This window comes from Erinaceus europaeus, chromosome 5 (assembly GCF_950295315.1).
Source record: "Erinaceus europaeus chromosome 5, mEriEur2.1, whole genome shotgun sequence".
NCBI classification, from domain to species: Eukaryota; Metazoa; Chordata; class Mammalia; order Eulipotyphla; family Erinaceidae; genus Erinaceus; species Erinaceus europaeus.
Window position 1 is genome coordinate 54609267 of NC_080166.1, and position 71620 is coordinate 54680886.

Below are 71620 nucleotides of genomic sequence, written 5' to 3' on the forward strand. Positions count from 1 at the left end.
CAGCTCTGGTCCTCAGGTTTATCATTCTCGTCATCTTCCTCTTCTTTTACTTTCTTTTCCTCCTCTTCTTTCTCTTTTATTTATTTATTTTTTTTCCTCCTCTCCTATTCTATCATTGGAAAGTAATTCACACATCACACAGTTCACCCATCTAAAGGGTACATTTCAGGCTGGTAAAATAATCTCATTTGGATAATCTCACATGCTTTGCCATGTGTATGAGCACCCTCCCTACTGCATTGAAGGAACTTCGTGCTACGGTCTCTTTCACTTTCTCTCTCTCTCTGCCTCTCTGTCTCTAGTGAAAATAAACAAACAAATAAAATGTATAGTTCAATAATAACAGAGCTGTGCAACCATTACCAAGATCACCTTTGGAACATTTTCCTCACTCCAAAAAACAATAGCTCTCTCTCTTAGCCACTACTCCCTGTGCTACTTCCCAGCCCTGACCCATCTCACCCTCAGCAACTGTTAATCTACTTTCTACCTCAGTAGATTTGACTAAGCTGGACATTACATATACATGCTATTGTGCAGAATGTGGTCTTTTGTAAAAGGGTCCTTTCATTTGTCACAATATTTTCAAGATGTGTCCACATTACAGCATGTGGTACCGTTGAATGATATTCCATTCAAGCTTTGTTTGTCCTTGTTGATGAACAGTTATGGTGGTTCCTTTAATGTGATGATATTTGTGTGTAAGTTTCTATGGGAATATATGGGATTATGTTTTCTTTTTCCTTTCCTTTCTTTCTTCCTTTTTTTTTTTTTTTTTTTTTACTTCCAGGGTTATCACCAGGACTCGGTGCCTGCACTATGAATCCACTGCTCCTGGAGGCGACTATTTTTTCCCTTTTTTGTTATCGTTGTTGTTGTTATTATTATTGTTGTTCTTTCTGTCATTGTTGTTGGATAGGACAGAGAGAAATCAAGAGAGGCTGGGAAGACAGAGGGGAAGGAGAAAGATAGGCACCTGCAGACCTGCTTCTTTGCTTGTGAAGCAACCCCTTGCAGGTGGGGAGCCGGGATCCTTGCGCGGGTCCTTGAGCTTATTATTATTTTTTTTGATAGAAGCAGAGAGAATAAAAGAGTCCTCACCACCGAAGCTCCCTTTCAGTGCTATGGGAGGCAGGCTTAAGCCTGGCTCCTGTACATGGCCCAGTAACACACTATCCAAGTGAGCTGTTTTGCCAGTCTGAATATAAATTTGTGTTTTCATTTCCTTTGGTGTATAGCTAAGAGTACAACTGCTGGGTCATGTGATAACTCTGTCCAATCGTTTTTCAAATGTCTAATCTTTTTCTAAGGACCTCGTCCATATATGACACCTATAATAACACTGAGTGCTTTCCTTGACCCACTTTTTTTTTTTTGAGAGAGAGAGAGAAAAGAAAGAGGAGGAGAAGTGGGGAAGAGGAAGAGGGAGAGGGGAAAAGATAATCAGGGAGAGAGCCATCACAGAACACCTCCATAAGCTATGGTGTTTCCCTAGTTCTGCCCATGGTATAACCACATCATGCCAGGACTTGAACCCAGAGTCTTATGTACATGCTTTGCTATATTATATCAAGGTAAGCTATCTCCTTTTGAGAAACTGATATATATTTTTTAAGATTTACTTATTCTCTCTAGTGAGAGACAGGGACAATTACAAAATACTGCTCAGCTTTGGCAAAGACTGGTTTCAGGGAGTGAACCTGGGACCTCTGGGGCCACAGGCACAAAGTCTGGTTCACTTTCACTTTGCGATCTCTCCAGCCCCTGTCAGATCATTTTTCTGTGCAGCTGAACTATTTTTGCATTCCCGCCAGCACTGTAGGAGAGCTCCAATGTTTCCACAGGCTCATCAACATGTGTTGTCATCCTTCTTTTTTATTATGAGCCCCCGCCCCCAGTTCTTGGTATTGGCTCCTGGTTCCCACTGGGCTCACTGATATGTGTCTGTTCTGTACTTTATTTAATTTCGGGCTTTTTCATGGGGTTCCATTAAAAGCCAGCATCCAATACCCTGAAGAGTCAGTTGGCTTCCTCTACTAAGAGGAAGGATTTGCAGATAGTAGAGATTCAGGTTCCATCCCTAAAATAAAAGATTAGAAAAATGAGGAAAGTTGCATGTCACCTTAGCCCCACTCTCTTCTGCTCCAGTTGCTAGAATTATAAGCTAAAGGGTTTAGGAGATAGCAGCCAATCTGGTATTGCAACCTAAGTGACAGTGAGACCAGTGTGGTTACCAATATAGAAGTAAGATCTCACTTCTTTCAGTCTTTTCATTTTCTGAAAAATGAAAAGATACGGGATGGCTGGTGAAATAATTCACTTGTCTAGTGTGCTAATTTGCCACGTGCTCAATCCAGATTCAAACCTGACCCCCACAGTATTAAAGGAAGACCTCCCTCTCCCTCTCCCTTCTCCCTCTCTCTCTCCCTCCCCCTCTTGAGATTGGGGTGCTGGGAAGGAAGAGAACTGTCAGCATTAACTGTGAAGAAGCCACTGTTTATACTGACAGCGACTGATAATTGTTTTCCTTATTAATGACTTCTCTTTGGGAGCTGGTTTATTTAGAACAGTTTTTGGCATTTGTACCATTGCCATGTGTATGTGTCCCAGACTAAAGAGTCCTGGTTCAGTATGAAATAGATTTCAATATAATCACAGCTAAAGGAGAAATAGCATAGCATAGATTTAAAAATAGAACAATTTTTTTTAATTTTAAAAAAAACATAGATTGTGATACTATTTAACTATTCTCAGGTTACGATCACTTAAGTAGAATTTCTGCCTTGAAAACTTGACTTGTATTTGGATTCCTGAAATGTATCTGAATTTTGCCTTAGCAAAGCAGGCTCAGTGAGTATACTTTCTCTATAGCAAATGATTCTAAACACAGCAGAAGTCTTTACTTAATAATCGTTTAGACTTAGGAATAGATTAGATCCATTAACTAGGTTAATGTTTTCTCCTCTGTTGTGGTCATTAGCCAAATTGCCAGTTTTCATTGTAAAATGGGTTAACTATGTTTAACAATAACCCATGCCTACTGTTTTAGCGATTTTATTATATTGGGAATGATTAGGAAATACATTCTTAAAATCAGTTGGAAAGTGTGGACATATAACTAATCTTCTTAAGATGATTTATAACTGCTCACCCCTGCGAAGCATCTGTGTAACTCCAGAGCAGAGGTTTTCAACCCTGACCCTGTTGGCAGCTTTTGTTCACAACTCTGTAGCTGTGGGTTATCTTATGTATTGTGGGATATTTAGTAACACCCTTGACTTCTGCTTACTGGATGCCAGCAACAACCCTTGATGGTAAAATTGTCTGTAGATCCTGACAAATGTCCCTGGGGGAAGAGAGGGGAAAGTCACCCCTCACTGATCACCACTGTCCTAAGTTCCAGCTGAGGTCTGCTGTCCTGGAAGATACTGTTGGCTGACAGTTCATTTTTTGGAAGACAGGCTCCACAAGATGTGGAACGGGAGCCCAAGGTTGCAATGGGCTGTCCATGCTCCTTCTACTCTCAGTCTAAGGAACTTTAATCTCATTTCCCAACAAGCTGGGTGGCAGCAGAATTAAGGAGCCTGGAATTACGAGGCTGGATCTTCTGATCCTCGTGACAGTGAGCAGAGGAGGTTGGGAACGGTGTCCATCTTCCTTCAGCACTGGGGCGGGGGGAAATTCTGTGGTTTCACGGCATCATCAGAGATGAACTACAAAGACCCCAAGAAGTAAATGAATATAATTTTGAAGGATTAAGTATCTTTTACTTATTTATTTTTAAATATCTTATTTATTTACTTATTGAATAGATACAGAGAGAATAGAGAGATAGCAACAGAGAGAGAAAGACATCTACAGTGCTGTGTGTCTGGCTGTTCATGAGGCTTCTGCCCTTCAGGTGGGGACCAGAAGCTTGAGCCCCGGTCTTCACGCATTCTATTATGTGTGCTCTATTTCGAGTGCCACAGTCTGGTGCCTATTTCTTTATTTTTGACTGCCCTGTGGCTTCATGCATCCATGATTTCATTGTTCCTAGGCCTACTTTTTTCATTCATTTTACTTCAGGTAGAGAAACAGACAGGTGTGTGGGGGGGCGGTGGGAGAGAGAGCAAGAGAAAGAGAGAGGGACCTGCTCAGTACTGGTGTACAGTGGTGCTAGGATTGAATCTGGGTCCTCAGAGTCTCAGGCATGAGAGTCTTATGTATAACCATTAGGCTATCTTATCAGCCCTTAACAAATCTTTTGTAATCTTCAAATAAGTCACTTTGTCAACCCCATTCATGGCCTAGGACAATGTTACTTGAAGTGTGACTCCATAAATTATTGTTATTGGCTTCTGACAACAGAAGGAGGCTATATCAAAATATTGATCAAGCTACTGGGTCCTTCATTGAGAATATCTTGCTATGAGGGGAAAAAAGTCTGTATTGCACCAAAGTAATGGGCTCTGGGGTGGGAGGAGGGGGCTGGGTGCATGTTCAGGTTCTGATATGAGGGTGAAGGAGGATCTAGGTGGGGGGGTTAGAGTGTTATTTGAAAAGAGAGAGAGAAATGTTACACATGTACCAACCACTGTAAACGATTAATCTCTCCCAATAAAGAAAAAATACATAATAAAAAGGGAAAAAAGTGGTCCGGGAAGTGGCGCAGTGATAAGGCTTTGGACTCTTTTGAAGGTCCTGAGTTTGATCCCCGGCAGCACATGTGCCAGAGTGATGTCTGGTTCTTTCTCCTCCTGTCTTCTCATGAATAAATAAATAAAATCTTTTTAAAAAAGTAAATAAGTAAGAAATAAATACTCACTGGGTTTGGTGTCATTCCCCCAAGTTCTCCTCCATCCACTTCTTTATTAAAAAAAAAAAAAAAAAAAAGGACAAAAGGAAAACTAGTACTGAAACTAGTGCTCAATGACTTTAGTGCACAGCACCAAAGTTTATTGGCATTATGACTCCAGTTCCTTGTCACGACAGCATTCCACAGCATACCCTTTGAGTAATTGGGATAATAAACTAAGAGAGTTTAGAGAGTCATGGACTAAACTGGGTTGGGGGGAGGGGAGGACTTGCAATATCAAATGGACTTGGATTGGAGGTGGGAGTAGTGTGCAAACACCTGTCATGTGTGAGAAACCAAAACAAGCTGCCCATGTGTTAGCAGTTGTCCTGCAAACCATCCTCCAATAAAATGATCTGGGGGAAAAGAATCAAATGGAGGAGAAAAATATTAGAGTCCATGTTATTTAGAAAGCATAAGTACTGTTTCATAGAATGCAAAGAAGTCTTGTGTATGGGTCATAGTATGGGAAGAGGGGAGAGTTTGTCCAACTATGGTTATTGGTCAGAAAAGTTTGAAAAATTCTGTTCTAGGAAACCTTGAAAACACAACTATGTGGATCTAACTGTGCCTGTGCGGCTCCCCCTAGTTTTTGTAGCTGTACACCAGCTACAGATTCTGCCAATCCTTGGTTTGTGGCCCTCTTTCTGTCAGACAGCTCCTTTCCAGCTGGTTCCTGCATTTCTCCTCTGAAGGGTATTCTCCAACTGAGACTGAAAGGTAGACCCAAAGAGCTCAGGAATTATTGCTGTGAGTGACTGGGGCCTGGGTAGTGCTACTTCTCTCAGTCCTCGGTAGGACGACCCTAAAGTATTACAGATTGTTTCTACCAGGGTCCTCGGTAGAGCTGAAGCCCCATTTCTTCTCTTTGCTATACTTTTCATTCACTTCCTCACTTTTCCACTCATCATTCACATCAAATTCCTATAAACTACGACACTAGATCTCTGCTTTTAGAAGAACCCACACTAACATAACTTCTTTTTTTTTAAAATTTTTTATTTAAGAAAGGATTAGTGAACAAAAACATAAGGTAGGAGGGGTACAACTCCACACAATTCCCACCACCCAATCCCCATAACCCACCCCCTCCCCTGATAGCTTTCCCATTCTGTAGCCCTCTGGGAGCATGGACCCAGGGTCGTTGAGGGTTGCAGAAGGTAGAAGGTCTGGCTTCTGTAATTGCTTCCCCGCTGAACATGGGCGTTGACTGGTCGGTCCATACTCCCAGTCTGCCTCTCTCTTTCCCTAGTTAGGTGTGTCTCTGACTTCTAAACTTGATCTTAGAGAGTTGAGAAGTTAGCATACGGGGTACACAGAAAGACTCTCGTGAGCCACTAGGTACCAGAGGCCTCAGGTTTAAGCCTCAGCACCACCATAAGCCAGAGCTGAGCAGTGGTCTGGTAAAGAAATAAATAAAAATAATTAACTGGTTATTGGCCTCCACATTATGGTTATAAGAGATGCCTTTCACTGATCATCTGTCATTGGCTCTGTATGTAAATGATCTCACAGTCTTTAAAAATATTGAGAAAGAGAAACTGGGTTGAGAAAAGAGAAACTAAGGTTGAGAGAAATCAAATAATTTATCCAAGATTATATGCTGATAACATTTGAGCTCAAGTCTTTTATCCTATTGCCCACTAGGCTTTAATCATATTATACTATTTTCTTCCAAGATATACTTTCTTGACTCATGAAAATACTCACTTGCTAACAATCTCTCTCTCTCTCTCTCTCTTAACCAGAGCACTGCTCAGCTCTGGCTGACTGTGGTGCAGGGGATTGAATCAGAGACTCTGCAGCCTCAGGCATGAGAGTCTTCTTACATAACCATTATGCTATCTAACCCCTACCCTTAAGGATTTCTCTAAATTAATCTATCTTGCTTTCTGGATCAGTCCTTAGCCTGGGCCATTGATTCCAGTCCACATTTTCCCCCCTTGAACTTCTCTGCATAACAAGAGCACCAACTTCTGCAGGCTCTCTATCTCAAGGTCTGGACCGAGGGCTTCCTGCAAAGCCTCAGTTCATGAGAAGCCAGGCCATTTCTCTGGCTGAAGGTCTAGCACAGCCATGTATTAGCTCAAGCTGGTCAAGTATATCTAGTCTTGGGGGCCAAGTGGTGGTACACCTGGTTAAGTGCACACATTACAGTGTGCAAGGACCCAGGTTCAATCCCCTGGTCCCCACCTGCGGGGGAAAATCTTCACAAGTGAAGAAGATCTGCAGGTGTCTCTCTGTCACTTTCCCTCACTATCTCCCCCTCTTCCCTCAATTTCTCTCTATCTCTATCTAGTAATAAATAAATAAATAAACAAACAACAAATTAAAACCTTTCTAGTTCCAGCTTCCCTCAGTGACTAGCCTGTGCTACTGATTCCTCTTTTTGTCTCTTCAGCTTAGGAGCAGTAGTAACTTTATGCTTTTGAAATCTTTAATTGCAACATCATCTTCTGTTTGGCATCTTAGCTCTTTCATGACCTGTGTAACCGATTCTTAGATTATTTTTTTTATTTTAAAATCTTAAAATGGTATCTGCATTCCTGGCTGGAACTGACTGGACTCACTTTTTCACCTTTGATTTTCTAAAGAGTGGTGGGTGACGAGTCCTCTGAATTCCACACATATAAAATGCAGAAGCACGTTATTGATTAAATAGTCCTCAGCTGAGAATCAGCCCCAAGGTCCTTTGTCAGTGTTTGTCTCCAGTTGTCTTTTTTTTTTCTACCCCTCCAGTCTCATTTTCCAGTTAGTAAATATGCCAGTGTCCCAGGCTGCATTCCTCGAAAATAGAGCCTCAAGCAAGGATTAAGTGATGATGTATATATTTGGAAGGTGTAAACCACGCCAATAAGAGGAAAACAGGAAGTTAAGCAGGAGAGGATGGGAAGCAAAGCAAGGGATTACTTAACTGTGCTGGCTTCTGTTTCATGACAAAGCCACAGGAGAAACAGTAGGCTCTGCTCAGTAGGTACCTCTGCCGGACATCTCAGAATAGCCTTCTAAATAGATATCTCAGAACAAGCTGTGTGGGGAAACTGCACTGGAGTCGTCCATCCAAGGGAAAGAGAAGTGAAAACTTATTTGCCTGGCAACCTTCAGCATCCCACGTCCTTGGTCATCAGAGACTGCTTCACAACATCCAACCGCTTCAACTTATTTTAACCAGCCTGACTCAGAAATCATGCTCTATAGCTGACATATCATCTGAGCGCAGAAATGGCATCAGTCAGATACCAGCAACCAGACACCTGCATGGAGCTGGTCATCCCTGGCAGAGGCTTTAAGTCTGATATGTAGAATGAGCAGAAAGACTCAGAGGGAGGCACATTTTATGCGCTGAATCACATACCCCCCAAATTCATCTACTGAATTCCTAACCGCTCGGTACCTTCAAATGTGAGTGTATTTGGAGATCGGCCCTTAAAGATGTGACTAAGTTAAAGTGAAGCTATTAGGGGAGAGTCCTAATCTAATCCGATGATCTCATAAGAGGAAGACATTTAGACACACAGAGAGACCAAAGTTACAGGTGTGCAGAAGACAGGTTATGTAAGGACATGATCAGAAGGCTTCCACCTGAAGCAGAGAGAGGCCCCAGAGGCAACTAAGCCTGCTGACACATTGGCCTTGGACTTACAGCATCCAGAACTCTGAAAAAGTCAATTTCTGTTGTTGAAGTCACTCAGTCTGTTGTACATTGTTATGACAACACTTAGTAAACCAATACAGTGCAGAAGTTTCTTGGCACAACTAGTTACTACAATTCTTCCTTTCTGGACTGGTAAAGTAGCTTGCTTGGTGAGTGTGCCGCCTTTGTCATGCCTGCAACCAGATTTAAGCCTAACCCTCACCACAGTGGAGGAAACTTTGATATTGTAGTCTCTCTGTCTCTTCTTGTCTCTGTCTCTCATCTATCCTTGAAAAAAAAATCAGTGCAGTGTGGTGAAGCCATAATGACTACCAAAAAAAATAATCCTTTTTTTTTTAAATTTATTTCTTTATTGGGGAATTAATGATTTACATTCAACAGTAAATACAATAGTTTGTACATGCATAACATTCCCCAGATTCCCATTTAACAATACAACCCCCACGATGTCATTCATCAACTTTCATGGACCTGTATTCTCCCCACCCACCCACTCCCACCCCAGAGTCTTTTACTTTGGTATAATACTCCAATTTCATTTCAGGTTCGACTTGTGTTTTCTTTTCTAATTTTGTTTTTCAACTTCTGCCTGAGAGTGAGATCATCCCATATTCATCCTTCTGTTTCTGACTTATTTCACTCAACATGATTTTTTCAAGGTCCATCCAAGATTGGCTGAAAACGGTGAAGTCACCATTTTTTACAGCTGAGTAGTATTCCATTGTGTATATATACCACCACTTGCTCAGCCACTCATCTGTTGTTGGACACCTGGGTTGCTTCCAGGTTTTGGCTATTACAAATTGTGCTGCCAAGAACATATGTGTACACAGATCTTTTTGGATGGATGTGTTGGGTTCCTTAGGATCTATCCCCAGGAGAGGAATTGCAGGGTCATACGGTAGGTCCATTTCTAGCCTTCTGAGAGTTCTCCAGACTGTTCTCCACAGAGGTTGGACCAATTGACATTCCCACCAGCAGTGTAGGAGGGTTCCTTTGACCCCACACCCTCTCCAGCATTTGCTGCTGTTACCTTTTCTGATGTATGACATTCTCACAGGAGTGAAGTGATATCTCATTGTTGTCTTGATTTGCATTTCTCTGACAATCAGAGACTTGGAGCATTTTTTCATGTATTTCTCGGCCTTTTGGATCTCTTCTGTGGTGAATATTCTGTCCAAGTCCTCCCCCCATTTTTGGATTTGTTGTCTTGTTGTTGAGTCTGGCAAGCTCTTTATATATGTTGGTTATTAAACTCTTATCTGATGTATGGCATGTAAAGATCTTCTCCCATTCTGTGAGGGGTCTCTTGGTTTGGGTAGTGGTTTCTTTTGCTGTGACGAAGCTTTTTAATTTGATGTAGTCCCATAGGTTTATACTTGCCTTAGTCTTCCTTGTAATTGGATTCATTTCATTGAAAATGTCTTTAAAATTTATGCGGAAAAAAGTTCTTCCAATATTTTCCTCTAAGTATCTGATAGTTTCTGGTCTAACATCCAAGTCCTTGATCCACTTGGAATTTACTTTTGTATTCGGTGAAATACAGTGGTTCAGTTTCATTCTTCTGCATGTTTCAAGCCATTGTTTCTAACTCCATTTGTTGAAAAGACTCTGCTTTCCCCATGTAATAGTCTGGGCCCCTTTGTCAAAGATTAGATGTCCATAGGTATGGGGCCTCATTTCTGGGCTCTCAATTCTATTCCACTGGTCAGTGTGTCTGTTCATGTTCCAGTACCAAGCAGTTTTGATGACAATGGCCCTATAATACAGTTTGAAATATGGGAGTGTGATGCCTCTGGTTCTGTTCTTTTTTCTCAAGATTGTTTTGGCAATTCTAGGTCTTTTCTGGTTCCAGATAAACATTTGTAGCATTTTTTCTATTCTCCTAAAAAATGTGCTTGGGATCTTGATGGGGATAGCATTAAATTTGTAGATGGCTCTGGGTAATATATTCATTTTGATGATGTTAATTCTACCAACCCATGAACATGGAATATCTTTCCACTTCTTTGTGTCGTTTTCAATTTCTTTGAGTAGTGACTCATAATTTTCAGTATACAAGTCTTTCACTTCTTTGGTTAGGTTTACTCCTAGATATTTTATTGTTTTTGTTGCTATAGAAAAAGGAACTGATTTCTGGGTTTCAATTTCTTCTAACTTAGTGTTTGCATAGAGGAATGCCACTGACTTTTAAATGTTAATTTTATAGCCTGACATATTACTGTATTGCCTGATGATTTCCAAAAGCTTCTTGCTGGATTCCTCAGGTTTTTCCATGTATACTATCATGTCATCTGCAAATAAGGAGAGTTTGACTTCTTCTCTTCCAATCTGTATGCCTTTAATTCCTTGCTCCTGCCTGATTGCTATGGCAAGAACTTCTAACACTATGCTGAATAGTAATGGTGATAGTGGGCAGCCCTGTCTAGTACCTGATCTGAGGGGAAATGCTTCCAGTTTTTCACCATTGAGTATGATGTTGGCTGTAGGTTTGCTATATATAGACTCCACTATCTTCAGGAATTTTCCATCTATTCCCATTTTTTGTAGTGTTTTGATCATAAAGGGATGTTGTATTTTGTCAAAGGCTTTCTCTGCATCTATTGATATGACCATGTGGTTTTTGGTCTTGCTTTTGTTGATGTGGTGGATCACATTGATTGACTTACATATATTAAACCAACCTTGCATGCCTGGGATAAACCCCACTTGGTCATGATGGACAATTTTTTTGATATACTGCTGTATCCGGTTGGCTAGAATTTTGTTCAATATTTTTGCATCTATGTTCATCAGAGATATTGGTCTGTAGTTTTCTTTTTTGGTTGTGTCCCTGTCTGCTTTTGGTATCAGGGTGATGTTGGCTTCATAGAAGCTGGCAGGGAGTATTCCAGTGTCTTCAATCTTCTGGAAGACTTTTAAAAGTAGAGGTATTAGTTCTTCTTTGAAAGTTTTGTAGAATTCATTTGTAAAACCATCTGGTCCAGGACTTTTATTTTTGGGAAGATTTTTGATAACTGTTTGTCGTTTTCGACGGGTTATGTTGTTTTCACCGGGCTAGCTTCACGGGCGGGTAACAGACGACCAGGGATTCATGGTTGAGCTGTAGGCAGTATCTCTTTATTCATGCAGGATGCAGCACAATCTAAGCCGAGCTAAGCTAAACTAAAGTACTCTAAAACTCACCATGCTGTCTTTATATATACTTGCCAAGTAGGGTGGAAACAGGATGTGACATAGAGAGGGTGGAGAGAAAAGTGACTGGTGAAAATCAGAGTGTGACAAGGAGGGGGCAGAGCAGGCGAGAATCCTATCACTGAACCACCAATGCCCTGGAGGGAGGGTGGAACTTGTTAACAGTGGTTATGTAAATAGAATGAAGTGGTTATGTAAATAGAACAGTGTTAAGCAGGGGGGATTTAAACCAAATGCAACAGAAGGGGTCTCATGCATACCAACAACTGTTTCAATTTCATTAGCTGTGATGGGTCTGTTCATGTTATCCACTTCCTCTTTACTTAGTTTTGGAAGTTGGTAGGTATCTAGGAAATCATTCATTTCTTCCAGGTTCTCTAGCTTGGTGGCATATAGTTGTTCATAGAAGCCTCGCATGATATGTTGAATTTCTGCAATGTCTGTTGAGATATCTCCTCTTTCATTTACTATCCGATTTATTTGGGTCTTCTCCCTTTTTTGTTTTGTGAGTCTGGCTAAAGGTTTGTCGATTTTGTTTACTCTTTCGAAGAACCAACATTTACTTTCATTGATCTTTTGTATGGTTTTCCTATTCTCAATGTTATTTATTTCTGCCCTAACTTTAGTGATTTCTGTCCTTCTGGTTGCTTTAGGATTCCTTTGTTGTTCTTCTTCTAGGTCTTTAAGATGTGCAATCAGGCTGTTTATTTGTGCCTTTTCTTGTTTCCTAATGTGTGCCTGTATAGCTATGAACTTCCTTCTTAGGACTGCTTTAGCTGTGTCCCAAATATTTTGATAGCTTGTGTCTTCATTTTCATTAAAGTCTCGAAACATTTTGATTTCTTCCTTGATTTCCTCTTTGATGCAGAAGTTGTTAAGAAGTGTACTGTTGAGCTTCCACATTTTGGGACTGTTACTAATCTTTTGTTGATTGTTAAGTGTTAGTTTAATTCCACTGTGGTCTGAGAAGATGCTTGGGATGATTTCAGTGCTCTTGAATTGGCTGATGCTGTCTTTGTGGCCTAACATATGGTCTATCCTTGAGAATGATCCATGTGGATTTGAATAAAATGTGTATTCCAGTTCCTTGGGATGAATGACTCTGAAAATGTCCAATAGTTCTAGTTTATTTATCTCTTCATTTAGCTCCCTTATGTCTTTATTGATTTTCTTCCTGGATGATCTGTCAGGTTGAGACAGTGGGGTGTTTAAGTCCCCTACTATGATTGTGTTACTGTTAATATATTGCTGTAGCTCTTTCAGTAGAAGTTTGATGTATTTAGATGGTTTCTCATTGGGTGCATAGATGTTAATAATTGTTAAGTCCCCTTGATTGACTGATCCTCTGAGCATTAAGTAGTGTCCATTCCTATCTTTTTTAATCTTATCTATTTTAAAGTCTATCATGTCAGATATGAGAATAGCTGTTCCTGCCCTTTTTTTTGGGCCATTGGCTTGTATGATAGTTTTCCATCCTTTCACTTTAAGTCTGTGTTTGTCTTGTTGAGTTAGGTGAGTTTCCTGTAGACAACATATTGTTGGGTTGTGTTTTCTGATCCATCTTCCTACTCTGTGTCTTTTAATAGGTGAATTCAGGCCATTGACATTTATTGATATCAAAGATTGAAGATATTTTAACGCCATTCTTGAAGAGTTTTAGAGTGTTTTGATATATGTCCTATTTGTGGTGGTCTGGTTGTTTATAGGTGACCTTTCAGAACTTCTTTCAGGGCAGGCTTGGTGATGGTTGCTTCCTTCAACTGTTGCTTGTCTGAGAAGGTTTTGATGCTTCCATCTAGTCTGAATGACAGTCTAGCAGGATATAGTATTCTTGGCTGAAAGCCTTTCTCATTGAGCACTCGATAGATATCTTGCCATTCTCTTCTGGCCTGTAGTGTTTGTATGGAGAAGTCCGCTGCTAATCTTATGGGTTTTCCTTTGTATGTGACTCTTTGTTTTTCTCTTGCAGCCTTGAGGATCCTTTCTTTATCCTTATTCCTTTCCATTCTAAGTATGACATGTCTTGGTGTCTTTAGGTCTGGGTTAATTCTGTTTGGGACCCTCTGGGCTACTTGAATCTTTATGTCTTTGGTGTTGTCTAGACTAGAGAAATTTTCAGCTATTATGGCCTGGAGAATGCTTTCTTCCTCTCCTTCTCTTTCTTCCTCTGGTAAGCCAATAATGCGTATATTGTTTCTTTTGAAGTCATCCCATAGGACTCTGTTGTTGTTTTCAGCATCTCTTAATCTCTTTTTGAGATCTCTTACTTCTTTTTTAGTTGTCTCTAATTCATCCTCAATCTTGCTAATCCTGTCTTCAGCCTCATAGATTCTATTCTCTCTGCCCTCTACTGCTTTCTGGAGTTCATCTATTTTGTTGCCCTGCTCTGATACTGTTTTAGCTTCTTCAGCTAGTTGCCTTCTTAGCTCAGCGATTTCAGCTTTCAGCTCTCTAATAACCATGAGATAATTAGAATTTTCTTCCATATTCTCATTTGTTGTTCCTGCATTTCTGATTACAATTTTTTCAAATTCTTTACTCACTCCCATTATTATTTCCTTAGCTAATGTTTGGATGTTGAACTCGTTGTTTTGTGCTTCACCCTCTGGAGGACTTTTAGCTGGACTCTTGTCCTGGTTCAAGTCTCCAATATTTTTTCTTGTTGTTTTAACCATTTTATATATTATGTTATGAGTTCCCTTTATCAGTACTTTTCAAATTATTGATCACTATTGCCTGGATTGACTTGTGTCTAAGTAATTTAATTAAAGGGTTTACAGTGGTGGAAGTTAACAGTTTTTTCAATCCCTGAGTTGGAGCTCAGTGGTGTAAAAGCCTCTTTTTTTTTCTTTTTTCTTCCCTGTAGGCTATGGGAGCCTGAGGGCTTTTAAACTGTCAATAGGCTTCTTAGCTTAATCACTGACTCCTGACCAAGAGATAAAGCAGGGTGTGGCAGAGATAATCCAGTGGTTATGCAAAGAGACTTTCACAGCCCCTCAGCTATGCCACCGAGGTATAGGTCTTCTCCTGAGTTTCCTGGTTAGATCTCTGTCCCCTGGTGTCCCTCCCTGTTGCTGCTCCAGATTCTGAGGGTAGTAGCAATGGAGATTCAGAGTTGCACTTGGTGAGTCTCTGGGGAGTCCTTTCCTCCCGTCAGCTGTCCCCTTGTTGTGGAGCAGACTGGAGGTGCTGTCTCCACTGATAAACTGTTGAACTGTTAGCAGTCACTTCATCTCTCCTTAGGACCCTCTCTCCTCTCTGTCACCAGCCACGCGTGTTTGTACTCACGGGTGATTTACTGGGTTCCTGTGGTCATTCTAGTCCTGTCTTGTTTCGTTCCGGGTGGTCTCCTTTGGTATTCCTAGTTGATCCGGGAGAGGAGAGGAGAGGAGAACAAAATATTCCTTTTTCTTACTGGGATAACTTTTTCCAAAGTGGAAACTTATTATTTTATTATAATTATTATTATTAATGTTTTTTGTGTATTTATTTTTCCTTTTGCTGCCCTTGTTGTTTAACATTGTTATTATGGAAGCTTATTCTCTTTTTTTTCTTTTTATTTATTTATGTTCCCTTTTGTTGCCCTTGCTGTCTTTTTATTGTTGTTGTAGTTGTTGTTGTTGTTGTCTTTGTTGGATAGGACAGAGAGAAATGGAGAGAGGAGGGGAGGACAGAGAGGGGGAGAGAAAGATAGACACCTGCAGACCTGCTTCATCACATCTGATATGCAGGTGGGTCCAAGTTATTGTCTGGGGAGATGATGCCATGCTGGAAAAAGGACCAGAAAGCTGGATCAGAGAAGAGAGTAGCTCACTAATGTGGGGAAGGGGTATAAATATTGTTGACTGTAAACCCCACACCTATGGACATCTAATCCTTGACAAAGGGGACCAGACTATTCAATGGGGAAAGCAGAGTCTCTTCAACAAATGGTGTTGGAAACAATGGCTTGAAACATGCAGAAGAATGAAACTGAACCACTGTATTTCACCAAATACAAAAGTAAATTCCAAGTGGATCAAGGACTTGGATGTTAGACCACAAACTACCAGATACTTAGAGGAAAATACTGGCAGAACTCTTTTCCGCATAAATTTCAAAGACATCTTCAGTGAAACGAATCCAATTACAAAGAAGACTAAGGCAAGTATAAACCTATGGGACTACATCAAATTAAAAGCTTCTTCATAGCAAAAGAAACCACTACCCAAACCAAGAGACCCCTCACAGAATGGGAGAAGATCTTTACATGCCATACATCAGACAAGAGGTTAATAACCAACTTATATAAAGAGCTTGCCAAACTCAACAACAACACAACAAATAACCCTATCCAAAAGTGGGGGGAGGACATGGACAGAATATTCACCACAGAAGAGATCCAAAAGGCTGAAAAACACATGAAAAAATGCTCCAAGTCTCTGATTGTCAGAGAAATGCAAATCAAGACAACAATGAGATATCACTTCACTCCTGTGAGAATGTCATACAACAGAAAAGGTAACAGCAGCAAATGCTGGAGAAGGTGTGGGGACAAAGGAACCCTCCTACACTGCTGGTGGGAATGTCAATTGGTCCAACCTCTGTGGAGAACAGTCTGGAGAACTCTCAGAAGTCTAGACATGGACCTACCCTATGACCCTGCAATTCCTCTCCTGGGGATAGATCCTAAGGAACCCAACATATCCATCCAAAAAGATCTGTGTACACATATGTTCTTGGCAGCACAATTTGCAATAGCCAAAACCTGGAAGCAACCCAGGTGTCCAACAACAGATGAGTGGCTGAGCAAGTTGTGGTATATATGCACAATGGAATACTACTCAGCTGTAAAAAATGGTGACTTCACCGTTTTCAGCCAATCTTGGATGGACCTTGAAAAATTCATGTTAAGTGAAATAAGTCAGAAACAGAAGGTTGAATGTGGGATGATCACACTCTCAGTCAGAAGTTGTAAAACAAGATCAGAAAAGAAAACACAAGTAGAACCTGAAATGGATTTGACATATCACACCAAAGTAAAAGACTTTGGGGTGGTTTGGTAGGAAGAATACATATCCATGAAGGATGATAGAGGACCTAGTGGGGGTTGTATTGTTATATGGGAAACTGTGGAATGTTATGCATGTGCAAACTATTGTATTTACTGTTGAACGTAAAACATTAATTCCCCAATAAAGACATATAAAGAAAATTCCCGTTGTTAGGATTTGCTGCATCATACACAATATCACCATAATTTATGTCCTTTGACATTATTTGTTTATAGCTGTGCCACCAGTTGCTTCTGTTTTCCCTGGTCTAAGATTTTAAGAGAGTCAATTGGTCTGTGCATTAAAAAGTTTGAGACATTCAATCAATTTTCCCCCTCTCATATTAATTAGTGATTTATACGACTACAGATTAATAGGAGTGCACATTAACACCATTCCCACCACCAAAAGACTGTGTCCCATCCCACCCCCACCTGTTACTTCTGTAACACCTTTCCTAATGATGGAGTAGAACACATTAGCAACTCTCATCCTTATTGTATACCCTGGGTCACATCTCTCCAAGCAAGTGGTCCAGTTGAATTAGATCTTCAGTCAACAAACATTTATGGAACGTGCATGCACTTTGTACATGTTAAGCCAAACGTATGGAAGGAGAAATTGGGATGGACATGGTCTCCTTTTTCATCTTACTATTTCTTTTTGAGGAACACATAATTCAAAATACGTTCCGTAAATGCATTATTAGTATAATATGTTGATCTTGTTTTTTTCTTTTCTTTTTAAATTTTTTTATTATCTTTATTTATTTATTGAATAGAGACTGAAACTGAGAGGAGGGGGAGATAGAGAGAGACACAGAGAGATGCCTGCAACACTATTTCACTACTCACAAAGCTTTCCTCCTGTAGGACAGAGAGAAATTGAAAGATAGAGATGAGGGAGAGAGATAGATACCTGAAGACTTGCTTCACCGAATGTGAGGCGACCCTCCTGCAGGTGGGGAGCCGGGGGTTCAAAGTCAGATCCTTGTGCCGGTCCTTGCTTTGTACTAAATGTGCCTAAATCGGTGCATCACCGCCCAGTCCCTGGACAAAAATTCTTTTTTATTTTATTTTATTTTGTTTATTTATTAATGAGAAAGATGGGAGGAGAAAAAGAACCAGACACCACTCTGGCACATGTGCTGCTGGGGATTAAACTCAGGATCTCATGCTTGAGAGTCCAATGCTTTATCCACTGCACCACCTTCTGGACCTTGACATAGTACTTTTCTACATAATAAGTTGACTGATCTGACATGAGCATTGGCAGGTCGGTCCTTACTCCTAACCTGTTTCTTTTTCCCTAGTGGGGTAGGGCTCTGCGGAGGAGAGGTTCCAGGACATATTGGTGGGGTTGTCTGCCCAGAGAAGTCAGTATGATGTCATTGGTAGTGTGTGCAACTTGGTGGCTGACAAGAGGGAAAATATAAAGTGGGACAAATTGTCTAATAGACCATGTTTGACCAAAACACCGGAACTACACTCAGAGCAGCACGCTGCTCATCCTATGAAAAGCTAATCTTAAGTACAGAAAATTCAGTCCTCTCCATTTCAAGTTATACCGGGTGTCTATTCACTGTAAAGATCACAGGGAGAAGCATAAAATAAGCTGTCATTCCTTGGGCTGTGCATTTTCTTTTCTTTTCTTTTTTTTTTTTTTGACTTTTTTTTTATTAGGGAATTAATGTTTTACATTCAACAGTAAGTACAATGGTTTGTACATGCATAACATTTCCCAGTTTCCCATATAACAATACAACCCCCACTAGGTCCTCTGAATCCTTATTGGACCTGTATTTTCCCCACCCACCCACCCCAGAGTCTTTTACTTTGGTGCGATACGCCAATTCCGTTTCAGGCTCTACTTGTGTTTTCTTTTCTGATCTTGTTTTTCAACTTCTGCCTGAGAGTGAGATCATCCCACATTCAACCTTCTGTTTCTGACTTATTTCGCTCAACACGATTTTTTCAAGGTCCATCCAAGATTGGCTGAAAACGGTGAAGTCACCATTTTTTACAGCTGAGTAGTATTCCATTGTGCATATATACCACAACTTGCTCAGCCACTCATCTGTTGTTGGACACCTGGGTTGCTTCCAGGTTTTGGCTATTACAAATTGTGCTGCCAAGAACATATGTGTACACAGATCTTTTTGGATGGATATGTTGGGTTCCTTAGGATCTATCCCCAGGAGAGGAATTGCAGGGTCATAGGGTAGGTCCATGTCTAGACTTCTGAGAGTTCTCCAGACTGTTCTCCACAGAGGTTGGACCAATTGACATTCCCACCAGCAGTGTAGGAGGGTTCCTTTGTCCCCACACCTTCTCCAGCATTTGCTGCTGTTACCTTTTCTATTGTATGACATTCTCACAGGAGTGAAGTGATATCTCATTGTTGTCTTGATTTGCATTTCTCTGACAATCAGAGACTTGGAACATTTTTTCATGTGTTTTTCAGCCTTTTGGATCTCTTCTGTGGTGAATATTCTGTCCATGTCCTCCCCCCACTTTTGGATAGGGTTATTTGTTGTGTTGTTGTTGAGTTTGGCAAGCTCTTTATATATGTTGGTTATTAACCTCTTGTCTGATGTATGGCGTGTAAAGATCTTCTCCCATTCTGTGAGGGGTCTCTTGGTTTGGGTAGTGGTTTCTTTTGCTATGAAGAAGCTTTTAATTTGATGTAGTCCCATAGGTTTATACTTGCTTTAGTCTTCTTTGTAATTGGATTCGTTTCATTGAAGATGTCTTTGAAATTTATGCGGAAAAGAGTTCTGCCAATATTTTCCTCTAAGTATCTGGTAGTTTGTGGTCTAACATCCAAGTCCTTGATCCACTTGGAATTTACTTTTGTATTTGGTGAAATACAGTGGTTCAGTTTCATTCTTCTGCATGTTTCAAGCCATTGTTCCAACACCATTTGTTGAAGAGACTCTGCTTTGCCCATGTAATAGTCTGAGCCCCTTTGTCAAAAATTAGATGTCCATAGATGTGGGGGGCATTTTCTTTTCTAAGAAACTACACACTACTAGGTCTAGTGTTTCTAATACTGACATTGGTTATGCATCTAGGGAAGTCCTCCTTTTCCTTTCTATGCATTCCATTTCACACCCAGTTCCCCAAACTGGTTGCCCTCCAGTTAATCTGTATCAAAATTGTGAAATTATCAAGCTGATTTTGTAGAAGATGGTGGGCCAGGTGGTGATGCGCTCAGTTGAGCACAATGGCTACAATGAACGACTTGAGTCCAAACTCCTGGTCCCTGCCTGTCAGAAGACAGCTTCAAGAGCAGTGAATCAGTGCTGGGGGTGTCTCTCTTTCACCCTAATCTCCCCCTTCTGTCATGATTTTTTTTTTCTCTGTCCCTATCCAATCAATAAATAACTAAAAAAAAATTATCTAAATTTTTTTGTCTCTACTTTCTGTCTAATACAGTACAACATAGGACTAGGAAGTAATTATCAATGCCTATGTTTTTTTTTTTTTTAATTCATTTGGTTGTAGGGTTATTTGTGGGTTTTCGTGCCTGCACTACAAACCACTGCTCCTGGCAGTCTTTTTTTTTCCCCATTGTTGTTGTTGCTGCTGTTGTTGTTGCTGGATAGGACAGAGAGAAATCGAGAGTGGAGGGGGAGATAGAGCTAGAGAAAGAGACACACCTGCAGACCTGCTTCACTGCTTGTGAAGTGTCCCACCAGCAGCTGGGGAGTTGGGGCCTCAAACTGGGATTCTTGCTCTGGTCCTTGAACTTTGTACTATGTGTGTTTAACCTAGTTCACCACCACCTGGCCCTTTGTAGTCATTCTGAAAAGAGTGAATCTTCTCTTTTTCACAAAGAAGGAGAGAGTAGAGCACCACTGAACCATTTAAAAAATAATGTCCTACGGAGTTGGGTGGTAGTGCAGTGGGTTAAGCAGTGGGTTAAGCACACATGGCACCAAGCGCAAGGACCAGCGCAAGGATCCCTGTTTGAGCCCCCAGCTCCCTACCTGCCTGGGGAGGGGGGCGGGGCGCTTCACAGGTGGTGAAGCAGGTCTGCAAGTGTCTATCCTTCTCTCCTGCCAGGCTAGCATTGCGGGTGTTTCTTCATTGGCACGTGTTCTCTGGGTTGGAGAGAACTCAACCAGAGCCAACCTGGGCTGCTGCTTACTCAGCAACTTGGGAGAGAGACCAGGAACTCGTGGAGCAGGAACCCAATGCAATGCCTTTATTGATCAGAGATAACGCCTTCATATATGTCTTTAGCCAGAAGTGGCAAGTGGGAAAAGGAAATGGCTAGGAGAGGGGGTGGAGAAAAGAGCAAGAAGGTAGAAAGCTTCCATAGCAGCTGTTTGAAAGGTTCTAACCAGTGGGATTAACCAATAACTTGCAGGCAGGGCGGGTCCCAGGCAAAACAATGAGTATGTAAATAGACCACAGCATCAGAGCAGGGGGCTGCCTGACACTCTCCCCCTCTGTCTTCCCCACCTCTCTCCATTTCTCTCTGTCCTATCCAACAATGGTTGACATCAATAACAACAACAATAATAACTACAACAATAATACAACAGGGGCAACAAAAGGGGGAAAAAGAACTGATTTAAAAAATAAAATAATGTTCTGTATGTGTTTTTGTCTTTTGGGGTTTTTTTTTAGGTGCTAAGAATCGAATTTATGACCTCTTATATTCAGTTATTTGCTTTACTGATGGGCAGCCTTCCAGCCCCTGGTGATTTCTTCTCCACCTTCCCTCCCATTCTCTCTCTCTTTCTCTTCCTTTCTTCCTTCCTCCCTATAATCCTTCCTTCCTATCTCCACCCATTGCTCTCTCCCCTCAATAAATATCATTTAAAGAAAAAAAATTGAGTCTTTTCTCTCTCTTTTCTGAGTGTGTTGTTAAGCAGATGCCTGTAGGTGACGATAATAAGTAATACAATTCTGAGTCATTTGAAACATGACATCACTGTGTCTTCTTGTCATTTATTTGTTTGATAGAGACAAAACATTCAGAGGGAAAGGGGAGCCTTAGAAAGAGAAACACTTATAGTACTACAACACTCATGAAATTTCCCCCTGTAGGTAGGGAGCAGAGACTTGAACCCGGGTCCTTGTACATTCCAACATGTGCACTCAACTGGGTGTGCCACTGCCAGGCCCCCACAAGTCATTTGATAAGTATTAACAAAGTCTTTTGGAGCTCCTCAACAGAACTGGAAGTGAATTATAGTGAAAGATTCTAGGGGCTATATAACATACCCTTTTGTAAGTCTGATAGACTTTAATTCTTTGCTGTCAATAAAAATGAAGGAAAAACAGTCAAAATATCAGTATAAAGTCATTAAAATAATGCTTGATGTAAGATTATAACATGAAATGTTATTAATGAAAGAACTGAGTGATGGTTTAAGAAAACCTTTCAAGGGCAGGACAGTGGCGTGCCTGGCTGAGCACACACACCACATTGCTCAAGGACCTGGTTCAAGCCCTGGCTGTCACCTTGGGGGGAGAAGCTTCACAGGTGGTAAAATAGTGCAGCAGCTTTCTCCCCCTCCTTCCCTCTTTATCTCCCCCTTCCCTCTCAATTCCTCTCTGTCATTATCCAAAATAATGAAAAATCTTGGAACGTTCCTACTCATGACCATAGAATGTGAGCTCAGATCTACAGGGATGCAGAGGTCACATAGGCTCCTAAGCTGAATATGGGCCCCAGATGAGATCAAATTGATTGGGGTTACAGTCAACAATATTTATACACCTTTCCCATATTTGGGAGCTACTCTCTTCCCTGATCCAGCTTTCTGGCCCTTTTTCCAGCCATGACATCATCTCCCCAGACAATAACTTGGGTCCACCTGCAAATCAGATGTCAGGCTCAGGAAAAAAAAAAAAAAAACAACAAAAAAAAAACAACTAGAATAGTCAACAACTAGAATATAACTAAAATAGGCCTACTATTTACTTTTCATCTGAACTATTTCAGCCTTTAGGTTCATGATTAGTTGACCATTTGTTTGGATCTATATGTCAACTCTTTTTTTCAGCCACCAGGTTATAGATGCTAACATGATGCCAACTGGACTTCCCTGGGCAGATGACCCCACCAATGTGTCCTGGAGCTCTGCCTCCCCAGAACCCTGCCCCACTAGGGAAAGAGAGAGACAGGTTGGGAGTATGGATCGACCTGAGAAATGCTCATGTTCAACGGGGAAGCAATTACAGAAGCCAGACCTTCCACCTTCTGCACCCCACAATGACCTTGGGTCCATACTCCCAGAGAGATAATGAACAGGAAAGCTATCAGGGGAGGGGATGGGATACAGAATTCTGGTTGTGGGAATTGTGTGGTGTTGTACCCCTCTTATCCTATGGTTTTTGTCAATGTTTCCTTTTTATAAATAAAAATTTAAAAAATATATAAAATAAAAAGTATAATAACTAAACTTTAAAAACAAGAAAACATTTCTATTCTTATCTACTTATTGTATGTATGAATACATATATATGAATATGGTTTAAAGATTAAGAAGAGTTGACATTAACTTTCTTACTCTATCACTAAGTAAAATTTATTCACAGATCATTAACCTATTTCTCACTCTAGAGTTAAGAAAATTCATCTGTGGTCCAGGAGGTGTCACAGTGGATAAAGCACTGGACTCTCAGGCATGAGGGTACTGAGTTCAATCCCCAGCAGCAGGTATACCAGAGTGAGGTCTTGTTCTTTCTCTCTCTCTTATCTTTCTCATTAATAAATAAATAAATAAAACCTTTTAATAAAAAAGAAAATTCATCCACAGATGTGTGAAGTAATTGTTTTAAATGTATTTATTTATTTATTATTTTTAGCAGAGCACTGTTCAGCTCTGGGTTATGGTGGTGTGGCGACTGAACCTGAGACTTTGGAGCCACAAGCATGAGAGTCTTTTTGCATAACAATTATGCTATCTACTCCATCCTGTTTTTTCTTTTTTCTTTCTCTCTCCATTTAAGGAGAGACACCTGTAGCACTGCTCCACTGCTTGTGAATATTTTCTCCCTGCAGGTGGGGGCCAGGAGTTTGAACCAGGCTCTGCAATTCGACTTTTACTCAATATGATTTAATAATATTTTGTAAAATATGTATATTGGTTTGACCAACTATGCTCTGGCTCTCTCTTTCTCTGATAAGTAAATAAATCATAGTAGTGACAGTAATAATAATTTTACTGCTAATTAATCTTTTAAAAAGTTACTATTTCTGAATGTCAATCTATGAAGATATTTTTCTTACAACAAAAGAGGGGGAAATGGTAGAGAACCTCAAACCAAAAAGCCTATTAAACTGAAATAAAAAAGATTTTAATGTCTGCATTTTTTTAAATAGCCATTTTTTAAAAAAGATTTTATTTATTTTTGAGAAAGACAGGAGGAAAGAGAAAGAACCAGACATCACTCTGGCACATGTGCTTCCAGGGATCAAACTCGGGACCTCATGCTTGAGAGTCCAAAGCTTTATCACTGCGTCACCTCCCGGATCACTAATGTCTTCATTTTTAAAAATTTATTTTTTGTGGCCTGGGAGGTAGTGCAGTGGATAAAGCATTGGACTCTGAAGCATGAGGTCCTGAGTTCAATCCCCAGCAGCACATGTACCAGAGTGATGTCTGATTCTTTCTATCTCTCATCCTATCTTTTTCACAAATACATAAATAAATAATTTTCACCTGGGACCCTAATCAGGGAGTCCTGGGATTCCCACATAGACATGATGGGCCTAGACCTCTAACAGATCCCTCTCACCACTGTCACTGGTCATCTCCACCAGGAAACATAATGGACCCCTCTTTGGGCCCTTATTGGACTTTGCCCTCAATGTGAATCAACAATGGCAGGGAATGTTCCATTCTCCAAAGGGAGGTTGGATACCATACTTGGCCTCTCACCTGAGGATGATGGGTCCTGAAATTGGCACAGCCTAGCCGTGACCACAGAATGTGAGCTCAGACCTACAGGGATGCAGAGGTTACACAGGCTGACTATGGGCCCCAGATCAGATCAAATCGATGGGGTTTACAGTTAACAATATTTATACATTTTAAATACTTTCCCCATATTTGGCAGCTACTCTTTTCCCTGATCCAGCTTTCTGGTCCTTTTTCCAACTATGACACCATCCCCCCAGACAATAGCTTAGGTCACCTGCATATTAGATGTCAGGTGCAGGTAAAAACTAGTTGGGTCATGGGTCCCTTGGAATATACCTAAAAAATAGACCTACGAGCTTTTCCAAGACAGAGACCCCCCAAATCTCCATCAGCAATATTCTTGCCTTTACGTTCATGATTTGTCAACACTTTGTTCTGCTTTCTCTCTTAAGTCTTTTTCAGCCACCAGGTTCCAGATGTTACCATGATGCCAACTTGACTCCCCAGGACAGACAACCCCACCATGTGTCCTGGAGCTTCACTTCCCCAGATCCCCGCCCCACTAGGGAAAGAGAGAGACAGTCTGGGAGTATGGATCAACCTGTCAATGCCCATGTTCAGCAAGGAAGCAACTACAGAAGCCAGACCTTCCACCTTCTGTACCCCATAATGACCCTGAGTCCATGTTCCCAGAGAGTTAAAGAAGAGGAAAGCTACCAGGGGAGGAGATGGGATATGGAGTTCTGGTGGTGGGAATTGTGTGGAATTGTACCCCTTCTTATCCTATGGTCTTGCCAGTGTTTCCATTTTATAAATACAAACTTAAAAAAAACATTTATTTTTATTTATTCATGGTAGAGACAGGGAGAAATTGAGGGGGGAGGGATAGATAGGGAGAAAAAGCTCCCCATCTCTGTCTTCCCCTCCTCTCTCCATTTCTCTCTGCCCTATTCAACAATGACAACAACAATAATAACTATAACAATAAAACAATAAGGGAAACAAATGGGAATAAATAAATATTTTTTAAAATTTTTAAAAAAGATAGGGAGAAAAAGGAAGAGAGACAACTGCAGCACTGCTTCACCACTCATGAAGCTTCTCCCTTATAGATGCAGATGGAGGGGCCTTGAACCCAGATGTTTGTATATTGAACCGTGTGTGCTTAAGCAGGTACACCACCACCACCTACTCCCTGGGAATCAAATTTCTTTTTTGTAATTGTTTTCTTTTTAAAAAAGATTTCTTTACTGGGGGATTAATGTTTTACAATCGTCAGTAAATACAATAGTTTGTACATGTGTAACACTTCCCAGTTTTCCATATAACAATACAACCCCTACTAGGTCCTCTGCCATCATGTTCCAGGACCTGAACCCCCACCCACCCTCACCCGAATCTTTTACTTTGGTGCAATACACCAGTAATTCTTTTCCTGATTTAACATTGGTGTATTTAATGCCTGGCCACAAACTGTGTACTATGGTGGAGACACAGCCAAAGTTACAAATGCCCATACAAAATCTTTACAATATGAAGAGAATGTACAGGAACTACCAGTTTGTGCAAGTACTGAGTTTGTGTGTCTCTGACATTGCAAAATAGCTACATGATGTAAGATTGCATTTATAGTTTGGATTATCCAAGGTTTGCTGTGAGAATGATGCTTTTCCTAGTTTTAAGTACAAGGCAGGGTGTTAGAAATGCTTTCTTCATGACTTGGATCACCGACGACTGGTCTATGCGGACTTCAACTGTAGCCCACTGGCTCAAGGAACTATTTAATGGCTCTGTCAACAGGGTGTCCTTCCTTCCTTTTTTTTTTTTTTTTTTGGAGGGGAGGGGAAAGGGGGGGGGAGTTCATCTCTGGGGCTTCACTTCTCTGGGCTGACTATTTCAGTTAGAAACAGAGGGGAGGGGGAATCAAAGCACCAAAAGCTTTCTTCAATGCCTTGGGGAAGGGGCTTGAGCCTGAGTCATGTAGACATGCACTATCCAAAGCAGTGTACTATCTGAATCATTCTTTTCTGACCCCACTGTCATATTTCTAAAATTAATCACTTGTACTTAATTTCAAGTCATTTTTTCCCCCTACCAAAACTCTAAACGCCTCAGTGAGGACAGCACATACAACATGTGCCAAGCCTCTGGTTTCAAAGTTCAGCTGTTTTTGAGTTATTTGACCGGACAAAAGGTCGAAAGATAGCTTTCACTGCAGGGATAGTGTAATTTTCCATGTCTTTATGATGTTTGGAAATGGTTGAAGTGGTTTCTCCCTAAAATTTCCATACGTAAATAACTCTTACCAGTGGATTAATTTTAATTTTGAAATGCCTTAGCAAAAAATTTTGCATGCAACCCTCGTCTCTCCTCCTAGTCCTAATCCAGTCATGTGCTCTTGTGGGAAGAACCAAAGACCACCCCAGGTTAAGACTCAGATCATTTGTTTTTATTAAAGCATAGGAAATTCTAGCTTCTACAAAGCCTCCTAATTTGGGAGATTACAGCAAAAACCACAACTTTGTCATTTAATATTATATGTTTTAGCAATAATTGGGAGAAGAGGTCTGGTGACTGAGGACATTTTCCTTTCCCAGTCTCCACAGGAACCTGTCATACTTTTCTGAATGTGCTTGCATATCATTGGCAAGGCAAGACTTACCTTAGTGGACTTATTATTATTACTAGTAGCTATTTTTGTGCATTTTGCTCTCAGATGTCCATACTCTATGACTATGGATTTGTGAGGTGTTAGACTTAACCACTTTGCATGAAGAACACATAGATCTAAGGCCTGGGTACCAGCATATACACCTGCTAAAACTTATCTCCCCCCTTCACTTTGCTCACCCTGAACCGCTCACCTATTTCCTTTCAACTAAGAAGAGAGGACTAGTTTCCTTTTGACTCTAACCAAATGTTTGGCCTTTTGGGGGTGCAGTAATAGAAGTTGGAGTTTTTTTTGAGAAAAGGTGAAGTACTGTGATATACTATCCTCCTACTTGCACAGACCTAGCAAGTATTTATCTCTGGGTCATCTCCTAGACTATTTGGGGACTAACAAGCTCTAGAACTATTCTGAGTTTTTTCCCTATTGTTCGTGCAGTTTGTACTTTTATGAGCTTTTCATTTAATTTTACAAATACACCCGTCATCAGTTCTTTGCCGTGTTGACCTTTTTCTTCTGTCCTGTCACTACAGTCCAGAACTTTTAGTCCAGAACTGCACCATACCCACTGTCCACCCTATAAGGCCATAGAGACTGGTCTGCACCCCATGTCCACTACATAAGACCATAGAGGCTGGTCTGCATCCAATGTCTGCCCCATAAGACTGTAGAGACTGGTCTGCACCCCATAAGACTGTAGAGGCTGGTCTGCACCCCCATGTCCACCCCAAAAGGCCACAGACGCAGGTCTGCACGCCCGTGTCCACACCATAAGGCCGCTATGGCTGGTCTGCAACCCCATGTCCACTCCATAAAGCCGCAGAGGCTGGTCAGCACCCCCACATCCACCCCATAAGGCCTAGAGACTGGTCTGCAATCCCAAATCCATCCGGTAAAGCCGTAGAGGTTGGTCCCCTATGTCTACCCCATAAGGCTGTAGAGACTGGTCTGCACCCCCATGTCCACCCCATAAGGCTGCAGAGGCTAGTCTGAACCCCTCATGTCCACTACTGGTCTGCACCCCCATGTCCACCCCATAAGGCCGAGAGGCTGGTCTGCACCCCATGTCCACCCGGTAAGGTCATAGAGGCGAGTATGCACCCCCATAAGAACACAGAGGATGGTCTGCACCCCCATGCCCACCTGATAAGGCCGCAGAGGCTGGTCTGCACCCCCTATATTCACTACTGGTCTGCACCCCCATGTCCGCCCCATAAGGCGAGAGGCTGGTCTGCACCCCCTACACCTCCGTTCCCGCAGGTCTCTTAAGAAGAACCGCCAAGTCCTGGCTCTCCATCCTTTCATTCAGGACTGACTCTGCCATCAGTCAGCCACTTCTTCCTTTCCAGGACTTTTCTTCTCGTCCATCGGTCCATCCGCTCACTTCTCACTCAGCAGCGAGCTGAGTTCTCGCTCCAAGTCTTCCGCTCCCCGGCGCCCTGCGGGCGACCCCAAGTGTCTGTCAGTCTGGTTCTCCGCCGCCCCGAGTCTCGGTCGCCCGGACGTGTGTCTGTCCCACGCCCGAGCTCCCCCAGTGCCCGGCCGCCCGCCTCCAATTCGGCAGGAACTTTCCAAGCCGCGGGGTTCAGGGCGGGGGAGCCGCGGGGCTCAGGGCGGAGGGCGCGGGCCGGCGGGGCTCGGCGGGGGCTCGGGGCGGGGTGGGCGTGCGAGCGGGCCGGGGGCGTCGCGGGCCGCCCTGCCCTATAAGGGGCCGAGCCGCCCCCGCCGCCGGGCGGGTGTCGGGCGGACGGCGGCGGCGGCTGCGATTGGTTCAGGCGCCCCATCCGGGGACTGGGCTCGGCGCTGCTCGTTCGCCCTAAAGGTACCAATATGGCGGAGGTGAGCTGGGGAACCGGGCAAGAGCGGCCGGCTGGAGCGGGCGCCGGGCGGACCCCCGGAACCCCTGAGGCCGCCTGGGGGCTCCCGGGCCCTTCCCGCGGCCCCGCGGGGAGCGGCGCGGCCGTGCGGGGGCCGCGGGGCGGTGACTGGCCGCGGCGGGGCCGGCCGGGGGGCGGGAGCGGGCGCGGGAGCGGTCTCCCTCCGGGACTAGGCCGCGGCGGCTCCGGCCCCGATCCGACCCGGCGACGGGGCCGCACTTGAGGCTGTGGCCGGCGGCAGCGAGCCCGGGCCCGGGCAAGGCGCCGCGCGGAGCTCCCGGACAGCTGACGCGGGCGGCCGGAGGCTTTGCGCCGCCTCCCGGGGCCGGGGTGGGTGGAAACCGGCCGCCCCCCGACCCGAGCCCCGTCCGCGGTCGGCTTGCAGAGCGGGAGCGGTCTGCGCCACAGCCCTCGGGGTCCCGGCTGGCGCGCAGGAGCCTCTCGCTCCACTTTGCTCCGGGCGCAGCGGCGAGCGGGATGCACAGCCGCCGGGCTTCGCGGGAGGCTCCGGGACTCTCCGCCCCGCCGCCCGGGAGCTGCCCGCGGGAGAGTAGACCGGGACCCCCGACGCTTCCCCCGGGGGCTCCCGGCTGCTCCCCTTTGCAGCGGGTTGAGGAGCGAGGCAGGGCGAGCAGAGCTGCCCCGGTCAGGTCCCCCGGGACTGGGGGGCTGGGGGGTGGGGTGGCGGGGCCGGAGCCCCCGGGCTGGAGACGAGGGGCGAGGGATTCGCGGAGGGCCAGAGAGAGAGAGGACTCACGGCCCTGGAGAGAACCAGCATCTCGGGGGGCTACGGGGCCACGTCTCCAGACTCCGCGAAGAAGGGGGGCTCGCGCCTTGGCTTGGGGACTGGGGTCCGACTGCGGACCCGCGTAGCCTCTGGGGCCCGAGGACAGCCCCCAACTCGGGGCTCCGGTGACCCAGGGGGTGGGGTGGGTGCTCTGAGCACGAGTCCCCTTCTAGCAAAGGGTGTGTCGCACTGCGAGCTGTTCTTGGGACGTGGGGGCAAACCCAGTGGGGCTTGGGGAGGGGACGGCTCCCGGCTTGGGCTCCGGGGGGCCGGTGCTTGCAGCCGACAGCTCTGAGTTTGCGCCTCCGCTTGGCTAACTTGCTGAGCTCCGCGGGGCGGCTCGGAGTTGCCTGTTAACGATTTCGGGCTCCGTCCTGGGTTTGCGAGTTTGTTCGCTGGGGACTCGGGGAGGAAGGCGAGGCGGCCAAGAGGGGCCCGAAAGGGGCCGGGAGCGACTGGATCGAAGCTGCGTCTTGCACTTTTGGCAGCTGCGGGGCTCCTCCTCCTCTGCGCCCTGTTGCCGGCTGCCTCTTCTTCGCGGGCTGCGCGATCTAACCACACGTTTCTTCTCTCTCCCTCTCTCCCCTCTAGGCTTCTTTTGGAAGTTCGAGCCCAGGTTTGTCCCATTTTCTTGCCTCTTATGTGGGTTCCAGAGGGTACTGGGGGGGAATCTCAAAGATGTATTGCAAAATATGTATCCTGCGAGTTGTTTCATCATTTGGATTTAAGAGTTTTAGTGGGCATTTGGTAAGTTTTTGAAGAGTTTTTTTTTTTCTTTGCATATTGAAAAAAGTATGTTCTAAAACTGCAAATTAACCTTGGATGCCTTTAACTCTTGCTTTAAAAAAAAAAGCCAGGGCTGGTACAATTAATTCCAAGTCAGCCTTTCACTAATCTTTTTAGGGGCTTAGATTTTAATTTTAAGAACTTTGTTGGATCTACGGGGTCTCTCAAACACGGAGAAACAGGGGCAGAGAATGAGCGACAGTGTGGGCTAGGCTCTAACCTGGGTCATGGCATGTGGCAAAGCAGCGCCCTATCCAACTGAGTTATTACATTAATTGTCCATCTTGACTCTCCATTCCTTCTTACTTTGTCCCAGAGGTTTTTTTTTTTTCCTTTTTTTCTCTTTTTGTAACATGTCTGTAGGTTGTATTAAAATTGAAAATTGAGAGTTAAGAGGTCTTAAAAAAAGTTTCAAATATGGCACCAAGAAGCCATGATAACAGAATTTTTGAGGTGAGCTCCCTCTTAGCTACCACTTTTCTCGTGTAATCTCCAGGAAAAGCACCTCTGAACTAGTCCAACTCCCTTATTTTACACTTGTGGAGACTTTTAATTAACTCTATGAAGAGTCATGTACTTAATAGCAGAGCCTCATTGAGTTTGCACATGTTCCAGTCCATGTTGCCTTAAACAGTCTATTGCATCTTTGTGTATTTTGCTGACCTTAAAATCAGAGTTGATTACAATTTAAGGTGTTTCAGAACATAATCAGCCAAATAAAAGAGATTTGTAGTTATTTAAGAATAGCTGTATTATTCACATTTAAAATTTGTTTTAAGAGCCAGTGAAACAAACAGCTCACTTGGCTAGCAGGCCGCTTTGCCTCCATCACACTGAAGGGATCTTTGGTACTGTAGCCCCTTTGACTCTCTCTGCCTTCTCTGTCCTAAATAAGCATAAAAAATGGTTTTGAAGCATTCCCTAAATTTTTGAGGCAAACATCTGCTATTACTGGTTTCAGGAGAAGAATATATGCATGGTGTCAAACACCTGGATGATAATGGAATTTTTCCATTTTGCATCAGACCACTTTTAAGAAATGATAACTTAAGTCAGACAGCTTTATATAGCCTTGTAGTTTCTGATCAGTTAGCCAGTTTTCTAGGTATTTCAGTGCTAGAAAAAACTCTTGAGGTCATTTAACCCAACCTGATGTGTTTTACAAATGAAGACCTAAACCTAGGCCCAGAGAGCCAGGGGACAAAGCCAAGGAGGAGTAAACTTATGTGCCTTCTCATTTCTAGCCCTCATAGAATACCTTGCACATCCAGGGTGAACCCTGCTGAGCCAAGTGATGTGGGGATTACACAAAAGGCACAGCTTTGATATCAAGAGAGGTAGAAACATTAACATGTATTCATTTTCATTCCTGACACTTGGGCATGCCATGGAGGTTTCCAGGAATTTCTGGGGGGGGAAGGGAGGGGAAGAAATGTTTTGTACTGGTACATGTTTCTGTTAAGCTATTTGAGCATATGTTTCTCTTTAAAAATTAAAATCACTGGGTGGAGGTAGATAGCATAATGGTTATGCAAAGAGACTCATGCCTGAGGCTCCAGTATCCCAGGTTCAACCCCCCAGCACCACCATAAGCCAGAGCTGAGCAGTTCTCTGGTTAAAAAAAATTAAACCACTTGTACACCAACAGGCTTTTAAATTAACATGTTTTCCAACATTAATATATAAACCTAGTGAATTAAGTCTTGTAGAAACTACTATTTTTAGGACTAATGATTAGAGGTCTTCACAGAAAAAATTATAACTGGTGGCTTTTCTTGATAATGAAAATCTTTTATCTAATTTAGTGTCTTGGAGATAATTTCACATTATCCTTCAAACTTTGAAATTTTAAATGTTAAGTAACTTTTTAAAAAAGATTTTGACAACAAATTTAGAGGGGAAAGGGAAATAGAAATGAAGAGAACAAGAGCGATGCAGCAGGTAACCAGAGCACGGCTCAGCTCTGGCTTGTGGTTCTAGGGGCTTGAACCTGGGACTTTGGAGCCTTAGGCGTGAGTCTCTGCATAACCATTATGCTATCTACCCCCTCCCCATACTTAATGCCATTCTTTTAACCCTACGACGGTAATACTTTTTGCCTTTCCTGCTCTGAGAGTTTCTGACCTAATTGAATGAGCTAGCTTAATTTTTTAAAAAAATGGATAAGATCCTACTTTTCTTAAAAGTTGATTTCAGCCTTTGGGGATTTTGGATTATATTTCTCCACTCGAACTTATTTATTTATTTTTTATCAGAGTACTTCTCCGCTCTGGCTTATGGTGATGTGGGGGATTGAACTTGGGACTTCCGAAGCCTTAGGCTTGAGAATCTCTTTGCATGTTATCTTCTCTGACCCCCAGCCCCAAAGCCTTTAGTTACAGTTTTCTATACCCCTTCATTTAATTTTAAGAACTTTATTAATAATTCAAAGGAAACTGCTTACAGTCTGATGCCTGTCTGCTTAATGATGACAAACTTGAAATACTGTTATAAAGTAATAGAGTGCAAACACAGATTTGCTATGTAACTGCCTCTTAAGACATGCACGTAAACTAGATTTCTGTTGTACTTTACACCTTTATTTGACAGTTAAAGTTTGAGTAAAACTTCCTCTCCCAAAGTGTATGGTGTCAGTGTTACCTTCTAGTCATAATTCTTTTGATATTTTTTTCTTTTACAAAACAAGTATGTTAAATTAACTGACAAAAGTAAGTTTGCTTTTTCAATTGGGATATTTTCTTAGGACCACTCCATTTAAATCACTTGACTGACATTACAAGTTCTCATGGACTTTAACAAAAAGTATTTGTAAATTACCTTGTTCTTTTTGCTGATTTAGAACTCTTCAGAGCTGTATGGCCTTACTTTATAACCTATAAAGTATGTAGTAAATGAGTTTTATAAACTACACATAGAAGCATCAAAAGGACTTTGCAGAAGACCACAAATGATTTTCTTTTGTGAACACGTAAAGTGATTCAGTTTGTTTCATTGCAGTCGGGTCTCTGTCATCTGAGGATCATGACTTTGACCCCACGGCTGAGATGTTGGTCCATGACTATGACGATGAACGAACTCTTGAGGAAGAGGAAATGATGGATGAGGGCAAAAACTTCAGCTCTGAAATTGAAGATTTAGAAAAGGTAATGGACTTTTGCCGTACTACTTAGTACAGACTAGTAGTAAAAGGTTTTGGGGATTCTATTGTCTCCTAAAACAAGAAATTGCATTAACATTTATGTTTTGGTTCTAACTTTGATAGCATATCGATGGTTTTCTCAGTGGGGGAGTGAGATAGATATAATTTCTCAATTACATTTTAACTGTTAACTTTAAGTTTATACGAGCCTAGTGAAGTAGGTGCATCTGGTAATTGAGCACTGCTCAATTCTGGTTTATAGTGGTGCAGTGTAATTGAACCTGTAACCTTGGAAACTTAGGCATGAGAGTCTCTTTGCATAACATAACCATTATGCTATCTACCCCATCAGGTGATTTTTGCAGATGAATTTATTCAGACACAGAACTGTATTCTCCCACCCCTCAAACTTATTTTTTATTTATTTTTTTAAAATTATTTTGGTACTATCTTTATTTATTGGATAGACACAGCTAGAAATCGAGAGGGAATGGGGAGATAGAAAGAGAGACAGAAAGACACCTGCAGCACTGCTTTACCACTTGCAAAGCTTTCCCCTTGCAGGTGGGGACTGGGGGTTCGAACCCGGGTTTTTGAGCACTGTTAACATGTGCACTCAACCAGGTGCGCCACCACCCAGCCCCAGCCTCAAACTTATTTTTAAGTAAGCTCAGTCTCCCTGTCATACCATTCTATTCTGTGGTGACCCAAACTTGAATTTGAGCAGTAAAATATATAGAGAACTCTTTTCTCAAGTAATTTATAATCTGCTAGAATACTATAAGAACACTGAAAGAAAAAATGTTTTAACCTATTTTAAAATGTAAATTAGTGATATCCCATTTCCCTACCCCCAGTCATCTTTTTTTAAAAGTTGATAGGAATAAAATGTAGTGTATAACTTTTAAAACCCAAAACCAATATAAATTCAAATGAGCCCGATTTAAAACACTTATTTATACCAGCACTATAGAGAAGAGACTCCTCTAGGGTCACCTTGGAAAAGTGAAAGATTATACTTATCTATAAATTGACCTTATTTGCAAATTTCTAATCCATTCAAAATAATAAGTGCAGAAATAATATTGAATAATAATAATCCTTTGAGTTTTCTTACCTTTTCTTGAAGAAGTTAAAAGCATATTTATTCATAATCTCTGTTATCTTTGTGAGGCAGATGTAGGCTATTGCATATCTTTCTTCATATTCACACTCAGAGGAACAGAAGGCAGAATCTCCAGGGCCTAGGTTCCAGGCCTGTATACCTAAAACTTTCTAAACAGAACCATTCATTTGCTGGATTAATTCATCACAGTTTACAGTTAGGTCCCCTCCCCCCCCCAAAAAAAAAAAAAGATTATTCACAGGCGCACATGCATTGTATAAGGGCCAGACGAATTTAGAGATAGAGAATAAGAAGTCTTATTTACTGCTTCTTTCAGGGGTAGTGCTAAAATGTTGCTTATTGATAAGAAAAAGGTCTCACATTCTGCCTTGGCTTTTTTTAAGGCAGTTTCTTCTTACATATGCGCAGGTAGCCTAAAATAATTACAACCCAGATCACGCTGCAAAGTCAGGAACTGGTAGGTCCTGGGGATTGCAAAAGTGAAAAATTTGACAATGTCCTCAAACTTCAGGAGCTTACAATCTAATGTGGGATTTTCCTTTCCTTTTTTTTTTTTTTTTTTTTTTGGTGAAGCTGAAAACTCTACTCCTGCTATTTCATATGGACTGCTTTCTCACTAAAGACACAAAGGTAGAGACAGCATAGTATGGGGGTTCTGTCCCTCTTGCCAGAAAACCTCCCATGTCTGTGTCTTATCCAGAGCTTGAACCTGGGCAGCACACACCATGGCCAAGTGTACTAAATGGTCTCTTCCGATGGGGGTCAAGGAGTTTTCTAGTGGGGGTAGGTAGCATAATGGTGAAGCAAACAAGATTCTTATGCCTGAGGCTCCAAAGTCCCAAGTTCAACCAACCCTGCACCATCATAAGCCAGAGCTGAGCAGTGCTCTGGTATAAAATAAATGCATTCATTAATTAGTTAATTAATTAAAAGATAAAAAGTTTTCTAGTGATCTACCAAGCACTGTGAAAGTATTCCGTAGGGCAGTAAATAGCTCACAAAGTAATGGGCTGCTTCGCTTAGCCGCCTCCCCTGCTTCACTGTACTGAAGGTCGCTTGATCATCCCATCCAGTCCCCTCCTTATTGCTCAGGCTTCAGTGCAGTGGTCTTTCACTCTTTCTGCCTCAGTTTCTGTCTAGAGAAAGAAAAGGGGGTTGAGGGGGCCGTGAAGAAAACAAGTGTTAAGTAGTAAGAGTTTAAGCCCAGGGAAGGCTTCTTGGAATAGACTCTACTGTCCTTTTAAAAATCGGGACACTATAGGTATGGAACAAAAGTCCCGAGTAATCTCATGATGTACCTTTCTTGGTGCATGTAATGAAGATAAGTAGACAGTATTTTTTAGTTATAATGTGACTTAAAATCATATAGACGTCATGCAAATAACTGGTGAATAAAATAGCAAGAATTAAATTTTTCATGTACTATAGTAACTCATTAATTGAGTAGGGAATCTGGTAGATATTTTTATAGGCTGATGAAATTTTATTTTTTGAGTTTGTAGGTTTTATTTTGGAGACTAACCTGTGTTTAGTGAGGTTCAAAAGAAAATTAGGGGAAATCTGAAAGGAAATTGGGAAATAGAGAAATAATCAGTAGCAAAGTTACTAAACAATATATTCATATATACCTCGTCCCCGTTAACTGGTTTTCATCTTATGTCCTAAATACTGACAGATCTCTATGGCGCTATCACCGAATTCATAGATTCAGATAAAGTATAGATAAATATGTCAGCTTCTCTGTACTTGAACAGCTTGATGTCATGGGAAGTTAGGGGAGAAAAGCACAGGAAGGTAGTGTTGACACAAATCCCATTGCAGACTTACACGGGGTTTCCACTTCATAAGGCTGACTTTTCCCTCATTGAGCAAGGAGTAAGTGGAGATATTTCTATACTCCTAATGGTGCCTGCCCGTGTTTACTGAACTAATGCGTAACTATGCCCATGTGGTCTCGTCTTTGTATTTAATGAAACACGAAAAGGACAAATACAAAGAGTAAAAATTAACTTTTAGAAGAAGTTTAAAATTCTACACATTTTTAAAATCATATATGTCATCATTATTGGAATGGAGACTCATTGGGGGTTTGATGTTAATGTTGGCCTTTCTCTTCATTATGGCAAAATTTTCTCCTTCAGCAACAAGTATAGAGTAATTATATGGCTTTTTTAATGCCATTGAGCCTTAAAATTGAGGTTTATGTTTATACCCCCCCCCCTTTTTTTTTTTTAAATCAAAGCACTGCTTAGTTCTGGTTTATAGTGACTGTAGGGATTGAACCTGGGACTTGTGGTGCCTTGGGCTATGAAAGTCCTTTTACCTAACTATCTCCCCCAGCCCTCCCCGCCTTTTCTTTAAACCAGAGTTTTGCTAAACTCTTGATTTATGGCTGTACTTAGTCTGAACTTGTAATCTTTGATGCCATAGGCATCCAAGGTCTTTCTGCATAAGCACTGTTAAGTCCCCAGTCTGTTGTATCTGTGCACTTAATTTATTTGTAATACTATTTCCCAAGAGTTTTATAGCCCTAGGCTTTGAGCTGTAATACTAGTTTTATTTACACTTTTAATATATATTCTCCCCCCTGAAGTTGAGTGTGAAATGAGAAAGTTAAAAACCAGCTTTTCTGCCATCTAGACTTTCAGTCTATATTCTTGTTCTTTATTCAAAGCATTGAGGAAAGCTGTGTGCATACTGGTTTTTGCAGCATGTACTTTAAGATCCTTGAACTCCAGATGTTAAAGCCGCTCAGCCCCAACTGCTCCACCCCGTTGGCGATTTCATTTCATTCAGCAGCAGGATCAGGTGTGTTAGATAGAGCTTCACCGTTAATTTCCTTGGCTCTCAGTCCTTGTTTCTGTTTCTCTTTTTTATTTACACAGAACACTTCACAGTGTTTTACAACTTCTTTATTTTACTAATTATAGTCTATTCTGCTCTGATAACTAGTAATATTGCCCACAACTGACTGTACCTGAACTCAAACCTTGTTTGCTTTATTTATTTATTTCCTCTTTTTTTTTCTTTTATTTATTTTGTTTTACCAGAGCACTGCTCAGCTTTGGCTTATGGTGGTGCAGGGGACTGAACCTGTGACTTTGGAGTCTCTTTGCATAACCATTATGCTATCTACCCCTGCCCTTTTTAAATTTTACTTTAATGAGAGAGGCTAGAGCACTGCTCAAGCTCTGGTTTATGGTGCTGCTGGGAATGAACCTGAGACCTTAGACCCTCAGGCATGAAACTTTTTTGCATAACCATTATGCTTGTCTCTCCAGCCCTATGTACTTATTTTTACTGGACTATTGCTCAGTTCTGGTTCTTGCCTGCTAGTGATTGAACCTGGAACTTTTAGAGCCTCAGGCATGAGGATCATTTTGCATAACCATTATCTCCCCCACCCTTTGTTTTTACCAGTGCACTGCTAAACTCCAGTTTAAACTGAACCTGAGCCCTTTGGTGGCTCAGAGAAGCAGTCTTTTTGCATAATCACTACGCTATTTCCCTGGCCCTCAAGTCTTGTTGGCTGTAAGATACACTGTAGGCTTTGCAATAGAGGGGTGAGCCTGGCCCCAACTGCACTGAAGAAAGCTTTGGTGGTGGTACGGCCTCTTTCTCACTGCTTTCCCATCTAATATCTGAAAAGAAAAAGATGAAGGTCGAGAGAAAGATGGGATCCAGGAGATAGCACAGTGAATAAGCTAAAACAGTGGATTCCCAAGCAAAAAAACTCCTAAGTTCAGCTACCAGAGTGATGTGTGTGTGTGTGTGTGTATCCAAGAAAGACAGAAAGCTAGGTGATGTGTGTGTGTGTGTGTGTGTGTGTGTGTGTGTATCCAAGAAAGACAGAAAGCTAGGTGAAGTCAGTCATGGCTATCGGTACTGTGAGAAAGCTGTATGCAGAGAATGGAATGCATCCGGCTCCGCTGTGTGAGGACATGCATCACAGGAGCAAGGACTTTTTTTTTTTCCTATGTGCAGGTTCAGTAAAATACTTGAAGAAAAAAAAAGAATTCTCATTCTTGAGATAATGTGTTAGCTAGATCAAACTTCTAATAACCCTCAGACTTGAATAGTTTAGTTCTGGTAAAAAAAAATGGTTTTATGCTTGACCCACTAAGTTCTTCACTGGTAGGTTCTAATGGGAAACTGATTTGTGAAGTGCTTCAGACACTCACTTTCCAGTATTGCTTTAATGGTTTTGCTTGTAGGTAATTTCTGCATTTTAGTACCCATTCCACCTTAAAGGCCATCCCTTAGATGTATTCATGAAGTATCCACTGAGGTGGTATGATTCTCCCTTAATAGATGATCAAGCTTTGTCTTTTCACAGAGAGTAGGGCCGAGTGGTAGTAGATAGCATAATGGTTCTGCAAAGAGACTCCCATGCCTGAGGCTCAAAGTCCTAGGTTCAGTCCTCAGGACCACCACAAGCCAGAGCTGATCTCTGCAGAAAAGAGAGTAGAGTAGTGCTTGCTTGCCTGCCTGCCTGCCTGCCTGCATTCCTTCCTTCCTTCCTCCCTCCCTCCCTCCCTCCCTCCCTACCTACCTACCTACCTACCTACCTAACTGGCTTATGGTTGTGGGAAGGATTGAACCTGGGACTTTTGGAGTCTCGGGCATGAGTCTCTGCATATCCATGATGCTATCTACCCCCACCTTAGAGTAGGGGTGCTTGTTTGTTTGTTTTTCCTCTGCAGACCACTTAATTCTTTTCTGCAGAAACCTTCCTTGTGCTTTGATCTGTCTCAGTAGCAGCTAACACTTTAGGCCCTGGCTCAGAACTCTGGAGTAGAAGTCCATCTTTCTTGCTTTCACTCTTAATCTCTACTAATAAATTAGATTCTATCTTAGAATATATCTCTTCCATCGCTTTTCTCCATGTCTGTGACACTCCCATAACGTAAGTTGGAGCTCCTAAATCATCTCTGCTTCTGTTCTGCCTCTCCACCTCTTCCACTTCTCATCATGTAACTGCCTAGCACTTAAGAGGAAACAGTCCGGCGGTAGCACAGTCGGTTAAGTGCACGTGGGGCAAAGCGCAGGGACCGGTGTAAGGATTGGAGCCCCTAGCTCCCCACCTGCAGGGGAGTCGCTTCACAGGTGGTGAAGCAGGTCTGCAGGTGTCTGTCTTTCCCCCTCTCTGTCGTCCCCTCCTCTCTCCATTTCTCTGTCCTATCCAACAACGACGACATCAATAATGACAACGACTACCACAATAAACAATAAAACAAGGGCAACAAAAGGGAATAAATAAAGATTTTTTTAAAAAGAGGAAATACATACCATTACCTCTTCATATATAAATCACTGAGACACAGAGATAGTTCACCAGGAAGGGTGCATGCCTTGCCTTGCTATTTGTGCCGCTTATGCTTAAGTCCCAGTGCCACATGGGCATGTCATGGCACTGGGGAAAGCTGTGATGTCTTTCTCTCTTGCTGAGTGAAAGCACGCTGGGAGTGGAAAACACTCATGCTCACAGCTCCAGCTTTCACGATCTGCTTTCATCTTTTTCCAGTCTCTTCATATTAATAAGAGTTTCAGTTGAGGCAGAAATGACAGGGAGAGAGGAATAAGCCCAGGCACCGTGACTGTGGTGTGAGCAGTATCAGGAAGCAAATCCCTCAGACGGGGAACCTCAGGGATGTGAACCTGATGTGCTGACAACTGAACCTTTCCCCCAGCTGCCTCAGTCTCCTCTTGAACCACACTCTTCATTCTGCCCACCATGCTGTGGTCACTGGCTGAGTGGGAAACCACCCTCAAGTTTTAAGTGTGTCCTTTCCTTTGCCACTCACCGGCTTCCCAACTGTGATTTCATAAGTGTAACTACACACATTTTGTATCTCAGAACTCTCTCTTTTGCATTTGACAGTTGCATATTGTCAGTGTCCTTCTCCTCCCCCCCCCCACGGCCCCTATAAAGGGTAGAAGAGCAAGATGTGTGCCTCATTCCAGCATCTGACACTGTACCACTGCTCAGTGATTCTGATGATAGACCCTTATCTGTCATCCGTAAGAGATCTTCCCCTCTTCATCTCTCAAGATGAAGGTCTCATTTTCTCTCTCTCTCTCTCTGTAGAAGGATAAGAGGAATTTTATTATAAAATAGTGCACTTCCCAAGAAGAGGAAATGGGCAGTTTCTGAAGAAAAGTGCTGACTCAGCTTACTCATTGGCCTCTGTGTGCCACCTGTCTCACCATTATTCCTGAATGGGTTTCTCCTTGTACCCACTGGTAATAATACTAGCTGCAGAATTTACTACTGAAACCTCACATTGGTTTGTAGTTATTAGCACTTTCTGCCACTAAGTATGAGCCTCAGGCATGAGAGTCTCTTTGCATAACCGTTAAGCTCTCTATACCTGTCCTTAAGGCAGATCTTTATACTAACTTGGAAAGGTGGTTTTTTGTTTGTTTTCAAATAGTAAACTGTGCAGGGATTTTTCAGTACATTTTTATATCTATATTTATAGCTGATAGCCCTCTCCACAGAACTTAAGAGTCCAGCAAGTGCTACATTGATGGAATTGTGGATTGTCAAGTTTATCATCGTGAGTGGTTATTGGGAAGGTGCACGTCTGCTTCAGGTTTACAGTTAGCACGCAGGCATCGGCCTTGTCCTTAGCCCATTTATTATGGGTCTGCATTAGGAACAGTGATGAGTGTAAGCTCCAGCCTTGTGAAGGCAGATCCTTGGGGGGGGTGACTCCTCTCATTCCCAGCAGTCTGTTTTTATTGTGGGCACTGGCGGGCCCTCTAGGAGCCCTCAGCTCACTTTGGCCATTAGTAGGCATGTTTTGGACACCTCACCTTAGCACCTGTAATGCTACTTGGTTTACAACTTGGTTCAAAAGTCATAAGCTAGCTCTGAAAATGAATCTCTGAATGGGCATAAATATCTTAAAACTATCTAACAAATTATCTAGTCCACAGATACTGCTTTGAAGCTATTGAATAACTTCTGTACAGTTTACTATTCGAATTGAAAAATACTTTAAATTTTGGTTTTATATTTTTATAGATGGTGAGAGATAGGGAGAGAGACAAGGAGGAGAGACACCTACACTGCTCAGCTCTGGCTGATGGTGGTGCAGGGATTAAACTTTTACTTATTCCCTTTAGTTGCCCTTGTTTTTTATTGTTGTAGTTACTGTTGTTGTTATTGATGTCATCCTTGTTGGATAGGACAGAGAAATGGAGAGAGGTGGGGAAGATGGGGGCGGGGAGAGAAAGAGACACCTGCAGACCTGCTTCACCGCTTGTGAAGCGAGACTCCCTTGCAGGTGGGGAGCTGGGGGCTCGAACCGGGATCCTTAGGCCGGTCCTTGTGCTTGGCACCACGTGCACTTAACCCGCTGGGCTACAGCCTGACTCCTTTTTGTTTTTTTTAAGTTTGTGTTAAATAGTGACAGGTTCTATGAAGTGAGATATTTTGAAAAAGAAAAACTAAGGTGTTGGCTGCTAGCTTTTTTTGGCTGATGTTTCAGTGGTAGCACTAGGTGTTTAATTCTTTTGTCTGATACAGAGACAAAAAGACTTAAACTTCACTTTAATTCGATAATGTACATTATGAACGCTAAGGGCATCACAGTTGATTCTCGCAGCTCACTGTTGTGATCTCTGCTGAGTCCATGTCTGTTCCCCGGCTTGACTAGGAAGGAAACATGCCTCTGGAAGACTTACTGGCATTCTATGGCTACGAACCTGCAGTTCCAGCAGTCGCAGACTCTAGTGCAGATAGCTCTCCAAGCGGACTTGCTACTGAGCTGCCAGATATGACACTAGACAAGGTGAGTGTGGCATCTAAAAGAGAATGTCCAGGCCCTTTACTGCTGACGCTTGCGTGACTCTTCTTAGTTTAAAGCATTTTGTAATTTTGAAGTGAATTTCTTATTGAACCATTGGGCTTACAGTATTGGCACCTGCTTTTGAATGCTGTTTGGCTTTGATCACACTACTTTTAAAATTAATAGTATTTTCCTACTACTTTACATATTTGAGTATTTCCCCAGAATTAGAATTTTTAATTTTTAAAATTATCTTTATTGAATAGAGACAGACAGAAATTTAGGGTGGGGGTGGGAAATAGAGAGGGAAAGAATCAGAAAGACACGTGCAGCACTGCTTCACCACTTGCAAAGCTTTCCTCCTGCGAGTGGGGGGCTTGGGGCTCGAACCTGGATCCTTGCACATTGTAACGTGTGCTCAACAGGAGTGCCACCACCGAGCCCTTTTTTTCCTCTGTAGATATGCGCATGGAGAGTTTGTCCTTTGGTCTTGGACTCTAGGAGTGACAGTGGCCACAGCAGCAGAGGCTTTGCTGGCTTATCTCTGACGCTGACTTGGTTGTGGGAGAGGCCAACCTCCCGGCTCCCAGCCACAGTCTCTGCTGACAAATTTCTGGAGAGCTTTCCTCACCTTTTAGATCTCAGGCAGGCAGGCAGAAAGAAGGAGCCACAACTTGAAACTTTCTTCCTGTGAATTATGTTCCTACTTTTTAGTCAGCTGTGATATTAATGTACCACAGACTTTTTTATGGCAGTAGCCATTCTGTGAATGCCTATCTACAAGGATGATCATACATAACCTGTTTTCTTTTAAAATTATCACTAGTTAAATCTACTTATTATTGGAGTTTTTTAAATTACTGGCAAAGTAGAACTTGAAGACTATCTCTTGTTAATCTCTGTTGGCAAAAAATTGTTTTACCACAAAGGTTGTTAGCCACTTAGGGGTTAGATTATTTTTCTTATGAATTTACTAAAAAAATAGCGTGGAGGTTGAGATAAACGCTCACAAATTAGCAAATTGTCCTGAGTGTGTAACTGTATTGTTATTTATAATTACATGTTGTTGAACGTGTGCATAAAGTAAGTGATAGGATTCTTTCAGATTTACTTCTCAACTAAGGGAGACTGAGTTAGTCTTAGTTATGCTATAGCAGCATGATACCTAAATGTCATGTCCATATTTCTGCAATCAGTGAGACTGTGATTTCTGACAAATATGCGGACTCCTGTTTCTATAGGAGGAAATAGCAAAAGACCTGCTGCCAGGCGATGATGAGGAGACTCAGTCCTCGGCGGATGACCTCACACCGTCTGTGACATCTCATGAAACTTCAGATTTCTTCCCCAGGCCCTTGCGATGTAAGAAACCCTGTCGTGATCAGTGACTAGTAGTATCTGTGTTTGAACTTGAGTGTGTTTTATTGATTTGATAGGATGGAGAAGTTGAGAGAAAGGGAGAGACACCTGCAGCACTGCTTCACCACTCTTGAAGCTTCCCCCCCCAGTGCTGTAGTTAATTGAGATGAAATGCTTTTATATTGGAGGTTATAATCTCTTTATTATTGGAAGAGAGGTAAACTGATAACACTGTTTAGGAAATAAAAGGGGGGCTGCCTAAGAAGTAACTCACCTGGTAAAGCACACGCCTTTCTTTCTAAGGCCCTAGGTTCCAGCCCTGGCACTCGGTGGAAGCAATTGTCTTTATTTATTTGTTGGATAGAGACTGTCAGAAATTGAGAAGGAAGCGGTAGAGAGAGAGGGAGAGAGACATCTGCAGCACTGCCTCACCACTCACAAAGCTTTCCCCCTAGAGGTGGGGACCAGGGGCTTGAACCTGGGTCTTTGTGCATTATAGCATATGCACTAAACCAGGTGCGCCACCACCTGGCCCCCTTTTTTAAATTTATTATTGGATAGAGACCAAGAGAAACTGAAAGTGGGGGGAGGTAGAGAGGAAGAGAGACAACTTGGAGCTCCACTTCACCACTCATGAAGCTTTCCCCCTGCAAGTGGGAACCAGAGACTTGAACCCAGGTCTTTCCACACTATAGTGTGTGTACTTAATCAGGTGCACTATCACCTGGCCCCATCTTCTCATCTTCTAAGCCCCTCCCCCCCCAAAAAAAAAAAGTCTGTCAGGACCAGGGGAATCACATAGGCTCTCAAGTCCCCATGAAGTGGTGGCAACTAATTTTTTTAGAAAATCATTTAGTTAATTTTGCAAGCCCATTTTTTTCTTTATTTGTGAGGGAATCAGTCGCCTTTCTCAGATACACATCATGCCATGCCATGTATTGAACTTGGAATCTTGTGCTCACAGGTCAGAGATTCTAGCTGTTGTGCTACCTTGAGGGCCACTTTTTCAAGGCTTATCTGTTGTGTTATTTTATTTATTACGGGTTAGCAATAGAGAGAAATTGAGAGAGAAGGGGGAGATAGAGAGACATCTGCAGCTCAACTTTATCGTTCATGAAGCTTTCCCCTTGCAGGAGGGGACCAGGGGCTTGAACCCGGATCCTTGTGCACTGTAGTGTGTGCACTTAACTAGGTGCACCACTGCCTTGCCCCTAATCTGTTGCTTTGATAACTAATCTCTCTTTTTAAATTTAAGATTTTATTTATTAATGGAAAAAGATAGGAAAGAAAGAACCAGGCATCACTAATATATGTGCTGCTGGAGCTTGAACTCGGGACTTCATGCTTAACAGTCTAGTGCTTTATCCACTGCCTCCATGACCTCTTAATTCAACCATGAAATTGGCTTTTTAGAATGCCCTGACTCTCTTACTTTGAAAGCTATCTGTTGGAAGCTGGATGGTGTCATACCTAATAAGAGTGTGCAGGTCACAGTGCACAAGGACCCAGATTTAAGCCCCAGGTTCCCACCTAAGGTGGAGAAGCTTCACAAGCAGTGCATCAGTGCCAGGTGTCTTATCTCCCCTTTCCTTTTCTGTTTCTTCTATGTCTATCATTTAAAAAAAAAGAAGAAAGAAAAAGAAAAACATTTTTTAAGACTGTTGGGAGCAGTGGACTTGTGTAGGTGCTGAGCCCTAGCGGTAACCCTGGTGGCAAAAAGAAAGAACGACTCACTTGCTCAAAAAATGCTTATTAGCAATTCATCTGTACCTTTTTTTTTTTTCTTTTAAGCAAATACTGCATGTGATGGAGATAAGGAATCAGAGGTTGAAGATGTTGAACCAGACAGTGGTAACTCACCTGAAGATCTAAGGAAGGTAAGTTACCATCATAACTTGGGCCATTTGGACCAAAGTGGCTTAGAGACGTAGCTCACTGGGTAGGGTGTGTGCCTTCCGATGTTTGACCCCCAGGACCAGATGCATGTGTGATGCTCCAGCTCCACACAATCAACCAATCATAAAACATTTCCAGGGCCAAGAGACAGGCCTCCCAGTAGAATCAATACCACCTTACTAGTCATGAAGCCCTGTTTTGAGTTCCAGCACTCCATGGAAGCGCCAAGGGCACCTTGGGAAAGCTTCATGGGTGAAAAAGAGGTGTTTCTGTCACCCTCCTCCCTCCCCAAATTGAAACGGAATGAGGAAGTCAGCCTTACAGTAAAAAATCATACATGCAAGGCCCCAGTACCACAAAATAAATAAGAACAAAACATTTAAAAATTTTTGAAATGAGATGACTTTGCTGAAGTTTCTTAGTTACTTCTGTCTGTGGTAACTGATTAAAGAGTCAGCTTTTATTATTAATAATGACTTGCATTAACTTGTGCTTTTTCCCTGTAGGAAATAATGATTGGTTTACAGTACCAGGCGGAGATTCCCCCGTATCTTGGAGAATATGATGGTAATGAAAAAGGTACGCATTTTGATATTTGGTAGGGCAAGTTATCCCTTGATATTTCTATTTAAACATCTGATTATATACCAGTGTTGGCAATATATGAAGGGACAGGGAAATGTTCCAGGGTCGGGATTTTTAGGCCTGACTTAATAGAAATGTTTTACAACTAACGAGATTTTTGTCCAAGCCCTGAAAGTAGGTGGTAGAATATAAGGATTCCATTTCTTTTGTTGTATGTCCCTGCTTTGTTGTTATTGCTGTTTAGTGAACTTGTACTTTTATCTTATTTATTTTTACCAGAGGCCTGCTAGGGTCTGGCTTTGGGTGGTAGCAGGGATTGAGCCTGCAACCAAGGAGCGTTGGGCATGAAAGTCAACCTGCATAACTATTATTCTATCTCCCTGGCCCACTTTGTCCCTACTTTAAATGTAATTAGTTTGCCATCACATTTTTGGAAGATTACAGTTTGTAGTTGGTTCTAAAAATGTGAAAGGTTAAGGTGGTAGGGAATAAATGTAGTCCTCTTTTGTTAACTAAGTTGGAAAGAAAGAGGCTTTAGCCAAGTCACTTAACCTTATCGATAAGATTTGACCCTGTGGAGTCATGATGGCAAAACCAACACAGCCACACGATCCTTTCTGAGTTCTTTCTCCTTCTCTCTGTATCTTCATTCCAAGGGAGAGTATATGGCTACTCCGAAGGTATTAGCTTTGGGACCTGGAGGTAGCCCACCCAATAGAGTGCATACTTCAACACACTTAAGACCTGAGTTTCAGTACCGGACACTACGTGGATGCAATGGAAAGGGGAACCTTCACAAACAGTGGAGTGGTGCTAGGGTGTATGGTATTTCTGTCTCTTTCTCCCTCACCCTCTATCTGGAAAAAAAGGGAGGGGGGAAGAAGAAAGTCTGTCAAGAATGGTGGACTGGGGCCAGAAAATGGTGCACCTGGTTCGGTGTACATATTACCATGGGCAAGGGCCCAGGCTCAGGCCTCCTGTCCTGCATCTAGGGGTGAAAGCTTCGTGAGCGTGAAGCAGTGCTTTAAGTGTCTCCTCAGTAAACGCTTTCCTCAGCTGCCTTCACAGTAATAGAAAACAGTTGTCCCAGGAAAGTGAACAAGTAGCTCTACGTATTCGGATGCCCCAGCCTTTCCACCTCAGTACCCAGAGGCCAAACACCCTTGGAGCCAGGTGCATGGCTAGCAGTTGTCAGACTTGACATAAACATGATCTATGTATATTATATAAGCACTTAGCTAAATTCATATGAAACCACTTATAAATAACCCCTTATTTATAGAAATGACTACTACTCAGCTCTGGTTTGTGGTGGCTAGGGAGATTGAGCCTAAGACCTTGGAGCTTCAGGCATGACCATTATGACATCTCCCCTACTTTTGAGATAATAGTCTCAAGACTACATATTCAGGAGGGAAACATAGGTCTTATCTTTTGAGGGGATGAATTCCCAACTATTTTGCCTATTTTTAGTATTTTTTTCTCCACTGTTTCGAGTTTTTGTTTGTTTTTGCTTTTAAGCTTTCCTAATAGGGGAAGGAGAGAGAGAATCAGAGATTCCCTCAACCACATGGGATGCCCTAGATCAGAGTCTGGACCTCCTGAGACGTAGCCCACTTTGGTTTTAACCAAAGAGTAAAAACTGGCTTCAGGAACATCTCTCAGAAGCCACTGCTCGATTCCCAGGCACAGTTTTGTCTTCACTTTCCTGCTCTTTGGGAATGGTAATCCTGCCATACATTGTCTTATATATGAAGCACATACCCTGACCCATGGTGCATGAGTTTTCAGCAAATTCTTTTACTAGCTATATATTTTGAATGGGTTGCATATGAAAGTAATGGACTAAGTACTCGGACCATCTGGATTTCTGTCTTTTCATAAAGTGTATATAGCTGAAAGTTAAATGTGATCCTAGTTTGTTTAATTGCTTTGGTGTTGTGGTATCTTTCCCTCTGTCTCTATGTCTCTTTCTGTCTTTTTTTTTTTTTAATTTTATTAGGCTTAATGAATTACAGCACATTTGTTTATACATGTGTGTAAATATGGTTCCTCAGTTTTGTGTAGAAGTGTCTGTTACATGACCCCTAGTGAAGTTTACAAATAATTGCATGCCAGACAGTTAAATTACTGGTGCCCTCAACATTGTTAAAGTAAAACTGGGATTTTCTTTATCAGTGTATGAAAATGAAGACCAGTTACTTTGGCGTCCTGGTGTGGTTTTGGAGAGCAAAGTCAAGGAGTATCTTGTTGAGACGTCATTGAGAACTGGAAATGAAAAAGCGATGGACAGAATGTCGGCAGGAATACACCCAAGGGATAATGAGCAGGTAAACTCAATAGCTAACCTGTAGTATTTTCTTCTGTTCCGTTTAGGTTTTTTCTTAAGATTTTCACTGCATGGCTCTTTTTCTGATAGATGTGTAAAGGTTAGAATACATGAGGATTCTTGGTTTGCAGAGGCTTAGTGATGATCACTGCCTACTATCTACATATCTTTAGATCCCATTTCAAATCCTTGCAATCTTATTTTTCTTTGCCTTTAGACTTATTAATACCTCAATCCTGATTGTGCATATTCCATCCTTTAGTTATAATATCACAGATTCAAACATTGTCTGTAGTTGGATGTTTAGATTTAATGGTAAAGATATTTTCTTTATTCTTAAGTTCCCATATTGGCCCTATTTTGCCCACTCATTTTGCCCTTTTCACTCTGTATCGTAGGTAATTCTGGGTAATGAGTACCCACAGATAGATAACTGAAACTTACGTAGCATAGAAAAGTCAGACTACCCAAACCTCAGAAGAGTTTTCCCGCTGTCAAAAAGGGATCCTAGTGAAACTCCATTTAAACTATAAGTTAATTGAGAAAGAGTATGTTGAGGGCTGGAAGGTAGTCACCCAGTATCATGCAGACTTCACCATGTGTGAAGAAGACCCAGGTTCCAGCTCCTTCAAGAATGTGGTATGACTCGTACTTAATATTATAAGTGGAGTTTTTGTTTGTTTATACCAGAGCACTGCCCAGCTCTGGTTTATGGTGGTGCTGGGATTGGACCTGTGGCCTCTTAGTTACAGGCATGAAAGTCTGCATTGCCAAACTATGAAAACATTTAAAAAGAATTTGTTAATATTTGGGATGGAGGGAGGGAGATAGAGATACCATCCAGAGTACTATCCAGTTATAGTTTATTGTAGTACCAGGGATTGAGCCTACTTCAGGCATGAGAATCTGGTCTGAATAATGATTGGATTATTGTAGTTTTGACCCTTAATGTTGTATTTCTTTTTTTTTTTTTCATTTTATTTGATAGGACAGAGAAATTGAAAGGGGTGGGGAAGGTAGAGAGGAAGATAGACACAGACCTGCTTCATCACTTGTGAGGTGCGTGTGTGTGTCCCCCCCACCCCCGCAGATAGGGAGTGGGGGCTCAAACTTGAGTCCCTGTGCCTAGTACTATGTGCACTTAACCGAGTACGCCGCCGCCTGGGGGCCTCACTGTTGTCCTTGCTGCATTCTGTGTTTGTCATGCTCCTCAGGTACATTTAATATGGTGAATGCAGACCTACTTTATTTGCAGGAAACAATACATCTTTTTTTTTTAAATATTTATTATTTCCTTTTTGTTCCCTTGTTTTATTGTTGTAATTATTGTTGTCATTGTTGGCTAGCACAGAGAAATGGAGAGAGGAGGGGGAGAGAAAGATAGACACCTGCAGGCCTGCTTCACCACCTATGAAGCAACTCCCCTGCAGGTGGGGAGTGGCGTGCTTGAACCAGGATCCTTATGCTGGTACTTGGCACTTTGTGCCACCTGTGCTGAACCCACTGCACTACTGCCCAACTCCCAATACATCTTTTTTTTAAAAATATTTATTTATTTACTTATTCCCTTTTGTTGCCCTTGTTGTTTTATTATTGTAGTTGTTATTGATGTCGTCATTGGATAAGACAGAAATGGAGAGAGGAGGGGAAGACAGAGAGGGGGAAGAGAAAGACAGACACCTGCAGACTTGCTTCACCTAATTCATAAGGTGACTTCTGAGAGGTAGAATGGAAATGACAGGCTCATGGGGTGCCAGCCAGAATCTGTCTGCAAGGTGACTCTGTAGCCTCAAGTCTGGGCAAGTGTACGCTCGAATGTCACGCAACTAGGGAGCTTTCATTCCACATTGTAATCACTCTTAAAATCCATTTGTTGTTGCTGTTATTTAAGTATGAACTTTAGGTAATTGGTAAGGAATCCTTTTTTTTTTCTCCTCCTCCTAGGCACTATATGAACTTCTTAAGTGTAATCATAATATAAAGGAAGCGATTGACAGGTACTGCTGCAATGGAAAGGTGTCTCAAGGTAAGAAACTGTTGAAGTTAGGAGAGGGGAGTGACAACAAAAGCAAACCTAAAGGACAGAGCAGTCCTGTGACATTTTTGTAAGATGTGTGTTCATCCTCATGGCAGATAATTTCTCCTGTTCTTGCCCTCTATTTTTAGATGTACCAGAGACTGATCAAATACAAATTAGTTAGCCCCCACCCTGCCTGTCATCTTTACTTTCTTAAAAAGTTGTTTCTCTTTTAAAGAGCAGAAATGGAAGAGGAAACATAATAGTCATTACATTTTTTGAATCACAAGAAAGAAACTCTTAGTAATCATGTGTTAGTGTTTTTGCAGTGCTTAGGTTTTTTTTTTTTTTTTTTTTTAACCAGAGCACTGTTCAGCTCTGGCTTATGGTGGTAAGGGGGATTGAACCTGGGACTTTGGAGCCTCGGTCATAGATCTGTTTGCATAGCCATTATGCTCTCTTCTACCCCTAACCGAAATTGAGTGTTTTTGATGAGCAACTGGGTTGCATGCGACATAAAGTCAGTATTTGTGTGTAGGTTGAAATAGTACTTGTACTGTTCTATGTGGCTGGAGAATACACAAAATCTGCAAGCAGCACACAGTCACGTAAACAGTCACGTAAAGGTTAAGGTGGTCTGTCACAATGTTTCTTTGTAAAACCTGTTCTGGACACTTTAAAGTGTTTTGCCTTGAAGTTAGATTATGAATGACTTAAGGGGGTTGACGTTGAGTTGTCCTCGCTGTCAACCCCGCCATTAAGTGAATCACTTGACGTTGTTGCTGGCAGTCCACCAACATTTAACGTGGCTATTAAAAAAAAAAGTGGATCTAAATTGTGTGTGTGTGTGCGCGCACCTGTGCTCAGCATGAGTGCGCAGAAGAGTCAGACACTGAAGTTTCTTTCAGTGGGATGGGGGCAGGGCTCAAACCTGGGTCATGCACATGACCCAAGCAGCACACTATCCAAATGAGCTGTTTTGCTAGCTTAAAAAAATGCTAAAAAAAAAAAAAATTGTTGAAACCGTAAGATCTTAAAACTACCAAAAAGCTAGAACTGGTTTCTTTCTCAGCTAAAAACATTTTTGACGATTCTGGCCTACTAGGAATGACTTTAGGGACCTGACCTTGAGTTGTCATAAGTTTCTCTTTTTTTTTAGTATTTATTTATGTATTTATTCCCTTTTGTTGCCCTTTTTTATTGTTGTAGTTATTACTATTGTTATTGATGTTGTCGTTGGATAGAAATGGGGGGGGGTGGAGAGAAAGACAGCTGCAGACCTGCTTCACAACTTGTGAAGTGACTCCCCTGCAGGTGGGGAGCCGGGGGCTCGAACCGGGGGCTCAAACCAGGATCCTTAAGCCAGTCCCCTTGCGCTTGGAGCCACGTGTGCTTAACCCGCTCCACTACCGCCCAATTCCCGAGTTGTCATAAAGTTTCAGTGATTGATTCATTGAAGGTTTGAGACCAATGATTTTTTTTTTTTTTTTAATTTATTCAGAAGGAATGACTGCATGGACAGAAGAAGAATGCCGGAGCTTTGAACATGCACTTATGCTTTTTGGAAAAGACTTCCATCTTATACAGAAAAATAAGGTAAGTCAAGCAAGCTACTTTAGAGAAATTGCATAGTAGTTATGGTCAGTAAGCAATAACTTTGATTTCTCTGTGTATGGTTGGGGTGGAAACAGTAAGTTGTTAAGATACAGAGAGAAATTTGAGAAGAGAGGGAGAGACTAGAGGGACACCTGTAGCCCTGCTTCACCACTTGTGACATTTTCCCCCCTGCAGGTGGAGACCAGGGGCTTGAACCTGTGTCTTTGTGCACTTTAACATGTGCATTTAACCAGGTGTACCACCACCTGGCTATTTACTGGGTAAGGACGCAGTTTTGTCTGTGCTACCTGTTGATCTGGGCATTAAGCCAAGTTTCTCAGGCCCAAAATTTCTTATAGTAGCAGAGTGCTGATTCTTTTTCCATTGGGTTCTTAATCTCTTTTTGGATCAGGGAACCACTTGGTAAACCAACATGGTTCTTCTCCCAAGAAAAAATACACATGCAGGGTGGGTTGGTGGCTCACCTGGTTGAACGCACATGTCATGATGCTCCCTCCTATAGGGGGAAAGCTTTTCAAGTGGTGAAGCAGTGTTGCAGGTGTCTCTCTGTCTGTCTCCCATCTCTACCATCCCCTTCACTCTCGATTTCTGGTTGTCTACCCAATAAATAAATATAAAGTTAATAAAATTAGAAATATATATATGTGCCCAGGGGCTGGGTGGTGGCACACCCAGTTAAGCAGACATAATACAGAGTGGAAGGGTCAGGGTTTGAGTCCCCTGCTCCCCACCTGCAGAGGGGTGCTTCACAAGTAGTGGAGAAGGTTTGCAGCTGTCTTTCTTTCTCCCTTGCTATTTCCCCATCAATTTTTCTCTTTTAAAGTTTTTTTTATTATCTTTATTTGATAAAGACAGCCAGAACATAAGAGGAAAGGGAATGATAGAGAGAGCGAGAGGAGCAGAGAGGTGGTTGAGTGCTTGTGTTACAATGCACAAGGACCCATGTTCGAGCCCCTGGTCTCCACCTGTAGGAGGAAAAGTGCCAGTGGTGAAGCAGTGTTGCAGGTGTCTCTGTCTCCCTCCCTAACTCTCCTTCCCTCTCAATTTCTGACTGTCTCTATTGAATGAATGAATGAATGAATAAAATGTAGGGAGAGAGACACCTGCAGCACTGCTTCACCACTCGCAAAACTTTCCCTCTGCAGGTGGGGACCAGGGGCTCCAATCCAAGTCCTTGCACATTGTGACGTGTGCTCAACCAGATGTGCCAGCACCCCTCCCCCCAATTTCTCTCTTTTCTATCCAGTAAAATGGGAGGGAGGGGATGACTAGAAGCAGTGGCTTCATAGTGCCGGCATCAAGCCTTAGCGATAACCCTGGAGGCAAAAAAGCAGCAAACAGAAAAAAGACATGCATGCAGTTTGGGCAACTAATGCAATGAAGCCCACTCAGACTCCTCAGGAGGAAAGAAATAAACACCCTGCCTAGTCAGAATCACAGCGAGATAGCATAGTGGAGAAAGTGACTCAAAGCATGACCTCCCGAGTTTACTCCCCAGTACTAGACACAAGAGCAATGCTCTGGCCCTTATGGCTGGGGCTCTCTCTCTCTCTCTCTCTCTCTCTCTCTCTCTCAACATCAACTTTTTTTTTGTTTGTTTGATAGGTGAGAACTAGAACAGTTGCTGAATGTGTAGCATTCTACTATATGTGGAAGAAATCTGAACGTTACGATTACTTTGCTCAACAGACAAGATTTGGAAAGAAACGATATAACCATCACCCTGGAGTTACGTAAGTACTAAGGGGGGGATAGCTTCAGGAACTTTGTTTATAGCTGGGATATGGAGCCCAGAAATGACTGGGTGTGTTTTTCAGGGATTATATGGATCGATTGGTAGATGAGACAGAAGCTCTGGGTGGGACAGTCAATTCTTCAGCCTTAACTTCCAACCGACCGGAGCCTATTCCTGACCAACAGTTGAATATCCTCAACTCTTTCACTGCCAGCGATCTGACAGGTAAGTTGAATGTTTAACTTTGGTAGAGCGTGGGCAAAATTAGGTCCTGTTTGTTTCATGACACAGGCACTTACTAAACTTTTTTTTCTTTCAGCTTTGACCAACAGTGTAGCAACTGCTTGCAACCCCACAGATGTGAATTGTTTGGATGATAGCTTTTCTCCACTGGGCAACACACCCCGTGGACAAGTCAATCATGTGCCTGTTGTAACAGAGGAGTTACTCACCCTGCCCAGCAATGGGGAAAGTGATTGTTTTAATTTATTTGAAACCGGATTTTATCACTCAGAACTAAACCCTATGAACATGTGCAGCGAGGAGTCCGAAAGACCAGCAAAAAGATTGAAAATGGGCATTTCTGTTCCCGAATCTTTCATGAATGAGGTGTCTGTAAATAATTTGGGTGTGGACTTTGAAAATCACACACATCACATCACCAGTGCCAAAATGGCTGTCTCGGTGGCTGACTTTGGCAGCCTGTCTGCCAGCGAGACCAATGGCTTCATCAGTGCCCACGCTCTGCATCAGCATCAGCACGCGGCCCTCCATTCCGAGTGACGCGGAGGAGGGTCACAGACGGTGGTGTGCAGTACCAGTAAACTTGAGGAAAGTGTCAGGTTTGCTTAGTCTTTCACTGGAAGTTTGAACCTTTTTCACTATGACATCAGTGATGTCAGTATGTATAGAACTATATCTTGATTTATCAAGAGTATTTTCATTTTTCAATCCATAAATGTGGAAATGAACTATGATCAGCAGAGTTGGGAACTAAGATTGAACTCTGATGCAGCTTTAAGCTCTGCTTATCTCTCCCTCATCCCCCTGGTACCTTTACCCCTTCCCCCTCTTCTGTTCCCCACTGACCCTCATTCCCAATTTTAATACCTGTAGACTGAGGCCACCATCTCAAAACCAGCACAGATGTTCTGAACTGAATGGAGTGGCTTCTTTTCATGTAAATTCCTTTTGCCGTAACGGATGCAGTGGAATAACAATGTTTACAGGTACTGATCCTGATCCCTGCTCAGTGTAGCATTTTTTTTTGGTTTTATTTTCTTAAGTAAAAGCAGGGGTAGATTTCTTTAAACTGCACAAACATACAAAGATTTTTTTTTTTAATGGAAACTTCTCTCATGCTATTCAACTAGAGCACTTCAGTTTACAAAACAGCAAGTCCATCTTTACAGAAGCCTGCACGAGGAACTGCGTGTAGTTGTGAAGACGCTTGCTTGGATCCCGTGTTAAAATTCTAGACCAGGGCTTACCTTGCACAGAACTGGTCATTTAAGGTGGGAGGAGTTCTGTGTAGCTTCATTCATTGGCTCAAAATTTGGTGTTTGCAGATGTGGTATTCAGATGGGGTTTTGTCCACCACTGTCAAGATTACAATAGTGAAAATCATACTTATCATTGATAATTTAGTTTATCCCGAGACTGTTGCCACTCAAAGGTTTACATTCTGGGACACCTCTTAAGTTGTAGCACTGCAGTTCAAAGTGTTAATCTTTCAGAAGGGCCTTCTAGTTTTTACACATAGTACAGTAGAACCTTGAAGTATATTTAAGCTTTTTTATTTAGTTTGAACAGTTGGCAAGAAGACTGTGAGTTCCTGTCTGGCATAGAAGGGCATGTTACCACTTTTTAAGTTCTAAAAAAAGTGATGGACATTCAGATGCAGCTCAGTCTTAGTTTTATTATTATTTAGAACATTGTGAATGAGAAGTCATTGTCATGAGGTTTGGCCATTTTTTGTTTTTCTCTATAAACATGCATCTTTAAGTTATAAGGACATTCAAACAATAGGTAATAACAGTATTAGGACATAATAAGCTTTGCTTTTGTAGTTGTTATAACACAAAATTTTACTTTTTTTTTTTTGCACTGTCTTAATTAGAATTTTCAAATTTCTAGTTGTTGTCTTGCTTTGCAAAAAAAAAAAAACCAAACCATAAATGTTTGGCTGCTTTGCTGGTGTAATTTATGAGTGTAAGTCGCTTCAAGGTTGTGCTGATGGGTAGGTAGGATGTAGTGACCTTAGTTGTGATGAAAAGGGAGGGTATTTATTATACAAACTGTGAACTGCAATGACATCCTTGGTTTGGGATGATGTGTCTTGGTTTTCTTTGCAGCATATTAATGAAGATTGCTTTGAAGTGTTTACGCTATAGCATATTTTACTCTAAAATTTAGTTTAGCACCGTGGACAAAAGTAGTTAATAATAAAAAACCAGTCTTTAATTTATACATCTAAGTTCTAGCATTCCTACATGCACACAGTAAATAATGGGTAGCTTGGGCTCTGTTGATGTCCAATATTTATATCCAAGTTGTCAGCTTCTTTTTGCTGTGGTGTTGTGCTAAACTTTGAATCTTATTATTATTATTATATATTTCTTTTGTTAAGAATCAGTATATCTTCTATAACTTAGAAAGATACTGACCATAATCTTCCATTGTTCAAACTTTTACTTTTTACTCTGGGTTTACAGTGGCTGGTCTGTATAGAATAATTTACATAAAGATGACTGAATGCTTATACCAGTTGCACTTAAATGAACAGGCCCATTCTCAGTAGCTGATGCAGTAATATGTTCAGTTTATCTATGCATTGCTAGGATCTCCATAGAAGATGGAGACAGTGTTTCTTATCTCAAGTTTTGTTTATCAGCAAGTTGAATGGACACTTTAGTTATTTAAATAAAGATTTTTTTTTGACCAAAATCCAGAAAATATGAGAGAAAAATAAATTCCAGCTAGCTTAATAGATTTTTAAATGCCAATCTGATTCTAGCCTCTTAAAGAGTGCTAACTGGCTGGTGACGTTTACTTTTAATTCCTTGTTAAAATGAGGCAATAATTTGCAAGATTTTTGTATATATGTGTAAATTCTTCATACCTTTTTAGATCTAATTCAATATTTTCTGACTGCTTTTGCCATGTATAATACCATTTTTGTGCATGCTTGATGTGACATTCATAAATTGTACCACTATGACTTTATCCATGTAAAATAGCTATTTATTGAATTTCCTTTTAAAGCTGCATTTATTTTTTTTTCCGTTTAAGCACATTAACAGAATTTGTTACTGTTTATTAGAAGAATTGCGTTTGAGAGCATGAATATTTGCAATCATATGAAGAACAATAATGCCTTTATTATTATTATTAAGTATTAAGCACAATTCTTGTAAAAAACTGTGATAAATTCTTTTTTTTTTCTTTGCTGTGTTATTTTTGTATGAACAAACCAAAAAATCCATGGTGAGCAGTTGCATTGTTGACCGATGTATCTTATGTACAAGGAATTTGAAAAGGACAGCAGATTCATTTAGAAGTGTAAACTGGTGCTGTGATTATAGCAATACTTTTGTTAGTTGTACTTCATCTTTTTCATGCTAGCTTTTTTTAAATGTTTGATTTTTTTTCCTCTTGTCATAGTCAACTGCTGAATTTACTTGAAGGATGTAGGATACTGTTTAAGAAAATACGAAAGTATGTACAATTAGGTCAAAGAGTTGTGCAATTGTTTCTGCTTAATTTTTGAAATTGAGGGTCGTAAATATTTGGGGACATCAGATCTAATAGAACATAGTGACACTATTTGATTTAACCAAAGTCTTTAGCAAATATTTCAACTTTGAATGTAAACTAAGTGAATAAACCTGACCACCAAGGAGATTGTTTGCCCAGAGTTTCAAAGCACATTGTCTACAAATGGAAAATGAAATTTATTTATAAAAAAAATTGACATTGCTATGTTTTTTAAAAAGTTCTTAATTTTTTCACTAAAGGAGGAAACTTATTAATGTTATTGTTAAATACGGTAGATATTAAAATTCCTCTTAGATGACCAGTGATTCCAGTTGTCTCAGTTTGAAACAAATCCCCTGTAAGTATGAGATTAATTAGTGACAATCAGAACAAGTTTTAGTATCAGATGTGCAAGAGGAAGTTGCTATTGTTGCATTTGATTTTAATATTTGTACATAAACTGATTTTTTTGAACATTATTTTGTATTGGTTGTACTTTAATACCTTGTGTACAGCTCCAGAAATAAAAATCTGGAAATCTTTTTTTTTTCCTTTCTTGGTTTGTGTATTTGCCACAGATTTTTATTTAATGAATCTTAATGCAGAGCAAATGGGTGGAGACATAACACTGGTTGTAGATAACAGTAGCGGACACATAGTGTGGTTTCTTTAACTTATCTAATACATTTCATTAGTCTATCCATCCCAAATGAAAATTAGGGCAGAGTAGATAGCATAATGGTTATGCAAAGGGACTCTCATGCCTGAGGCTCAAGTCCCAGGTTCAATCCCCCCTGTACCACCATAAGCCAGAGCTGAGCAGTGCTCCGGTAAATAAAATGGGAGGCGGTATCACAGTGGGTTAAGCACACGTGGTGCAAAGCGCAAGGACTCGGGTTTCAGCCCCCGGCTTCCTACCTGCAGGGGAGTTGCTTCACAAGCCCCTTCTCTACATTTTTCTCCTATCCAACAATGACGACATCAGTAACAATAATAACTAATAAAACAAGGGCAACAAAAGGGAATAAATATTAAAACAAACACAGATATTAACTTTAATTCAGAAAACAGTTAATTGAAAGCCTATCCTGTTACAAACATTAATCTGAATAACTCTTAGGAAGACACATCTTCCTTCTCTAAGAGACTCTAGTACCTTTCCAAGCTGAAGAACTCAGTGTCACAACTTTGTCCCGATGTTTGTTTTGATCAGAGCTTTCTGTACCTATTGCCATTTTCAACATGCAAGTAATCACACTGCACATACTGTCCAGATTTTTTTTCACAAGTCCAAGAAGAAGATACAGTGAAAGCTCAAACACCTAGACTTCTGTGCTTTGGTTAATTTTACAGAATTGCATTCCAGTGTTTTTTCAACAAAGGACCTTTATGTGCATGCTCCCTGGGGACTGAACAAAAAGATGTACTTTCAGGAGATGAAGGGACACAGACCGAAAGTGCTGCCAAGTCTCATAAGAACTACATAGTGTCCCACCTAGTTGAACACACATGTTAGTTATAATGTGCAAGACTCCGGCTCAGGCCCCAGTTCCCACCTGTATGCAGAGGGGAAAGCTTTACAAGAGGTGGAACAATGCTGCAAATCTCTTGCTCTTCACCTTTCCTGTCAATTTCTATCTCTATCCACTAAATAGTAAATACAAACAAACAAAAAAAAGTGAATGGTCTTTGACTTCTAGATACTTGTTTGACCATAGTTGACATCAAAATCAGGTTATATAGTTTCTACTTAAGGATTTCAAAGCCCAATCTTTCCCTGTCCCAAGTCTGAAATTTAGGATTGATTGGCTGTGGAAGTCAGGTGAATGGAGACCCCAAATGGATATTAACTTTAATTCAGGAAATAGTTAATTGAAAGTCTATGCTGTTTCAACCATTCTGAATAACTATGTCTTTTAGGGAAGACACATCTTCCTTCTCTAAGACTCTAGTGCCTTTCCAAGCTGAAGAACTCAAGTTAACCTTAATGTCACAACTTTGTCCGGACGTTTGTTTAGACCAGAGCACAACTAACAAAACCCTGGAGAAAGTGGCTTCAGAGCAGAGGTCAGTAGAGGAACTCTACGTGTGAAGTAGACATACTCCTTCAAGGGCTGGGCTGACTGCAGAAAGCAAAGTGCAGTGCACACAAGAGTAGGCTGTGGGAAACTAGTACATCTCCAAAGATAATCTCAGGAAATCCTCTTCCTCCAATGGATCAAGAGATCAGGAGCATTATTTTCCCCAGCTAAAGCAACCCTTCTCAGTTTCAAAAATGACGACTAGGGAGTCGGGCAGTAGCACAGTGGTGTAAAGCACAAGGACTGCGAAAGGAAGCGGGTTCGAGCCCCAGCTCCCCACCTGCAGGGGAGTCGCTTCACAGGTCTGCAGGTGTCTGTCTCTCCCCCTGTCCTCCCCTCTCCATTTCTCTGTGTCCTATCCTACAACGACATCAATAATAACTACAGTAATAAACAACAAGGGAATAAATAAATAATAAAGTTTAAAAAAAACTGTGGAAATACTCAAATAAAATAGTACAGTAATCCCACACTTCTCTGCTTACGTCATTAGAACCATCTTTACTGGGGGCACCAGGCAGTGGTGCAGCAGGTTAAGCAAGCGGTGAAGCAGGTCTGCAGGTGTCTATCTTTCTCTCCCCCTCTCTATCTTCCCCTCCTCTCTCCATTTCTCTCTGTCCTATCCAACAACAACACTACTAACAACAATAATGAAAACAGCAATGATGGGCAACAAAAGGGGAAAAAATAGCCTCCAGGAACAGTGGATTCGTAGTGCAGGCGCGGAGCCCAAGCGATAACCCTGGAGGCAAAAAAACAACAAAAACAATTTTTACTACATTATACACATACTCATGCAACATATTTTTGGCATTAGTTTATTCTGTAAAAAATGAAAGTTTTTACAGAGATCTGAATATATCACCAGTACTAAAAGAACTGATTATGACATGTCTAAAATACCATAAACCAACATAAATAATTGAAATGATAATTACAATAGTTGATAATAAGCTAAAGGTGTTTAGATGAAAACCAGCTAAAGTTAGAATTGCATCATGAAGTTGACATTGTAACAAAGCAAATACTTTTTACCATGGAATTGATATGCTATCAATGAGAAAATCCTCACTCTAACTAGGTTTCAGACTGTTTTGTAGTTTGGATTTAGAGATCGCTGTTATGAGTAACTCAGGAGCTGAGTACAAAACCCAGTTTCTAATTCACAGAGCTAGCTAACAATGGTGTAGTAGTTTGAGAAAAGCTCTTCTCCTTGCTTGATGTCCCTGAGTGCGACAAGAACGACACATCGAAGCAGGCTACAACAAACAAGATACACAAATTAGAAACATCAATAGATACAGACCCAAACTTTAATACAGCCAATTTTCAGAGTTATGCAACCAAAAGTCATATAGGTAAAACCAAAGTGGAAGTGGTCTGGGAGTTGGCACAGTTGGCTTGAGGCCCCATGTTTTATTCCAGCACTACTATTTGGAATGAAAGGGAGACCAAAGCACTGCTCAGTTCTGGCATGTGGTGATGGCTGGGGATTGAACCTTGGAGTCTCAGGCATGAAAGTCTTTTGCATGACCATTATGATATCTCCCTAGCTTGCTCATTAGTAAATATTTTAAAAATGAAATCTCATAGTTATAACTTTATCCAGACTTTTTATCATCTTAGTTTATGAATTTTAACTTCCATGAAGAAATAATTCTTAACCCTAATATATTTTATTAGTCTATTTTTTAAAAAAAATTATTGCCTTTTGTTGCCCTTGTTTTATTGTTGTAGTTATTATTGTTGTCATTGCTGGATAGGACAGAGAGAAATGGAGAGAGGAAGGGAAGACAGAGGTGTAGAGAAAGATAGACGCCTGCAGACCTGCTTCACTGCCTGTCAAGTGACTTTCCTGCAGGTGGGGAGCTCAAACTGAGATTCTTACGCCGGGCCTTGCACTTTGTGCCACCTGCGCTTAACCCGCTGTGCTACCACCCAACTCCCTTAGAGTAGTCTATTCTATGTCATTAAAAAAAAAAAGATTATTATTATTTTTATTTTACCAGAGCACTATTCAGCTCTGGCTTACAGTGGTGCTGGGGACTGAACCTAGGACCTTGGACACTCCAGCATGAAAGTTGTTTGCATAACCATTATGCCATCTCTCCAGCTCTATTGTGTGTCATTTTAAAAGATCGAAAATCAATAAATGGTGATTCAACTATCTCATGAATTTTTTAAAAAATAACTTTTGCAGTTCTAACACAATGGATAAGACACTGGACTCTCAAACAGGAGATCCCGAGTTTGAAGCCCAGCACCTTATGTGGCAGAGTAATGCTCTAGCTATACCCACCCACCCGCCCCTGTGCCCCCGATAAGTAGATAAAAATCCTTTATATTGGGAGTAGCGCAGTGGGTTAAGTTCAGGTGGTGCAAAGTGCAAGGACCCGGGTAAGGATCTCGGTTGGAGCTCCTGGCTCCCCACCTGCAGGAGGGTCACTTCACTGGCAGTGAAGCAGGTCTGCAAGCAGATCTCTGTCTTCCTCTCCTCTCTCCATTTCTCTCTCTGCCCTATCCAGCAATGACGACAACAATAATAACTACAACGATAAAATAAGGGCGACAAAAGGGAATAAACAAATAAATAAAATTTTTTTAAAAATCCTTTGTATTCTTGGACAAAAAGAGAAGGACAAAGACTGAATGATCTCACTTATAAGTTGGATCTAATATAAACAAAGTGAACCATGAACTGGTCATGGTGTACAGCATCAAAGCAAAGAGGGCTGAGGAGACAGCATAACAGTTATACAAAAGGATGTCCATGCCTGATAAATCAAAGGTCCCAGGTTCAATGCCCAGCACTACCATAAACCAGAGCTCTGATAAAAATAAAATAAGGGGCCAGGTGGTGGCACACCTGGGTAAGCACACACATTACAGTGCACAAGGACCCTGGTTCAAGCCCCTGGTCCCCACCTGCAAGGGGAAAGCTTCACAAGTGGTGAAGCAGGGCTGCAGGTGTTTCTCTGTCTCTCTTCTATTTCCTACTACCCTCCCAATTTCTCTCTGTGTCTAACAACTTATTACTATCCAATAATAAATATATTTTTAAAAAATAGGTGAAAACTTCCCTCATTATAAAATAATAAATCACAAAGCAAGAACTCTGGGAAAGAAACGGTGGAGGATGAAAGAGAACTTGGGGGCCTGGTGCATTGTGAAAGTATACTCACGTACAATGACACACTGTCAAGCATTATCCCCTCAATAAAAAGAAAAAAGTCTTAAAATAACCTGAACATTTTTCTTATTTTTTAATTTTTTTATATTTATTCCCTTTTATGGCCCTCTTCTTTATTTTATTGTTGTAGTTATTATTGTTGTTGTTATTGATGTCATCATTGTTGGATAGGACAGAGAGAAATGGAGAGAGGAGGGGAAGACAGAGGGGGAGAGAAATATAGACACCTGCAGACCTGCTTCACCACTTGTGAAGTGACTCCCCTGCAGGTGGGGAGCCGGGGGCTCGAACCAGGACTCTCGTTCGGGCCCTTGCACTTTGTGCCACGTGTGCTTAACCAGCTGCGCTGCCGCCTGACTCCCTGAACATTTTTATATAAATCTTTAGATATTTATTTCCATTATTAGAGAAAGAGAGAGGGAAGGAAGGAGAAGGAGCCACAGCATCATTCAGGCGCACGTGACGCTGGAGCTCAAGGTGTACGCCTCAAGCCTGAGAGTCTAACACTTTCCCCACCGTGTCACTTCCCCCAGCCACTCTCAGTGTCGTTTCTATGTTCAGTCCCCTTCTAAAAGCATTTAAAGATGATACCTATTATAGTTTAATGTTTCAAAAAATGTTTTTGTATTCTGTCACACTGGAAAGAGAACTTAAAATGAAAATGCTAAAATAATACTTTTTATGGCTATAAGACTCATTTAACTTTTCCTGAATTTGTTTAATAGTAATGACATTACAATATTGTGTCCTAGTGTATATGGCTTGAAAAAAAAAGCTTTACTTGCATACACAGACATGCACATATGCATAAATGTTCCAAGTTTTAATTACAGGGAACATTCTAAGTTTTAATTATCATTAATTCCCCACCTGCAGGGGGAAAGCTTCACAAATGGTGAAGCAGTGCTGTAGATGTCTCTCTCCCTCTCTAACTCCCCCTTCCTCCCAATTTCTGGCTGTCTCTATCAATAAATAAAGAAATATAATAAAAAAATTAAATATCATTCATCTTGAAAGAACTATTCAGTTGCACCTATATAAAATAAAAATTGTTGGCTAGGAAGACAGCATAATGGTTATGCAAAAGACTCATGTTTGAGGCTCCATGGCCCCAGGTTCAATCCCCAGCACTACCATATGCCAGAGATGAGTGGTGCTCTGGTCTGTCTTTGTATCTCTCATTAAAATAAATAGTTTAGGGGGTAGGTGGTGGCACAAATGGTGAGTGCACATGTTGCAGTGCATAAGGACCCAGGTTCGAGCCCCCAGTTCCCACCTCCAGGGGGAAAACTTTACAAGTGGTGAAGCAGGGCTGCAGGTGTCTTTCTGTCTCTCCCCCTCTACTTCTCCCTTCCTTCTCGATTTCTATTTCTTTCCAATAAATTAAAAATAAATAAAGTTTTATAAAAGGATGCATAAAACCTCAAAAAAGTAAAAGCTGTTAATTTACAACTCAATGAAATGACAGAGTATATCTTCATATACTGTTGTTATTAATAAAGAACTTTATGAGGGTCCAGGTGGTGGTGTACCTGGTTAAGAGCACACACTGTAGTGTGAAAGGATTTAGGTTCAAGCCCCTGGTCCCCACCTGCAGGGGGAAATCTTCAAAAATGGTGAAGCAGGGTTGCAGCTGTCTCTCTGTCTCTCTCAATCTCTATCTCCCCATTCCCTCAATTTCTCTTGGTTTCTATCCAATAATAAACAAATAAATATAAATAAATAAAAGATTCAAAAAGAAAAACAACAAAGGCACTTAAAAAAAAAAACCCTGGAGGGTACAGGTCCTAGACCATGAAGGCAGAGGAGGACCTAGAGAGGGCTGAATTATGTGGGAAACTGAGAAATGTCACACGTGTACAAACAAAACAACAAAACATGAGGCCCTGTGTTTGCTCTCCAGCATTGCATGTGCCAGGGTGATATTCAGATTTTTTCTCTCTCTCTCTTGCATAAATAAATAAATTTTTCAGGTTGGGAGTTTCAAAGCAGCTAGAACATCAGGCTTGCAAGTTTGAGGTCCCAGATTCAATCCCTAGCATTGCATGTGCCAGATTGGTGTTCCAGCTCCCTTTCTCTTTCAAATAAATAAATAAACCTTTAGAAAATAAGTAGAGGGAGCTAAAATTAATGAAAAACTTTGAATGTTAAATAAGCCCACATTAGCACATAACTGTTTATTTTATTTTTACCTGAACACTGCTCAGCTATGGCATATGGTGGTGCGGGGGATTGAACCTGGGACTTTGGAGCTTCAAGCATGAGAATCTCCTTCCTTAACCACTATGCTATCTACCCCCACCCACACATAAAATTTATGTCACAATTTTTCACTAAAAGAAAATACTCCAAGTTCTATACAGCTTTTGTCTATATAGCTTTTTCTTAGAAAACACACACATTTTTTTTTTTAAGTATACTATAAGACAAGACAGAGAAACTTCTTCCAAACAACTAACCTTTGTTTTTCATAACTGTAGGTGATGTTTGGAAGATATTGCTTCAGTTCAATAGGGAAAATTTCAGGGACGTCAAACTCCTGGTAACAAACATTAGCTGATCTGTCTAAGAACAAGCATGTGATTTTAAAAACAAAGCCATTTTTACAAGATCACTGAAAATAGTCCTGATCATACATGTCACCTTACATATACTTTTTTTTACTTCAGTATGCGATCAAATTAATAACTGCTAGGTTGGTTGTATGAATGAAGAGTAGGTCTCACTTAAAACCACTGATAAGTTCTTAGAAACTGCAAGTTTAGCTAAACAACCTATAACAAAACCGTCTTCTAGGGTTGGGGTAGATATCATAATGGATTTACAGGCTCTCAAGCCTGAGGCTCCAAAGTCTAAGATTCTATCCCCCCACACCACCACAAACCAGAACCGAGTAGTGCTCTGGTAAAATAAAAAAAAAATCTGATTAGAAAAATTATTGTAGGGAGCCGGGCGATAGTGCAGCAGGTGAAGCGCACATGGCTTGAAGCGCAAGGATGGGTGCAAGGATCCTGGTTAGAGCGGCCCCGGGCTCCCCACCTGCAGGGGAGTCGCTTCACAGGCGGTGAAGCAGGTCTGCAGGTATCTATCTGTCTTTCTCTCTCCCCTTTGTGTCTCCCCTCCTCTCTTGATTTCTCTATATCCTATCCAGCAACAACAGCAATGGCAACAATAAAAAAAAAAGAAAGAAAAAAAGAAAAATTACTGTACATCTACTTAACAGCATTCTAAGCAATTATAAAAGACTGAGAACACTTTCATAAGAAAAAAAAAAACATCTAGAATCACGCTATCACGATCCACTTTGGCCTATGGTTTTGTTTTCTTTTAATCAAGTTTCTATTAAAATAATTTTATTGCAGGGACTATAAACTTATTATTTTATGATTTTTGTTGTTGCCATTATTATTATCTTGAAGATCCAGAAACAGAGGCTCTGAAAGTTTAAAAGTTCATAGATTTTGGGGCTGCGCGGTGGTGCACCTGGTTGAGTACACATATTTCAGTGCACAAGGATGCAGGTTCAAGCTTGTGGTCCCCACCTGCAGGAAGAAATCTTCACAAGATGTGAAGCAGTGCTATAGACATCTCTTTCTCCCTTTCTATCGCCCCATTCTTTTGCTATTTTTCTGTGTCTATCCAAACTAAATAAATAATATATTTCAAGTTCATGTCTCCTAAACACCAAAGCCTAAGTTAAATGTAGCCAGATGACAAAATTTTTACTTATAGCCAAGTTATTTATTATTTTTTTAACCGGAGCACTACTCAGCTCTGGCTTATGGTAGTGCAAGCGATTGAACCTGGGACTTTGGAGTCTCAGGCAGGAGAGTCTTTTTGCATATGCTCAAGTTAAATTCTAAAGAAGGTAAAATTACTCACAAACTTATTAACAAAACAGGGTACCATTTTAGTCTCATTAGTCTTTCAGGCTATGCTGAGACACTGACAAAATAATCTAAGATATATATGTGTGTGTGTGTGTGTGTGTGTGTGTGTATGATGTTCTTTGTATTTATTTATTTATTACCATAAGGGTTATCACTGGGACTTGATATCTGCACAATAAATCAATCCATGGTTACCCGCAACCTTTTCTTTTTTTTTTTTTTTCTTTTGATAGAGACAGACAGCAATACAGAGACACAGCTGCAACACTGCTTCACCACTTGTGAAGCTTCTCCTTAGCAGATGGCAATGGGGACTTGAATCCAGGTCCCCACACATGTGTACTCTACCACTCCCCAGTCTCTTAACTATTGATATTTAAAAACAAACCAAAAGGGAGTCGGGCTGTAGCGCAGCGGGTTAAGCGCAGGTGGCGCAAAGCACAAGGACCGGCATAAGGATCCCTGTTCGAACCCCGGCTCCCCACCTGCAGGGGAGTCGATTCACAGGCGGTGAAGCAGGTCTGCAGGTGTCTATCTTTCTCTCCTCCTCTCTGTCTTCCCCTCCTCTCTCCATTTCTCTCTGTCCTATCCAACAACAACAACAACAATAATAACTACAACAATAAAACAACAAGGGCAACAAAAGGGAATAAATAAATAAAATAAATATTTAAAAAAAAAAACCAAAAAAAAAAAAAACACCTAAAATAATAACAATGATCAAAGGGGCAGTTGTTATCAACTGTCTGCATTTAATACAAAATTAGAAAAATGGTTAAAGCATTCCAATTAATGTACATCATTAGTTCTTAAACTCTATTATATCTCCCATCAAAAAGTTCGAGCTTACTTGTGAGCTTTATACAGGTGACGTGTTAAGCTCAGCTGTGTCTGGCACTATCATCTGACAATAAAATCACCACTGCTGTATTTTTAACTTGTCTGGCAGCTACATGATGCCAACTTACCATTTGAACAATTGTTGACATACTGTCCTATAGCCAGTGGGTTATTCATTTCTGATGTTAACCACGTACTATCACTCATTTTTAAAGGGCCAAGTTGATCCCTCCCATTGCAAGATCTGAAACAAGTGAAGGCATTATCAGCTAAATGACTGTTATTCTTTACCTTAAAAACTAATATATGTACAGTTAACTTTAAAACTGAATAAGCAGGGGCTCAGGCAGTGGCATACCTGGTTAAGCCCACAGGACCCGGGTTTGAGCCCTGCTCCCCACCTGCAGGGGGGATGCTTCACGAATGGTGAAGCAGGTCTGCAGATGTCTGTCTTTATCTCCCCCCCCCCAATTTCTTTCTGTCTTATCAAAACAAAATCGAAATGGAGGGGAGGGGCGGTTCTGGGAGCAGTGGATTCATAGTGCCAGCACCAAGCCCCAACAATAACCCTGGTGATACACAACAACAACCACCACCAACAACAACAACAAAAAACCCTGAACAAGTAAAATTTCTGTCAGGGGGCCAGGCAGTGGTGCACACTGTTAGTGCTAGGGTTCTGAGCCCCTGCTCCCACCTGTGGGGGGTAGGTGGGGGACACATGCTTCACAAGTGGTTAAACAGGTCTGCAGGTGGCTTTCTCCCCCTCTCTTATCTCTCCTTCCCCTCTCTGTCCTATCAAATAAAACAGAGAGAAGAAAAAAAAAAAAAAGGAAAAAATGATGTCTAGAATAGGTGGATTAGTAGTGTTGGCACCAAGCCCTAACGATAACCCTGGTGACGATAAGAAAAAAAGGAAAACTTCTGTTTGATCAACAGAGCAACTGGTGGTCCAGGAGTTGGTGCAGTGAATAAAGCACTGGAATCTTAAGCATGAATGAGGGTCCTGAGTTTGATCCCCAGCAGCACATGTACAAGAATGATGTCTGGTTCTTTTTCTCTCTCCTCCTATCTTTTTCATTAATAAATAAGTAGTCAAATATTTGAAAAAAATTCTCTTCTTTAAAAAAAAATAACAGGGCAACTGAATTGCTACACTGTAGCTTCCTAAAATAATTTTTAAGTTATTAAAATATTATGATATCATTATACATCATTTATAATTATACTAGTAATATAGTTAACTATATTCATTAAAATAGATTTTATTAAAGTACAAATGTCCTAGTCATTGTGGTAAGTGTGATTCTGTCTTCAGTAATTCAATTTGTATATGGGCACCATCTTACCTGTACACAATTCTTGATATTCCCTTGTCATTTCCATCAATAAGAACACCATCTAGACATCTAAAAATAAATGGATTTCCAATGGACTGGAAAAAGACTGGCTCATACTTCATATAGACTGTACCTATTATACAGTACAACAAAGACACAGTAACATGTAAAAAGCACGTGTCATGAACATGTTAGAACGCATGTTCTAACATAGAAGTGGAAGAGTTTGTTTTCCCTTTTTTTTTTTTTTTTGCCTCCAAGATTATTACTGGGGCTCAGTGCCAGCCCTATGAAACCACTGCTCCTGGAGGCTGTTTTTCCCATTTTGTTGCCCTTGTTGTGGTTGTTATTGTTATAGCTGTTGTTGTTGGATAGGATGGAGAGAAATGGAGAGAGGAGGGGAAGACAGAGCGGGGAAGAGAAAGATAGACACTTGCAGACCTGCTTCACCACTTGGGAAGCGACCCCCCCACCCTGCAGGTGAGAAGCTGGGGGCTTGAACCGGGATCTCTGAACCGGTCCTTGAGCTTTGCTCCATGTGCGCTTGACCTGCTGCACTACCGCCCAGTCCCCAATATTCCACTTTCATTCAGTGTAGACCATCAAAATCTTCCTGGCTATTTTCTACCTTTAAGGAGAGTCCAGTGAAGCTCACAACTAACTCATCTATGTAGCTGAATAAAACACTTTCGTTAACACAAGTGAAACATGACATTGCAAGTGGGCCAATGAAATAGCTCACTTGGACAGTGGGCTGCTTTATCATGGACATGACCCAGGTTCAAACCCCTGCCTCCCCCCACCTGCAGGGGGAAAGCTTTGCAAATGGTGAATCAGGGCTGCAGGTGTTTTGTTTCTGTCGCTTTATATCTCCCCCTTCCCACTTGGTTTCTGGCTGTCTCTAAGGAAAAAAGAGATCATGAAATTGTAGGGATCAGATGGTGATACACTTGGCTAAGCACATATGTTGGCATGTTAGGAGAACTGGGTTCAAGCCCCTCTCCCTGTCCCCACCTGCAGAATGCAAGCTTCACAAGTAGTGAAGCCGGTCTGCAGGTGTCTTTTTTCCTCTCTCCCTTTATCTCCTTCTCTCCTTCAATTTCTGTCTTATCAAATATAACAAAAAATAAAATTAAAATAAAGGAAAAAATGAAAAATAAAATCATGCCAAGAAAAGAAAGGACAACAAACTATTAATCCCAATAAATACTCCAGGATACTTTCTAACATATAAGGGCATAATTATCAAACAGTTAATTTCCACTTTAGTATTTTAAAAATCAGTGGAAATCCAAATTTCTAGTATAATCTCTTAGTCTAATAAGTACAAGGCTATGAATTTCATTGAATTTGTATTTATCAGTATGGATACGACTTTCAGTTAAGTGCTAATTATGCTTATTACCGGGATACATAGATACTACTGCTCCTTTCGGTGCTAATCCTTTCGTGATGAAGACACCTTTCCCAGCAGAAACTAATGAGCTAGCTGCTCGTGCAATACTGAAACCCAAGGTCTGATAAAGAATTTCTTCTGGATTAAAGATAGTTTGCTGCTGATGTCCGTATTCGAGCATTTTCAGCCCCGGATGCTGAATTGACAGCAGGTCTTGATATTTTGATTTTATGGATTCTGGAAGCACAGTCAAGATATCTGATTGTTTATTGAAGTCATTGATGAACAGCGCCTGGAAAACTTTCAGTAGTGTTCCTAGGACATCTTCATCTGAAATCACTTTGTCTTTAGATTCCTCTGGAACATATCGGAGGGTCCTAAAAATGCGAGAATTTTCCATTCAGTAACCATCAACTTAGACTAGCCTTGATGACTTTTGAATTAACTGGCCTCAGTGAAGGTTATTCTCATGCAGTAGAAGGGCAAAAAACTAAGACGTCTGGAAAAAAAAAAAAGCTGCTGGGAGAGGAGGAGTTAGTTGTAATTACCTTTGTCCTAACAATAGCCACATAAATAGTAATTATGAAAAACCTATTAGCAATAAATAGTTAGCAATAAATAGTAATTATGAAAACCTATTCTGTGCCAAATGCTTTTGAGTCCTTACATTTATGATCTCATTTTTGCAAACAAAGGAAATGTGTGTGGAGATGTTAAGGAACTTGACTGACTCCCTCAAACTAGTATTGGGAGAACCAAAAGCAGAAGAGCCAGAGAGAAAATAATCTCTCCAGAATCCACAGCA

General features: G+C 41.4%; 2 protein-coding genes across 5 annotated transcripts in view; one reads left to right on the forward strand and one right to left on the reverse strand.

Annotated features, from left to right (window-relative positions):
- The first annotated feature begins 28970 nt into the window (after positions 1–28970).
- MIER3 (MIER family member 3) lies at positions 28971–58620 on the forward strand. 3 transcript variants are annotated; one of them, XM_060191326.1, is made up of 13 exons: positions 28971–29112; positions 30529–30553; positions 33721–33866; positions 42653–42787; positions 44026–44146; positions 45935–46020; positions 46546–46618; positions 48803–48954; positions 50898–50979; positions 52472–52566; positions 54193–54320; positions 54405–54547; positions 54642–58620. In XM_060191326.1, exons 1-13 carry the CDS (start codon positions 29104–29106, stop codon positions 55103–55105), a joined length of 1659 nt encoding a protein of 552 aa, XP_060047309.1. In that variant the 5' UTR covers positions 28971–29103; the 3' UTR covers positions 55106–58620. The 3 variants fall into 3 exon arrangements, with proteins under 3 accessions (XP_060047309.1, XP_060047308.1, XP_060047310.1); XM_060191325.1 differs by lacking the exon at positions 28971–29112 and adding an exon at positions 29137–29795; XM_060191327.1 differs by lacking the exons at positions 28971–29112; positions 30529–30553 and adding an exon at positions 30554–30684.
- A 2341-nt stretch (positions 58621–60961) lies between these two features.
- Positions 60962–71620, reverse strand: part of SETD9 (SET domain containing 9) — a 15004-nt gene continuing 4345 nt past the window's right edge. Inside the window, exons 2-6 of one of the 2 annotated variants that reach the window (XM_007538440.3) lie at positions 70825–71192; positions 69429–69552; positions 68208–68323; positions 65809–65914; positions 60962–61418 (exon numbers count right to left, since the gene is read on the reverse strand). In XM_007538440.3, the coding sequence (XP_007538502.1) occupies positions 61331–61418; positions 65809–65914; positions 68208–68323; positions 69429–69552; positions 70825–71192 (802 nt within the window). In that variant the 3' untranslated portion in view covers positions 60962–61330. The remainder of the gene's footprint in view (positions 61419–65808; positions 65915–68207; positions 68324–69428; positions 69553–70824; positions 71193–71620) is intronic. The other variant, XM_060191329.1, reaches the window with a different exon arrangement.

What these genes read in the sequence shown, in the direction of transcription:
- MIER3 (XM_060191325.1), top strand. Translation starts at nt 29,628, where the DNA reads ATGCACAGCCGCCGGGCTTCGCGGGAGGCTCCGGGACTCTCCGCCCCG. An exon ending in CACCTGAAGATCTAAGGAAG is followed by an intron (nt 46,021 to 46,545) that starts GTAAGTTACCAT and finishes TTTTCCCTGTAG; the next exon opens with GAAATAATGATTGGTTTACA. An exon ending in ATATGATGGTAATGAAAAAG is followed by an intron (nt 46,619 to 48,802) that starts GTACGCATTTTG and finishes TTTCTTTATCAG; the next exon opens with TGTATGAAAATGAAGACCAG.